The 72,089-nt window shown below is 37.1% G+C and overlaps 1 protein-coding gene across 1 annotated transcript; it reads left to right on the top strand.

The window, feature by feature from the left end:
- The first annotated feature begins 28,205 nt into the window (after positions 1-28,205).
- APOB (apolipoprotein B) lies at positions 28,206-65,731 on the top strand. The gene is given in 30 exon segments (XM_054179895.1): positions 28,206-28,319; positions 29,982-30,020; positions 32,658-32,773; positions 33,532-33,677; positions 34,704-34,857; positions 35,017-35,172; positions 36,424-36,548; positions 36,709-36,794; positions 37,407-37,626; positions 39,313-39,540; positions 39,727-39,844; positions 39,964-40,110; positions 41,105-41,316; positions 41,633-41,870; positions 42,388-42,564; positions 42,887-43,078; positions 43,770-43,937; positions 45,104-45,315; positions 45,851-46,033; positions 46,254-46,375; positions 46,998-47,208; positions 48,449-48,624; positions 48,760-48,947; positions 49,167-49,312; positions 51,734-52,110; positions 52,822-60,402; positions 61,176-61,290; positions 62,119-62,302; positions 63,449-65,189; positions 65,192-65,731. Coding segments are annotated over 30 exon segments (13,899 nt in total). The 5' UTR covers positions 28,206-28,261; the 3' UTR covers positions 65,275-65,731.
- Positions 65,732-72,089: the final 6,358 nt, after the last annotated feature.

Genomic DNA, 72,089 nt, shown 5'->3' with positions numbered 1-72,089 from the left:
AGCTGACCATTGAGGTTCCTTCCAACCAGATGCATCTGTAAATCAGTGTGAATAGAAAGGCATCTCCTGATCTACAAATCTAGTCTGTTGCTTCTCACACTGTTTTACATGTGACTTAGTTCTTAGTTTACCTGCTTCATACTAAGATTATTTGTTTTGAAGATTTTTCTTCTCTTCTTCTGACCTTGTTAAAATGTTCAGATACAAATATTTTTTTGGTGGGAAATAAGTATCTCTATCCTTCTTGATATTTGCATGTATAGAACAATGACCTTCTATTTTGTTTAAAACACAGCAAACAAAGTGTACCAAATGAAATATATAATTGCTATTACTTATTGATTAAAGGAAATTCACACTTTCATAGCACTGTTGCAGAACATACCTCCACCAGAAAGAGAACATAATATTTTAGTATACCTTTTTTGTCTGGATTTTAGGTGAGATTTATGAGAAGGAAATTGTCTTTCCCTTCCTTTTATTACAGTATATTATGAACTTTGTTAAGAGCTCCCAGTTAACAGAAGCCATGTGAATGTGTTCTCTTGGTCAATGCTTCTATAAATTAGCACACAACATAATGATGCTTGATCTGCATAGGAAAGGTAGGACTGTGTTTATTTCAAGTAGAGATTTTCAGGTCTAATTGCTTCAAGTTATGGTTGATAAGTGCTGTGACGTTTTCTGGTTTTGTAGATGAATGTAACATTATAATGTTTCTGTGGAAACTTTAAGACCACATATATTGTATTTAAGAAGATCCTTATTTATAATCCTGAATCTTTCCCAAATATCTTATTCCCAGTGAACGCTACTGTGAAACTAAAGTTTATGCTTCAGAGAGTTGTTGTAGGCTAAAAAACAAATAAATCATTGAAGTTTAAAAAAACAACAACTAAGCTCTCGTGCACTTTTTCTGTTTTGAGTTTAATCAAATGTTAGTGTTTGTGAAGCAGATGGTTGTTAAATTCTTAGCAGGTTTGCAGTGTATAAGTCACAGCTCACCCCTGGCAGTCTTCATAAAATATGACTTGTTATACATATTAAGCTACATAATCTATGGATAGATATTGTCAATTGAAAACCAGACACAAACAAACAGAAGGAATACTTTGTTCCTTCTATTACATTGTAATATTAAGTAATTATTGAAAGGCTGTACTTAAGTAACATTTTATGAAATTTTCACATACATCATTTGCAAAATGAAGAAGAACATTTACCTTTATGAAAGACAGTGATGAATTTACCACTGAATCTGGAGAAATCTGGAATTTTTTAGTGGTGAGTTTGTCTATTTTATGTAAGTGAAAGGGTGAGAATTCTTATGGACAGAGTATCACAGTATCACTAAGGTTGGAAGAGACCTCGAGGATCATCGAGTCCAATCTGTCACCACAGACCTTATGACTAGACCATGGCACCAAGTGCCATGTCCAATCTCCTCTTGAACACCTCCAGGGACGGTGACTCCACCACCTCCCTGGGCAGCCCATTCCAATGACAAATGACTCTGTCCATGAAGAACTTTCTCCTCACCTTGAGCCTAAATTTCCCCTGGTGCAGCTTGAGACTGTGTCCCCTTGTTCTGGTGCTGGTTGCCTGGGAGAAGAGACCAACCCCTTCCTGGCTACAACCACCTTTCAGGTAGTTGTAGAGGGCAATGAGGTCACCCCTGAGCCTCCTCTTCTCCAGGCTAAACAATCCCAGCTCCCTCAGCCTCTCCTCATAGGGTACTCATTGCTATGGTTTTCTCATTGCTATGGTTTTCTCAGAAGCCAGCAAACTCAAAAACTTTCTCAGCATGTTTATAGACTCCATTTGAGTCAGGAACTATTCTACAGTAGAAAGTTTGGATGCAGTCACTTTATTTTGAAAAGTAAGTAAGTTTAATATTGAGGGAGCAACTGTATTACGCTATCTGAGTGAAGGGGCAGAGAATAATCCCAGGTACTGTTTGGGGCACATATGTAGCCTCTATGTGTGCATTTCTAATAGCCTGACTTCATTCCCACCAAACAGGATGCACAGTGACTTTTCTAGATATTTCTACAAAGTATATTGTCACTTCCCTAATGTAAAAGAAGGATTATTAAAAGCAGAAATTTCTCTATCTCCTCTACAGAGAGCACATCCCATTATAAGAAAGCAAGCAATTTCTGTTTTGTCCAAGCAAAATCAGTTTGAAGCTTAGCTGTTTCTCACTGCAATTTTCACCATCACATGGGATAATGTAGGGGACTGGAACAGGTATGAGGTGCCTGAGGATCACATTTGTTCAAATGGTCATGGAAGTGATTCATTCTCTCATGTGTTCTGTGTCAGGGTGATCTTTCAGCTAAACAAGTCAGTGTGGTCTGACACGGAGCATTATCTGTTGATCCAAGCACTAAAGTGTTTGCTTTGCATCATTCTTATCATTCCCCACCCCCCCCAAAAAAAAAAAAAAAAAAATTACACAATGTGCAATACCTGTAAAAGGTCTTATCAGGAATCTTTCGTAGCAACAATTGCCACGGCTGAAAGTCAAAAATATAAGTAATTGACAAAATATAAAATTATTCAAGAACTACATTCCGTTGGGAGTACATATCCAGAAAAATAGAAGTCAGAACATGAATATGTGCTGTGTATCAGAAGTTTATACAGATAGTAGCTTTGAACTGGCTTCGAGGTGGTGGAGTCGCCGTCATTGGAGGTTTTCAGGAGAAGACTTGATGGGGTGCTTGGTGCCATGGGTTAGTTGTTTAGGTGGGTTGGATTGGTTGATGGGTTGGACGTGATGATCTTGAAGGTCTCTTCCAACCTGGTTTATTCTATGTATTCTATATGTAAAGAGAAGATTGTACAGACTTCATTCATTCTGCAATTACATTGAGGACCTGTGCATATTCTTTAATTGCTCTGACATCCACTGTCTTCAAATAACATATTTTGTACTAGCTTAAAGCATTCTCCACTGTAGTCACACCTTCAAGTACAGAGTTAATATACATCAAAGAATAACTGGAGATTCTCACAAAATAGCTAGACTGAAAGTCAAACTGTGCACTAAGACCTTTGAGTTTCAGTATTCACAAATGTGTAAAACACCAAACCAACCAAGCAAACAAAACACCAAATAAACACACACACAAAATAAGTTGGATCCAAATATCGTTTCAGTATATAATTTTGAAGATTTATGTCTTTCTTAACAGGCTTGACATTTTTGCGACTTTCCCTCCTGAAGAGAAGAGAACCCCACAAGTACATACATGGAAGCAATTAAAACATTACTAAAATTGAACATTTAAAAAGAAAAAAAAAAATTAAAACCCCTCCTCTTTACAATCCAGAAACTTGTGAAGCACTTTAGCAGATAGGGGTAATTTTCTGAAAAATAAAAGAAAAAGAGCTCTGGTAGGATTTTTTTGTGCCAATTCTAAATTTCTCATGAGTACTAATTAATACATTTCTGTAATGTTAGCTATGAACTGCTGAAATTCATCCAGAGCTCTCTCCTAATCTGCCTTTATCCTTGGCTTTGATGCTTACCATGAAACTAGAAAATTTTAGCATCCAGAAGTATCTAGCACACTGATAGAGGTTTAGAAGGTGCGTAAAACTTCACAACTCAATGGGTTTTGAGAGAATTCTCTCTTAAGCAATAAATTCTGCATTTTAAATGCCTAAACTTTCTTTAGCTTTTCTCAGTTATGTCACTTTACTAACGCCACATCAAACTTAACATTTATTTACCACCTCTTCTGGCTTAGAATATTCAAAAGAGATGCCTTCAAAATCACAGGTGTGGAGACAGCCCAGTGCTTTTCATTTATAGTTTTAATATATATCAAAAAACTCAAATGATATCAGGTTGAATCAGAAATCTGATGTAAATCCTAAACGAGGGGTAGGGAAGTGCTGTGATACCCATAGTTCTCTTAAGATCAGGTTGTATCACAAAGCTTCCACCTTCCATTGGGATTGAACTTGTGTCTCATAAGCATTTTTTTTCACCATGGGTAGGAAGAATTCCACTAGAATAACCACAGGTGACACAGGTACCATGTAAAGTGGTGACTATCATTTTCTATCCAAGTAGAAACAATCTTGGGGTGGACAGATCCAACTCTGCATCTTTGTTTCCAGCTACTTCAGAATTGAAGAAGACTTGATAACTAGCATCTCTTAAGTATACCTGATTATCAGTATACTTATATCTGTGTCACATAGGTACGTTGCAAGTATGTGAAAGAAAGTCTCAGTTTATAAGAAATATACAGCTGCTTTAGAAGTTTACATTTGTCTGATTGCTTTATTTTTCCCTCATAGGAAATAGTGAAACTTACTCTGTGAATTAAGTCTGTTTGCCCATATGGACTGAGGCCATGTTTCAATAGTGATCTACCACTTGATAGAGCAATACCTGAGAAAAGGGTCCTTGCAAACAAACGTGAAAAGCAAGAAGAAAAAAAAAACAGTTTTACAGACAAACTTCACAAACAGGTCTATGGAAAATAGTCTAAAGGGTAAGGATGCTAATCTGTGTGATCTCTCATGGGAACCTTTCTTAGGAATCAATAAATTAAGCAAGAGTCATAGTCATTTCAGGGAGTAAATCACTGAAGATAAACAGTATATCTGATCTACTGATAAAGCAGAGTGAGTGAAGGTTGTTCAATCTGCAAAACATCACCCTAAAGCTTGGGAGGCTGTCCATTACATTTAGTAAATACTTACCCTTTAACTCAAACTAGAAATTGTGCATATTTAGAAAATGCAAGTCCTGAATTTATCTTGAATATTTCTATGCTATTGTTGATTGTAGATTATTGCCAGGCAATTAATGATTCTGTTAATTAGATTCATTACCTTCCTCAGCCTTGGTAACTTCTAATTAGCATTTTTCTTTCTTCATTTCATTTTGAAGTGGCAGGAACTCAAGTATTGCTAACAGTATTGTAATTCTTGTTGGTGCTTAATAACTAAAATATTCAATGCCACATATTTATAGTGTATCTTTACTATCTTTAGAGTGTATCTTAACTGCTTCAAGTATTAGTTGTTCTTAACGGCCAGTTCCATGTAGAAATGATAAATAATTGCCTGTCACAGGAATAGTTCCTCAAAGAGGCAGTAATTTACTTTTGGCCATTTCCAGTAGCAGGCTAATGCTTTTTTAGAGTGGAGCCAAGGTTTTGTAGCTCGCTTCCACCCCCCACCCCCCCCCCCTGTTTACCTGCTTCACACCTGGTGGTGGGGGAGCAGGAGGAAACCAAACATGTGCTGAGTCTATCTGTATGTACTGCTAGAAAACTTGTAGTGGGGCGGAAGCAAAACTGAAACCCATTTTGGCCCCGTTGGTCTTTTACATAAGCACACATATGAGCCATGAAACAGCCGTGGGAAGAAACACCAGTGTGTCACCAGCTGTCATATAAATTAAAGAGAACTTATTCTCTGAAGCAGAAAGTTTTCAGTACCAGTTGCTTATAATGCATGATGGTCTTGCAGGTTATATAGCAAACATCACAGTGACAGCTCTGAAAACTGAACAATGGGCACAATAATGGTGAAATTTTAATACATTTCCTGGTAACACTAAGACTGTAACACTATAACCAGGTAACACTATTATCTGGCAGTAGAAACTAAATCAGTTGTTTTCTGTACTGTCATACTCAGGAGTGTGTGTATTTAGACAGCTGTTGATGAGTGTGTACTTGCTCACTCAGTTATCTCATTTTTCTGGATAGATTTTATAGTTTTATGATCCAGTGGAGAATGAGGTGTCAGGTGTACTTGTAATGTCTAGTTAATAGTAGAACAATGAAACTGTCCTACATACAATAGTTCAGATTCAATTTCATTGAAGAGACTTGTCTGTTGTATGGACTCAGAGGAATTCAGGTAAGTTAGACTCTATAGATGCAAGTCCAGTGTAGTAGGTTCTTAGCCAAAACCAATTTTGACAGGCACCCTTGTGAATTTTTTCAGCTGCAGGACCTGTGTGGTATTTGTGCAGGGAGCAACTCTTATCAGTCGTGCTGACTCTACTGCTGTTTATCAGTATTGTGAATGTAGGTTAAAACTGGTGTCAGTGAGTGAATGAACTCAGGCCTGAAACCAGTGTCTGCCCGTACCTCCTGTTTACCCCAGTCCTTATCACAGAAGTTATAAAGAAGCTGTTCTATCTGAACCCATTTGGATTATAAAGAAGCAGCAAGAAATACCATGCTTTAATTACTAAGATTCCAGATACCTGGACTTTGCACATAGCAAATCTCTGTTGGCTGCAACCTTTGCACAGCACAATAAATACATCTGCTGCGTGGCAGTGAGCTCATGGAGTTAGTAACAGAAAAACAAAGAAAGAGTTTGAAGTGAGTCATGTAAAAATGCTCTTAAGTGCAAAAGGAACCACTGCTTTACAGCAAGTATATGTTCTAATTTAATTTGAATAAAGAAATTACCTTAATAGAGGAACAAAGTCTTTGTCTATCAGTACTGTTAATTAATCATAGTTTTACAGTGATAATTGAATTACTCAAACAAGAAGTTGTACCTTTTCACAAGAAAATTTAACATGTTCCAACTGTAATACTAGATGTACTCTGATACACTTCCTGGAAAACTAAAAGCAGATAATTCAAATTCTGTTTGTTTTCATGTACTTTTTACCCCCTAGGAAAAGCAGAGAAAATACAAATGATATTTTCATATATTTCCCCTTTGCATTTTTCAGTCAAGTTAAGAGACCCCAGACAGTGTTAAGAGTCAGAATTTGTAAGAGAACTGTGCCTGGAAGAGCATTTCTTAAAACATCCAGGCAGCAGAGTACAAGTAATATAAATGGGATTGCTTGAAGTAGTGGCATGAGCTGGTATTCACATTAGATGCCTTTGTGTATTACAAGATTCTTAAATGTTTTTGGAAAGCTTGCTCTAGCCATTATTCTCTTTTCATTAGTTTTAATTGTTTTAGATTAGAAAAAGAAATGCAAGCTCTTCATAAATCACTATTCTTTCTTCTATAAAAAAGCAATCCAGATGTAAATTTCAGAAATATTAATATTTTGTTATTTCCCAGTGTTCAGACTTACCAGGTTATTTTTAACATGTGTTTTACAGGGATATAGTATAGAATACAGTGTAGGAAATGATCTGAAGTAGCACAAAGCCTGCTTGTCATCCATTTGCTTTCAAAGGGCAAGATAAAAAAAAAAAAAAAAAGGACCTTTGTACACATGAAATTCTGTGCAATTAGGATTTTAGGCAATGAGTTCATCAGAGTTGTTGATATGAATCTTTTTGGGGCACCTAAAATTTTGTGAGTGTGTAATATTAATTATGAGTGCAAATTTAATTTGGTGCCCAAATATCTTATGCTCCCTGAAAAATCACCGTCTTTGCTCCTCAGTGCTGCTTTCTTTTTTAAGGTAGCTTATGATTTACAAAGAAGGCATTTCAACATCTCCTTTGAGAAGTCAGTTCAATCAGTGCTCTCTGAGCACCTCTAGACACACATGGACAGCATTTATTTCAACACAAAGTACAACAGTCACAGATAGTTTCATCCAAAAGTACAGCTGGAGGAACCATCAAGCTTGTGTATAACAGTCTAGAGAGTTAAACCAATTGTTCAGGAAATGGAAGTCAGGCTTTCCAGGCTCCTCAGTCCATAGATGTTCTGACTTTGCTCAGCTTTCAGGTGACTGCTCTGTCCCTTAGCTGACAGACAAAAATGTAGTGTGAATGAGTGACCACTCCTCTTACTACATAATTTAGTAAGTAAATTTGAAGACCATTTTATTTTTACTCAGAAGTTTATCTGTGTAGCATAGCCCAGCATTTCATGCTCAGTCAAAATTCCAGCCTGGATAATAAGTTCTCAGCAAGCAAAGAATACAAGGCTAAGCTCTGTTTCTTACGAATATAACATTGACAGTATAGCACCATCTTTTATTATTTCTAGGGAGATGATAATGATAGTAATACTGATCCCTTGAATTAACCTCAGCTTAAAAATATTGCTTTCTGAGAAGGGATGCTTTATCATATGTGCTCTTTAGTGGACAAGAAACTGTAACCATTTTGCTTTCCAAGGTACACAAAATAAAAGCAAAGTAATTAAAAAGAAGCAATGAGCTAATTGAACAATCAAGAAAGTAGACAGATAAACTTATCCAGGGATATCTGATAGTGTTGCAGGGGTAAGAGGTGATACAAGTCACTCCTTTAGGTTATTATTCTAGCTATCTCTGTTATGAGAAAGAGACAAGGGAATAAGAAGTAGGTTGTGATGCAGATAGGTACTCAAAAAAAGGTATGAATCCCTTCAACTTCGTGTTTGTTCTGCTTTGAATCACACTTGGAGAGCACAAACTGGATTCCTTCCAAAAGAGCTTAAACCAGGTGTGCATCATAAGCTCTCCAGTCTTAACTTGTATTGTCTTTAGGATCAGATCAAATTAGTCTGAAGTCCACAAAAAATGGACTGGCCATACTATGGCTATTAGGTCGTCAGCATGACCAGTTTTGCTCTGCATGTCCTCCCCTTTTGATCTGCAGTACTTGTCAGTGAAGGTAAAGCATGATTAATACCCAGAAAGTCTATAGGTGAATATGAAAAGATTTGCCAGGTCAGTGCCTAGGTGACTGAGCAAGCACAGTGAATATCTTTCTCTTTCTCTTTCTTTCTTTTCTTTCTTTTTTTTTTTTTTTTCTCCCCTTCCCTTAGTTTGGGCATTAGCCACCACATGAGCCTCTAGCTCCTCACTGTCAATGTGTGGCAAATAGAGAGTTCAGTTTCAAATTTGTTCCATATTGTTGCATTCCTCAGCATGCATTATTAATTTTTTTCCTGGACCATTCATTACCACTTCCATGCTTTCCTTAGAATCCATTCTGCTGGGTCAATAGAGACAGCAATAAGAAGTATTGAGCTCTCCCCCAGTTTTCATGTGAATCCCCAGAGGAAGACTGATCAGAAGACAAGATATGCAGAAGGGAATACAAAAGTAAACTAAATATGCCAGCTCAAAGTAGTAAACTCATATGACAAGGTAGAAGACCAGTGTCAGATAATTGCTGACAGTGGGCACTGCAGAGAAAAACAAGCTCTGTAAAAGATACTTGAAGCAATGTCAGAACTGACATGAAAGGCAGTTTGCAACAGAAATTTAAAATACATGTATGCCTCTGTAGTCAGAATACCCTGTAGCTTAGAAAAAAAAGCTAAAATATATATAAGCAGATAGAGCTTTGGACAATACCAGTAGTCTAAAAATGTTCAAATTTATGTGGCTTTGAGGAGCAGTAGATGTGAAGTGCAGACAGATCAGAAGGATTGTAACCATATGCTGATCCATTTCAGAAATCCATGACCAAAATACTGTATTTATTAAATAAAAATAAATAAAAACTAAATATTAGCATTCAGCTTTCAACTCAAATATAAGTGCAATTTATTCTGGCTTCTGAAGTTATTTCACGTCAGCTAAGTTGATCTAGCTGTCAACATACCTATGCTTAACCCTAAGGAGATGTGAACTTAACCTGACATTGAGTTTCATTTGCTGCAAGCTAGGAGTGAGCACATGGAGGATTACTCTGGTATCCTGGCTCTTTGGCTAAAACTTCATTTTATTCCTAGTGGATAAGCAGTCAACCATATGAAAAAAAAAATACAGCCACGTACCTTTATATTATTCTTTTCTTTGGGGCAATAATGACTTATATGTTTTATAAGTCACAATAGAGCACTGGAAATGGTTCATGACTTTAATTATACTGAGCTGCAAAAATCCAAGATTTTGAATTGTGAAAACTAGTTTTCTAATTTATCATTAACAAACAATACTTCCTTAAACCTCTCTGTGCATGAATAGCGTGGCATTTACTGGCATTCAGAGAAGCAAATGGTTAATGGTGAGGATAGCAAAATAACCTTTGAAGAAAGAGTGGCCACCAAATAAATGTTTAACTAAAATAAATTTGCCCTAGATTTCTTTGGAAAAATAATCAGGACACTGAAAAGTACACAGAAGTCCTCCCAGCAATTTTCGTTCCCTTTTTGTGGAAAACTGGTTTAAAATTAAATAACTTTTTTAAAAGAGATATTTCTTCTCAAAATACTTTGCTTTCTATTCTTTTCATGAGAAATTCTTCCTCAATCAGTGCAGGGTTTTCTAGGAAATGTTTTCTGTCTTTAAAAGGGTTTGAAAAACTCATAAAATATATTACTTATATATTTTTTTTTTAATGCTACCTCTTTAACTGTAAATATCTGTGCCTTACACGTAGTGTTGGAAGGGAGCAGAACTGCAAATACACCACTGGGAGGGTCCATGACGTGTAGAACATGATAGCTTTCAGCAAGAGGAATCTAGTAGAGCTGTGAACCCAATAGACCCTGACTATAACTTGGAGCCAAAAACTTTGTATTTCAGTAGCCTTTACCTGGTGTCTGTGAGGAACTTGAGAGTCTCAGTCTGACTATGTTCTGTGCCAACCCTTGTCCAAATCAGAGATCTATGAGTGTGCTGATAATACAGACAGAGCAAATGGGATTTTTTAGCTTAACCTCTTCCCTTAGCAGATTTTTTTAATGGGTAAGTCATGAAGACTTACATGACAGAAAGATTTTTGAAGTGCCTGCCTAGGGTGAGCTCTATTCCTCTCTGTGAACAAAAACTCAAAGGATGAAATCCTGGCTCTCTCATAGTTGATGGCAGAACTCCCATTGACTTCAATGGGGATAGGATTTCTTCCAAAGTGCACAGAGTATTCCCAAGTCAAAATGTAAGCATGCTGGCTTATTAATAAATGCACAATAATACAGCAAGCCAAAGGCAGTATAAATACTCAGACAGAGTGTGATTCAGTTTAAGTGCCAATATCAGACTTACATTTGGAATCTGTGAAGGATCCAGATGCCATGGCTAAGATCTCTCACATTCAGACATCTGGATTCACTGATTGCTATTCAAAAGGAAATAATTAATAAAGAAAAAGTGGCAGAGTGGTGCTATATATCTAATGGCACAGGACTTTATAGTGATTATGAGCTGTTTTTTAATGTTTAAGTAAGTGAGAGCTGGATTCTTTTTGTACAGTCCTTGTTCCACCTTTTTCCAATAGAAAGTAAAAACTAACAACTGAAGTTAACAGAGTGCGTATGAAAGTGTCAGGAAATTTTGAAACTGCTTTAAAAGCATGAAAGAAGATAAAGATTTTAATTAACTTGCTTTCCATTTTATGCTTATCTCCACAAATTAGTTGGCATTTGCATATACGCTTGAGCTAGAGATGAGTATCCCACATTGACTAGTTTCTTAGTTGCTTACAAAAAAACCCAAGTAATACATGTGTAGCAGATTTGATTTAGTATAGAGACAAAAAGAATGGAAATACAGTTTGCATTCTTCATCCTAATGGAAGAGGTGTGGTATGGAAATCAATTTTACCAAATTGAACAATGAAGAACACTTTGGCTCTGTGTCAAGTTATTTCACTATGGACCCAGTGCAGCACCCTCTACTCACACATGCTTCTGAAAAACAGGCTATAGTCTTTGAAATTTTGTGTGCTTGATTTTTCAGGATGCTGAACATAGTTTCCTCAATGTACTGTTTGCTTACTTCTCAACTCCAGACACAGCATCTACTGTCTTCAGCTAGGATACCAAAGAATCTGCATGGAAGCAGTGATCACATTTGTTGGCTTTGATTTGTCAATGTGCTCAAGTTATGTTTTTATAAAATAAGAACCCTATAGTTCATGAAGCAAACAAATTCCAGAGTTTTCAGTAATGCTTGCAACTCACTTGACAAAAATTACTGTAGAAAGAACCATAATAAGTCATTTAGCTACCCATGTATTTTTAGGACACACAACATCCTTGTCTATTTGTATGGGATATACTGGTCATGCCATGTAAGTGTGATAAGAACATATCAGCTGCAACGGAGCCTACCCTGATATCCCTTGAAGTTCTTTCCATCACGTTTGGCTGGTTTTTATCTAATAAAAATAGATATTGTCAATCAATTATATCATGGCAAACTCCCTTTTTTTTTTTTTTTTTTTTTTTTTAATGCCACCTTTATCTGTTAGGTTAACAAGTTTATGCTGAGTTTCTTTACTTTGATCTTTCTTCTTTTTATCTCATCTGCTTTGCTCCTTGACCCCTTCCTTGGTTAGCTCTACTCAGCATATATCTGTGTAATAAGGGCCACAGTGCCCTTACCCTTGGTAACAGGGGTTCTGTTCTCAAGCGGATCCAGAGCAGGGCAAAGCTCAGCACAACTTCACTGCCCGGTCATTCACCCAGCTTCTAAGATGGCTTTTGCTACTTCCTCTCAGCTTTGTTTTTATGATTGAGAATAACCTAAAATTGCCTTTCCTTCTATTTGCTGTTAAACCCAAAAATTGTTACTTTTATATAGCAAGACATTACAAAATTAGCAGCTTTACTGATGCAGAAGTAAGTGATGCTCTGCATTTTTGTGTCTGTAATTGCAGAAGTGCATTGTGCTAAAATGAATGCAAATTCAAACAGCATTTTGGATGGCACTGCTTACTTTTTTTGAGACACTCCATAGAAGCAGCTCCTGCTCTATCCAAGAAGCAAGTGTTCTGAGCTTGTGCCCCTCCAGGGTTTCACATGAACTCCCAGTCAACACAGGGCACACTTTTCACATGCAGTGAAATGGCATATCAAGAATTATTACCTTTAAGCAATTTCAGATGCTGCTGTTATGGCCATGGACTCTGGGAACTAATTTATGCCAGAGTTTTCCAGATATATTAGTGATCACAAAGCATCTCACTAGTCCTTTTGAAAATCCACCACAAGGGAAAAAAAAGGTACAGGTGAATGGCTATGAGTTATTAGTCTAACAAGATCAAATGTTTACTTTTTAATCATTTTTGTTATTATTTAATGTAGCCTGATAGATTCTGATAACATCTCTGTGGTGTTTATTTTAATTGGCTGATATTTAGCACAGTTAGCCTCCTCCATTTCTTAAATTTTGGCTCAGGTCTTTTTTGATCACCAGGTATATCAAACACCAATAAATAAGCAACATGCCTCTTTTAACTATGTTCATGACAATGAGTTTTTAACTCCTGAATTTATGCCTGTGCTGGTGAAATGCAGTATACATGTCCTCCCACATTACTTGGAAGTCATTCCTTAGCTGACAAGTAGCTACCCGTAAGCCAATGGAAAGAAATCTTTAAAATACTATTAAGAATTATCATGGCTTATGACATCTTAATAGATTAATAGACTCCCCCACAAATATAAGAATAGTTGCTAGTGCTTTATGAAGCTCTTTACATAGCTAGCAAAAAGATAAACTTCATAGAGAGCTTGATGAGTTCTGCTGTCATTCACCAGTTCATTGAACTCCCTTCCATTGCTCACAATTCTTTTCTTGCCACAAGTTGATACAAATTATCAAGCATATTTTAATTAACAGCAATCTAAAACATTGGTTTTCCTTAATAAAAAGCCTCTCTGTAGGAAAAAAAAAAGTATAAGCATTTTGAGAGAAAAAGCGGTGAAGGGTGAAATGGAACCTGGCACGATGTGGTTGTCAATAGAGGTGGCTTAACCCTCCTGCTAAAGAATGTTGGAATGATCCATGTGTGTGTTCTTATATGGCTGAAGTCTGCATCCATGGAAGTAATTCTCTTTAAATCCTGTCCACCACTTACTCCAGACTTTACACTGTTTGAAGGAAATAATTTTAATTATTCCTCTGCTTCAATTAAGACAATAGAGTGTTTAATGAAAACAGTATTTTATATAGGCAGAGATCTTGAGAGCAGACTAACTAGAATTTATGAGATAATTTAGAGAAACAACATCACATAAAAATAGATGCCTCCTTGAAAACTGATGTTTTTTACCAGGTCAATGCTGTGGAAAAGGAGGCAGGTTGTAATATACCTTTGCAATATAAAAGTATGGATTTTTGTCTGAGGTGCAATGAGGTCAATATCTTTAATCAAGGCAATATTTGACTACAGATTTTAAGGGAAAGAATCTCTGAGAGAAAGAATGTATCTAACTGCAGAACAGTTTCTCTGGCAGAACTCCCAGATTTATTACTATGATTGCATGCATTTTTGCATATACTGCATATACATCATTGATTAACAAAATTATCAAATCTGTATTCAAAAGGGTAATAGCTCTTAGGTACTTAATTTCCATTGATAAACTGTTCTCAGTGCCTTTGAAAAATCTTGCTTTTTGTTTTCCTCTCTGTTTATGCATTCCCTAACATAATCATGCATCTAATGAGAAAAAATAGAAAGTACAATACTAAACTGGAGTATTTCTGTTTCATAACAGTTTAATAATCTGTGGTTTTTCTGCATAGTTGTCAACCCTTGACAGCAGGCACAGCTCTTATTTTATAAACAACATTCCTGAAGTCTTCAGTGTAGGATTTTAGTGGCATTTTTTGTCGTTTTGTTTTTTAAAAAACCATTAGTGTTTGAGGAAAAATACCATCTGATGTTGCAACGAGGGGCTTCAGGGTAATGTTTAACCTTAGGTGTAAATGTACGCAAACAGAACAGTTTTTCATTAAGAACTCTAGATGTAGTCTACTAATCTTATCAAAGAAGTAACCACTGTGCATTTTCATTGTTCTCACAAATCATTTTTGCTTATCAAAGTCTTGCAGCATTTCTGACAGATAAAGCTGGAAGAATCTTCAAATCCTTAGGACCAAAGACCTGCCACCTGTCACAGCAACTGTGTTTTCTGACGTTAGTCAAATATGTATTATACTATGCTGTAAATATACTAGGCTTAGTTTTGGCCCCTTAGATACCACCATTTCTGTCCAATGGCTTGTAGATTGATGCATAATTTTTTGTCTTCAGCATTCATGCACCTTTTATTGCTTTGTTTTGGGCCTGTGTATTTAAAGAGCTAAGTCGTAGCCCTCTCAGACTTTCTAGGAGAGAAGTTTCTCCCTTCTCTGGTATTGAAAATGCACTTTCTTTTCCATATTGGTTCAAATAGTCCTTACATTCTCATCTAGTTTGAATTGATATGTGTTGAATATGGCAACTGCTCTCCACTTATGTCTCAGCTAATTATTCATGGTTATCCTGCACAGAAATTATATATATAAATTCTTCCTCTCTTTTTCCCCCAATATACAAGTCTCTAGCTTGAAGCAGAGGTTCCTCCTATCTGTTCTTAAGTGAATGACCTTTTCCTCCATACTACTGAAATTCATATTATTATAGAATCACAAAACATTAGGGTTTGGAAAGGACCTCGAAAGATCATCTAGTCCAATGGCCCTGCCAGAGCAGGATCATCTAGAGCAGGTCGCACAGGAATACATACTGGCAGATTTTGAATGTCTCCATAGAAGGAGACTCCATAATCTTTCTGGGCAGCCTGTTCCTAATGTTCTAGTTCTTCAGATCATTTAATTCATTGCTGGGTGCCCTTCTAATCTCTTTTGTGTTGATTATAGGCTGGATCCACAGAAAGATGCAGTAGGATTCAGACCAAGTTTTGGATTTGCTCTTTTTGCAGAGTGGCTCACTATCTCTGATGGCATTGTCATCGCTAAGTACCTCTCTGTATCACTAGAAAATAACATTGCAGTTGTGTTCCTGCATGTGGCCCAAGCTTTGACAGTGAGAATTGAGGTTGATGTCAACTTAATTTTCAAAGCAAGCATCTTTCTGTCAATTCCTTTCTTCCTAGACTTCCTTTGATATTTTTTTTTTACACAACACTCACACTTTCCCCCTGGAGTTTTTACAGTTTTCTCTTAAACTTCTAAGATACAATCTTTTGCTGATCTTCTCATTTTTCTTATTAGTTGTTAATTTTCCTCTTATTTTAATAGTATTTTCTGACACATTTATTCAGTTAGTCTTGAAGTTCTCCATTTCAATTTTTTCTTCTTATTTAATATGGACATTCCAAAGTGATTCTGCATTAAAGAAGCCACATTCTTCTTCCATATACTTATGATCATGCTCTTCATTTGAATTCTTTTTTCCCCTTAGAATATTTCTCTTTTTATAAATGCTTATTGGTGGCTGAACATTTCTGTTTCCTAGGAATACCAATCAGTAATCTACCTATTTTCCTTCCATTGTCAAATCTTTATATTCCTCTTTTGGGGTAATATTTCTCTGAAATTCTACTAGAAGAATCACTAGAAATATCACCAGTTTCCTTACTATTTTGCCTAAGCCCTTTTTCAGTATGATACCAGCATATTCATTGCTTTCTAGCATACCTAAAAATGGAGTGGTTTTTAAGCTTCCTTGGATCTGTATCTCATATCCTTACTTTTCACAAGTGTTGCATACTTCTGTTCACTGGATGCACTTTGATGACACAATGTAATGCATTACTAAATATTGCTTGGTAAGATGCTTTCTGGTTTTTTGGCCTGACCTTTCCTGGAGTTGCCATGAGTCCCAGCAGGTTTCCTCCCAGCTTTTCTTAAATCCTAAAGTATGGCGTTCCATTTAATGTTGTAGTTCTTTGGATATTATCTTCACATCACACTGCACTCTACTTTCCCAGGCTAAACCTACACTAGTAAAATAATGAGAAGTATGGTATTTGAGGGAAAGTCACCTCCTCAGCCTGCTGGTCATGCCTGTTTTGATGCAGCCTAGGAAACAGTTGCCCTTCTGAGCTGCAAGCAGACATTGCCATCTCATGTCTAGCTTTTCATCCACAAGTACCCATAAATCCTTCTCCACTGGGCTGCTCTTAATCCCTTCATCCTCCAGCCTGGATTGATAGTGAAGATTGCCCTGACCCAAATGCAGGACCTTGCACTTAGCCTTATTGAATCTTGTAGGGTTCAGACAGGTCCACTTCTCAAGCTTGAGTAGGTCCCTCTGGAGCGCATTCTGTCCCTCAGCATATCAACCTCACTACTCAGCTTAAGTGTTATCTGCAAACTGAGGGTGCACTATGTCATTGATGAAGATACTAAACAGCACTGGTCCCATTATGTACCCTTGAGGGACACCACTTGTGTATGTCCAAATCTCTGTTTGGACACTGAGCTGTTGACCACTATTTTTTGGATACAGCCATCCAACCAGTTCCTCATCCACTGGACAATCAACCCATCAAATACATAGAAGGATGTTTTGGGGGACCTTGCAGAAGTCCAGGTAGATGACATCAGTAACTCTGCGCCTCTCCACCAAGATAGTTTTTCTATAATAGAAAACCACCTGGTTGGTCAGGCAGAACTTGCCCTTAGTAAAGCCATGCTGGCTGTCTTGAATCACCTCCCTATCCTCCATGTTCCTTAGAATAGTTTTAAAAGGATCTGTTCCATGATCTTCCCAGGAAATACTTCCCAGTAGATCCAAGGGTCCTCCTTTCTGCTCTTTTTTAAAATGGGTGCCCTGTTTCCATTTTTCCACTCACCAGGGACTTCACTTAACTGCCATGACTTTTCAAATATCACAGAGAGTGGCTTGGCAACTACATCAACCAGTGTCCTGAGGACTCTGGAATGCATCTCATTGTCTTCCAGACTTCTTCATGTTCAGGTCCTTGCCCTTTTGAAGAGGTGACTGGAAACCACTAGTAAATGAAATTACTTAAGTTGTCCAAGTATTAGCAGATACATACAAGTACATAATTTCTGTATTCTTGTATTATTCAACCTGCCTGTTTCATTCTTTTCAGTTTGTACTTGGATTGCCAGTTTAGTGAAGCAAAAAAGTATTTTTTTTCTGTCTTTGTAAAACACTACTGTGAGAGTTCTGGTAGAATAAGACATCCATGAGATAAGCTGAATGAATAAACTTAAAACAGAGGTCTCCAAAGCTACCCATGTATCATGTTTAATACTTGGTTTTATTTAGTTTGTTTAGGTTTTACATTCAGATTTATTGCCAACTTTCAAATTCACTGAAAACAAGACTAAATATACTTGAGCATCTAGTTTGGGGGTTTTGATGGTTGTTTGTTTTTTTTTTTTACTCAGTGGATTATCCTCTGAGACCTTTAGTTGCTAACTGTAAAAATGCAAATCTCCTGTAGGATCTCTGCCTTATCTCCAACCACTATTCTGATGTCCTTAATAGCCAATACTATGTTTCAGGAACTGATTCCACATAGAATCACTGCCCCAATGTCTTCTAGTGCTGTGAAAAAAGACTCAGTACTTTTCATCTTCCTCTACATTTGTAATTAGTTTCTTAACTTTATCTTATCTCTTCTTATCTCCTGTTCAGAGCAAACATTACAGTCTCTTCAATCTCTCTCAGACAGGAATATTTTCCATGGTCTCTTATCCTTCTCAGTTTCCACTGTATGTTCTTTGAACTGGAACTACAGGAGCTCTGTTTGCTTGTATTATTATTATTGATACTGTTGAGAACATGCTATTGTTTGCATGACTGGGATACTGTTCTCCATTCTCTCAGACCTACCTCCTTTTTCATCTCATTTCCTCCCTTTTGCTTATTAATGCGGTATTTTTACCATTACCTATTATTGGTATATCAAGTACAAAGGTATCTAGAATCATAGAATGCTTTGGGTTGGAAAGGACCAGTCCAGCCCTGCTGTAATGAGTGGAGACATCTGTAACCAGATCAGATTGCTCAGAGCCCCATCCAGGAGTGAAAGAGCACTTAGAAATAAGTAAAAGCTCATATATATAAGCTAGAATTATGCTATAGAGATATAAAGTCTTTAAAAAGACTGAACATAAGGTGTCTTCAGAGAGCAGTTTCTGGAATTAAAGCAATATAGGAAGAGGATTTATCACTGTGATTTTGCTGGACAGAAAAGGTGTAACAAGAAATTAATGAGGAACAGGAAGGAGAATACTTACTACTAAACTGAAAAATTCATGGTGTATACAAAACTGCTGTGCTTAAAAAAAATACATTAAAAATGTTTAAGATTTGACTGGACATTTTAGACAGGTCTTACCTGCGAGGAGGAAGTCTGTAGTATTTTCCTGCACCACAACATTGCTGCATATAAGTAAAGATATAAATGCTACATATAATAATTTTAAAATATCCCAAATATCTATCTTTAAGATATGCATTTGGTCCTTATCAGTTGTGTGTTAATCTAGGCTGCTGTATTGAGTTTAGAAAAGAACCCAGAATGAAGGGTAAAAAGACCTTTCTTCTCAGAGGACTTTTCTAAAAATCAAGAATTAGAATTATGCTGCTTAATCACTAAAATACTCAGATGGAAGTGCAAGTTGAAGGTACTTCATTTATACAATGCAAAGCCTCTTTAGAAATAAAAGGTATGTCTTTTTCTCAAAACTCTGGGACTCATGGCCTGTCTTAGAATTTAACATCATAACCACCACAATGATAGTTCTAATTTTGAAAACATTTTTACCCTGGGAAGGAAACTGAACCCCACTGCTCATTAAGGTGATATTTACAAAGGTGACCAGAAAGTGAAAAGACTTTGAGGTCAGTATGAATAAGATGAATGACATCTCCCTTTCCTTTCTAACTTTTCAGAGCCTCAAGCCTAACAGGTGCAGTTCATCAGCCAGTAATGAAATTTATAACCAGGTCTATGTATAGATTAAAGTTCAATCCCCACCTGACAGCCATATCTACTATCATACTTGTGGCTTCATAGGTTTCATTATTGTTTCTGTCAATGTCAAGCAAAAAGTACTGACTCATTTTTTCCCCTTCTTCCTTGTATAATATCATTGCCTTAGTAAAAGAAAAGAATAAAAAACAACGGCCACCTCTTTCTCCTCCTCAGATAAGGCACTGGTTAAACCTATTTCCTTAACTATTATGTTTGATCTTAGGCACAAAGCCTTCTTTGTGATCTTCAAGGAGCTAGTATGTCACAGCAGACATCTGCAGTGTTAATTATATAACTTTAAGAGAAATCTTGTTGTGAGGACTTCCTATGCTCTGCAAGGCAAGTTAACTCACTAGTGGTTCTATTCCCAACTGCTAATGTGAAGTTACAATTTTGTTCCCTAAGGGGAGAACACTCCCTTGAAAAGGCTCACAAAAGATCTAGCAAAATTCCATGTAATATTGTGTAGAAATACATGTTGCAAATTACCAATCAGCTAAAACTGATCAGTTTAGACACCAAGTGAAGCTGACCTGTCAGACTCCTTGATTTTGAGTGATTATTAAACAGCACTCAAAAGCAGAAAGAAAAATGATCTGCTCAGAGTAGTGGAAAAAATACCTCCCAGAACAACTGGGAAAGATTTAAACACTACTCCTCAGTGTATTTGTGAGCAGCATAAGCCAGCAAAAAGAAAAACAGCAAGGCAGTAGTTCTATAAATGGTAATTCCTACACTCAAAGCTTCCATTTAATTGAAGTGATGAAGGATAAGTATTTAACTGTAGTGTATATACCTATTTGAGGAACATGGTATTGTGTAGAAAAGTAATATGTGACAAACAAATATTTAAGAGAAAGGGGAGAAAAATTGAAAGAAACTATTTCTATGTTAGTGAACTCAGCTTGTGAGTCTGGAAAACAAATTGAGTCTCTGAGAAGTGGCCAGATGCGGAGATGAGGAAAAGCATCATAGAAAGCACAGTGGTGGCGTGAATTAATTTTGGGAAAGCAGTTGGAATTTTGCAGGCAGAGATGGCATCCTGTGTACATGAAAGCCTGTGGAGACAGCATGAGCTCTGGCAGTATGAAGATGATGGAGAGTTGAAACCCTAGGAGAAATGAAGTCAAAAGCTGCACAGATTTTCAAGTTGGAATTCTCAAAAACATGGTTCACTGACCCACTTGTGTCATAACACTCTACTGAAATATGATATTTTGGCAGGGCTGGCTGTACTGGAACACTGCAACCTGGACAAAAACGGTGAAGAACATGCCAGTGGTTCAGTGGAAGTTACTAGAACAGCAGCATGCAGTTTTGCTATAGGAAATCCCTAGATTGTCATTGTAAAAGCAAGCAGATTATTTCTCAGTCTTACCATTTTTGCAGATGCACTGAACATCTGTACCAGAAATGGTGGTGTTAGTACAAAAAGAGACAGTAGCAGATCAATCTTCCAGTGGTGAGCTTAGAAGGGAGCATCTGAATGGAAAGCATGGGTGAATAAGAAATTGGGAAGAAATAACAACAACAAAACTGGAAAACATGCTGGGTTAGAAATACATCAAGTACTTCACCATGTTGTCTTGTTGGTGAGAGGTTTGCAGTATCTTTTCAGGAATCTCTTGGCAGAATTCAAAACTGAATTTAGAAATCTCAGCCTACCACAGTTCAAAAGTACATTTCTTTGCCTAGGGACAAAACAGAATGAAGAAACTGGAGCGATTTAGTACTTGAGACTGTGTATGAATGGTTCAGCAGAATCAGTACATTTTCGTGTTAGCGCAAAAAGCAGACAGATGATTTGTCCAGGAATAAACTCAAAAGAACTAAATAAATATGTAAAAAGGAAACATTTTCCACTACCTTCAAGGACAGAAATTCTGGAGGAGATGGCTTATGCCAAATATTTTTCTACTCTTGATGCCTCAGCAGGCATCTGGCAGTGATTCTTAGACAAACAAAGTGTGTGTTTATGCACCTCCAACACCTCCTTTGGGAGACACAGTTTCCTCCAATTGCCATTGGGTTATAGTTAGCACCATAGGTGTTTCGCCAGAAAATACAACCATTTTTTTCTGATGAGGGACATGCTAAAACCTAAACAGATGACACTGTGATCTAGGAAACACAGCAGAAGACTAAGACCAATGTTTCTAAGGAGCTCCCAAAGAACCAGAAGTGCTGGACCTCAACCTGAATAAGTAGTAATAATAAATAAATAACTAAATAATTTTTTAAATCATGTAGTGGGCATGTTTCTTAGCAAAGAAAAGAAGAAAGAAAAACAGCAGGAAAGAAGGAAAGAAAGGACGAAAGGACGAAAAAGAGAAGGGACAGAGAGACGGAAGGGAAGGTGCACAAGAATTCTTAAAACTATAGGTAACTTAGCAATTGGCATAATTGCTTCCACAAACTATATTGTTGTCTTGCAAAGACATTGACTGAAAATTAGATGCAAAATCTAATAAAGTATATATCTGAGTTAATTAAAGAGGGCCTTACCCTGAGAAGAGCAACAAAGTTGGTGAGGGGTTTGGAACACAAGCCCTACAAGGAGAGGCTGAGGGAGCTGGGGTTGCTTAGCCTGGAGAAGAGGAGACTCAGGGGTGACCTTATTACTCTCTACAACTACCTGAAGGGAGGTTGTAGACAGACGGATGTTGGTCTCTTCTCCCAGGCAAGCAGTACCAGAACAAGAGGACACAGTCTCAGGCTGCACCAGGGGAGGTTCAGGCTGGATGTTAGAAAAAAGTTCTATACAGAAAGAGTGATTGCACATTGGAATGGGCTGCCTGGGGAGGTGGTGGAGTCGCCATCACTGGAGGTTTTTAGGAGAAGACTTTATGGGGTGCTTGGTGCCGTGGGTTAGTTGTTTGGGCGGTGTTGGATTGGTTGATGGGTTGGACGCGATGATCTTGAAGGTCTCTTCCAACCTGGTTTATTCTATGTATTCTATTCTATGTAATCCTAATTCTTTATACAAAACCATCATACATCTGTTACTCAGAGTAGACAGGATGTTGAAATTCCAAATATGTAACAATGAAGTAACAAGCGCAAGGTAAGATTTCTAATGGATGATTCTAGTGAAGCTGTTACCACATCCCTCTCTTAACAGTGCTGTCAAAACATTTGACCAGTCACCAGTAGTAGAAAAAACACTTCTCAGTATCATCAAGCAGAATAAAAAACCATGGTCCATAATATATAGTGTAATGTTTAAAGTATAATATACTGTGTAATTTATACATTATATCTACATATGTGTGTGCACGTATGCATGTGTGTGTATATATATATATATAAAGTATAAAACATGCAATTAATAGTTAATGGATTTTTAATGTTTGTATTACTATTAGGAAAGCCATTGTTGTCATTGCCAGAACAGGCATGGCAAAAATAATCCCTCACTGGAAAGCACAAGTGTAGGAAGGAGGGGATCCATTTTCAAACAAGCAAATTGATAACAGCTTCCTCTGTGTAGCTGTGGAAAAAAGTGTAGTGAAATAAAGTTTAAAGATAAAATTTGATAAATTAAATTGTTCTTTCTAGATTCAAGTCTAGACTCTGAATGTCAGAAGAACTCCTATCGCTAAGACTTTACAAAAAATAGTGTTAAAGCACAGTATGGCTAAGAAATAAATTTGAAGCCTAAATCTCATCAGTTTAATAGTTCTCAGTTGGAGTTCAAGTGTTAGATGGGTTTGATGTTTGATGGATTTCATATGACAATCCCTAAATACAACAGAAATTCTACAAAGACGCACACATCTCTCTCCATCATTTTTGAAAAGTCATGGAGAACAGGAGAGGTGCCTGATGACTGGATGAAAGGAAGTGTCACTCTAGTCTTCAAAAAAGGTCAGAAGGAGGACCCAGGTAACTACAGAACAGTCAGCCTCATTTCTGTCCCTGGAAAAGCGATAGAGCATCTCATCCTGGAGGTCATCTGTAACCACATGGAAGACAAGAAGGTTATCAGGGGTAGGCAACATGGATTTACTGAGGGGAAATCCTGCCTGACAATCTGATAGCCTTCTATGAAGCTATGACCAAATGGGTACATGAGGGAAGAGCAGTGGATGTCATATACCTTCAGTAAAACTTTCGATACTGTCTCCCATAGCATACTCATAGAAAACTCAAGAAATGCAGCATAGATGGCTGGTCTGTGAGGTGGATTGCAAACTGGCTCAACAACAGAGTTTAAATGGTTGTCATCTGTGGCACAGAGTCAGCTTGAAGGCCTGTGGTCAGTAGAGTTCCCCAGGAATCAGTATTAGGTCCAGCTTTGTTCAATATCTTTATCAACAATCTGGATGAGAGGATTGAGACTACCCTCAGCAAGTTCACTGATGATACAAAACTGGGGGGGTGGGTGGCTGACACATTGGCTGTGCTGCTATCCAATGTGACCTGGACAGGCTGGAGAGCTGGGTGTAGGCAAACCTCATGAAGCTCAATAAGGACAAGTGCAGGGTCCTGCACCTGGGGAGGAATAATACCATGCACCAGTACACCTTAGGGGCTGCCCTACTGGAAAGCAGCTCCATGGAGAAAGACCTTGGAGTGCTGGTGGACAGCAGTTTATCCATGAAGACTGAGAGTGGATCTCATCAATGTGTATAAATACCTGAGGGGTGTTGTCCTGGTTTGAGGCCAGGCAGATCCTGTCTTGCCCCTGAAAGGGGCAAAAGAGTGACACTCACACAAATGGATTGCAAAAGTGATGGAAATTTTAAACAGAAAGCAGTAAATGTTTTACAGAAGCTACAAAACATAGTGACAAAAGAATCCCAAAGTGTACAGAGTGCCTTATAGCATACCCAAAGGTCTCCCAGCACTTCCCTTTTCCCCACCTGAGGGTGGGACACAGAGGACACAGTCTCAGGCTGCACCAGGGGAGGTTCAGGCTGGATGCTAGGAAAAAGTTCTATACAGAGAGAGTGATTGCCCATTGGAATGGGCTGCCTGGGGAGGTGGTGGAGTCACCATCATTGGAGGTTTTCAGGAGAAGACTTGATGGGGTGCTTGGTGCCATGGGTTAGTTGTTTAGGTGGTGTTGGATTGGTTGATGGGTTGGATGTGATGATCTTGAAGGTCTCTTCCAACCTGGTTTATTCTATGTATTCTATGTATGTATACCCAAAGCCCCAAGGGCTCTTTCTTCCCACCCCACCCACCCCCACTGCTAGGCTAGTCTCAGGCTGGCCAGGTCTGAGACTGCCCCCTCCCACCCCCCCTTCTCCTCCTGGCATTAAGCCCATTCAGGCCTAAGAGACCTTGAGATATCTCCCCCACCATTACCCAACAGGGAGCATCTCCCACGGGAGCAGAGAGGGCAGAGGAAGAGAATGACTTTGCAGATGGATTTATAGGGTGCAGGATATTATGGGTATGAAATACGCTGTTTCCTGAGTCCACCTTATTGGGTTGGACACTGGACACCAGAGGTGTAGCTTATGTGGCAGGAACAGGAAGCACCCAGCCTAAACTGCTACAGGCGTGTGTCAGGTGGAGGGGGGCAATCTCTTTTTGGTGATACACAGTAATAAGACAAGAAACAACGGATTCAAGCTTGAACATAAAAGATTTCACCTCAACATAAGGAGAAACTTCTTTACAGTGAGGGTGACAGAGCACTGGAACAGGCTGCCCAAAGAGGTCATGGAGTCTCCTTCTCTGGAGTCTTTCAAAACCCACCTGGATGCATTCCTGTGCAGACTACGCTAAGTTATCTTGCTTTGGTGGGTGGGTTGGACTTGATGATCTCTTGACGTCCCTTTCAACCTCTAATGTGCTATGGTACTGTGATACTGTGACATTTACACAGAAAAGAAAGGGATCACTGAATGTACCTCTGTGGTACTGTTAAGGCCATAAAGACATGCCATAAGTAGAATAAATGTAGGACACTATAGCCTGTGTTGACTTTTCCCTGCTGAGTCCCAGCTGTATTCCAGCATTCATTTACTGACTCAATTTCCCTAGCTTTTATAGATTCTACAGGTGACTGTGACCTTCAAATCCCTTTTTCCATAGTTTCATGTGTATGATGTTCCACAGCTTACAAGTGACAGTTTCAGCAGTTTGAAAGTAAGCAATACTTGTAGTCAGTCCTGAGCCCTGCTCCCTAGTATGTGTGTCATGTTTGTGTTTAATCCACATGTACAATACATGGATAGCTGAAGCTAGGACCTGTACATGTCCCAACACGCACAGAAGCTGTTTTGTTTTTTACTTCTTCAATTTTCTAGCTCTACAGACTTCAAACTGTGGCTACATAGTAGCCCAGGTTCATCAGAAAGGCTGCTCACAACCAGAATTACATGTAGCCTTGGAGATAGTACACGTGCGTAGGATCAAACCCCCATGATGGCAAAGCAGGAAACTTGGTCATCTACATCTCAAATACGTGCTATAGTTCCAAGGGAAATGCAGCTGTTTCGATCATTTGGAGTACAGTAACACACCTAAGTATATAACTTCTTCATGTGCATGTGAGAAGACAGTAGCCTGTTAATACCACAGGTAGGCTAAAGTCCATGAAAGACAAAATACCAAATGATCTTGTGTTCATCAATTGACAGGACTCCACTGTACAAGGCCCAGAGTGTCCTGTTCTACTAAGGTCTGTTTTGAGTGTGGGGTTGGACTAGGTGACTTTAGATGACTAGATAAAATTAGTATGTGGCATTTTGTGTCACCGTGAAAAACAATTATGCTTCTTGACTAGGTAATACAGCAATATAAACCTGTCATAGCAAAGTGATTCACCCATGTTACCTGCATGCTTATGAGACAAGCCATAACTTCTGTAATCTGTTTATGACCATATGATGTTATATTAACATAATCAATCAGCCTCAGCATGTGCTCAAGTAAGCATCTGAAGGCAGTGAGGAGTAATAGGCAAAAGAGGGAAACAGACAGCAACTCTCTGAATGCTGGGCACTCCAGAGCTCTATTTATGTGAAGTAGTAAAGTGAACAAATAAATACATTTTAAATAATAGTCAAAACCAGAATGAGACCAAATGCTATGGGCAAAACTAAGATATTTTTGTACAGTGCCTTTGGTGGAATCATATTACAAACTAAAATTATTGTTATGTACCACAACACATACTGAGGCAACTCAATACGCCTCAACAAAACCCTGTGTATCTTTTTGGAAGTAAAAGATGATAAATCTCTTGGCTGTTCTATTGTGTCTATGATTGGTATAAGTAAAGGACAGAAACCAAACCAGAAAAACACTAAGAAAAGCCTCCAATGTTGCTGAATCCACAAGCTCTGGTTAATGCCATGAGACAGAATTCTAATTACAAGGAAGATGTCTCCCTTATTGGAATGTACACCCTACCATGTGTCAATGCTTACCATTTAAAGATCCTGTCCAACTCAAATCATTCTATGATTCTGTGTTGTTGAACTGACGTTAGGTTTTTCATAATCAGAGTGCATGTTGGGAAATGTAAGCCACTATGAAGACCAAGGAGAAAGAGTATGAATAAATGAGATTTTAAGGATAACTACCATGGTAAAATTTCAAGGGAAAATAAATTACTGCTTAGCTAAGCCAAATTTTTATTTCTGACTCAACAATATAAGAGGAAATATTTTGATTTGGGCATGTCAAAACATTTCCATTTGATCCTCTATTTAAAAGTTAAATTTACTGAACAAAATGTTCTTAACTGCTGCTGTAGTAGTGGGGTTTATTTATTGTAATTAGATCAATGTAAGTAGAGAAATAATGCAAACTGCTGTAATTTCCTATTACATAAACCTGTTGGGTTTTTTTTTTAACTAATATATTCATAAAAACATTTTTGGTTTAGCTCTGATGTAAGTAAAGAATTCAAACTACCGTAATTTCTCATTACATGAGCCTGTTTTGTGTTTTATTTTACCAATATGCATATTTGTAAAAACATTTTTGTTTGCTTGTATTCATTAATTCTGTAATTTATTTTCATATTTTTGCTATTATTAGCAAGCAAAATAAATTTAATCTAAGAATAAGGAAAGAGAAGAATTATACAGAGCTTACTTTCAACATGGACATGACCTGCTCTACCAAAATATTGCAGGTAAATATAAAATTGCTTTTCAAATGGTATATGGTATCTCAGACTTTCATTATCTGCCCTGTAAAAGGGAGATGTTTAAACTGCACAATACTCTAATTTTCTCAAGTATTAGTACTCTTAAGCCTCTCAATATCTGTACTGAAAGTGTTACTGCGGTGTTCAATTCTTCCAGCTATAATTTATGTATTTTGATTGTTCATCTGTAGATGTGGGAAATGCATTCCTTGCATTGTCAAAGGTTGTAGCTGAGGAATTTTTGTTTTAAAACTCCTTAAAACAAACAATGAACTAGAAGAGTGATTCTTCTCCAGTATATGCTCAATCTTTTGCCTTCTGGGACTCCCAGTAACTAAAGCAGGGCACAGTGAGGATCTGGGACTATCACCTTTGGACCTTTGGCAATTGCTCTGAGGTTTCTAAACCGTTGCCTCAGCTGCTTGCCACAGACTATATAAATGAAGGTCCAAGTCAGAAGGCTCACTCTCCCTCTGAGGTGGTAGAGAAGAGGTGAAGAGGGGAGTGGAAAAGAAAGATCAGCAAGAGGGTTCAGGGCTCACGATGGGCCCTGTACAGCTCTTGCTGTTCTTGCTGTTGCTCAGCAGTGGTGTTCTCACACGTAAGTACTGCCTTCACATTAATACTTTTTGCTGCTTTATTTATGAAACTGTTAAAACAGTAATAATGTAAAGATAACAGAACAATGGCTTCTAGATTTAGAATAAGTGTGGCAAAGATACCATTTTCTCCCTTTCTAGGACTGCGTAGTCCTATGAGGATCACAATGCCAGAAAAGTCACAAATGTCACCTCATTTGATGTCGCCTCTTTTGAATAGTTTTAGTGTAATTTGCACTTCTAAGGAATTAATGATTCATTTTGGTCTAATAGTTTTTCTATAATGATGTTCCTTTTAAACCCCTATGGAGATAGCAGTGGCTTGGAGATATCGCACAGACTTATCCAAGCTATTGCTAAGCAGTTTTGTGGCAAATGCGAAGACACAGAGCAATAAAGCAAAAGATATCTGGCAGGCAATACTGGCATTTGAAATACAATTTTTTGCTGAAGGAACATAGTCATTACTAGTAGTAATATAAGAATTAGGCCAGTAGAGGCTTTTTTTTCCTAAGATTAGAAAAGACAGCCTAGATCACTATGGTGCTATGGACTATGAGATATCCAAGAAGTTTTTTGGAATACAACACTGTAGTGTTATTTAAGACTTAAGGAACCTTAAGGAGGAAAGTTAGTCTGGGCCAGTTATGCAGGTCTGGTTTTAAATTCATTATGCATACATCTTTGTTGAACTACTATTCTGTTGTTAACTGAGGTTTTATAATTTTAAAGGATGGAGTAGTTTCTAATGGTTGTTAATAATAATATTATTATTGCTATTGTAATAGCAACGGTGTTAGTGTTGTCATTACCGTTACTGGAAGTAATGTTACACTCCATTTCTATAGAGTGGCTTACCTTAGAATTCCCAGAGTGACAACCTGGCAAGTGTGTAGGAAATACTGTGAAAAGTGATGCAGTTCATGTGTGATATCCCAAAAAATGCTGTAGCATCACGTGAATGCAACAAATTTACTAGATTTTATTTCATTTGATTTTAAATTGAGTTATATGGGACATACTTAAGACAGATCGGTGCAAAGTATTCTTAACTTGAATAGGCTTCCAAAATGTGTTCTTTTCCTCCAGAGAATGAGCTCTCAGTATTCAGAAGGGAAAAAAAAATCAGTAGCAGAGAATTGTAGTATAAATCATCATAGCTGTAATTTTTTTAAATGTGCAAAAAGGAAAACATAGCCATTCACCCATTATGCAGTATTTTTGTGTGCTCAAATACTTTAAAATTTTAAAATAAACCATGTTATATGGTACATTTAATGTGTCTACCTCTACATTTTGTGCCCATCATTTATAAACTTTCCACTTCATATAACATGTTTTTTTTACAAATACTTTTGACCTAAAAGCTGATCCTTCTCAACTTAAATCAAAATCATTTCATTCCATCAATTAAAGATCCTATTCTGAGGTCTTAGTTCACAATAACAAGGCAACTACTATAATTCCCTTTATATTTGTCTCTGTACTGTCAATGTTAATAGCAGCTTTGTTATTTGCATCAGTGTGCCAAACTACATCAAAAGTTTGTTTAAATTTTAAAATTGTACAATAAGTGTAGTATTTCCATTTAAATTTCCATAGCCCATGTTTTATAGCTTTAAATTGCTTTTCCAGCTTATAATTCTTGTTTTTATTCTTTACAGAGGAAGAAGTGCCTGAAAATGGAAATCCAGAATGTTCAAGTAATTTCTTGCCTCTGCTTTGTTACCTTGTTTTCCCTGTATTAGCTGAATGTATCTTTCAAAGCTTGATCTTTCCCATAAATCCTCAGAAATAACTGAAGCAAAAATGATGGCAATATTCTGAAGTATTTCATTACATTTATTTTAGGTATTTAATTATCCATAAGGTTTGGCTCAAATAATTTCAGAAGTCTCTTGAGACTGAAGAAGCTCAGATTGGGTTTCTAAACTTCTAAAAAGCTCCCATTAAAAAACTGCTTTCAATCATTTTGTTGTTTTCTTAATCAACAGGTGTCAGATGCAAACTCCTTAATCTAGAAATCTCCATTTATCAGATGTAAGGCTTTAGCAGTGAGATTATTCACATCACACTTTACCATGGGCTGAATCTCACTTATCACAGTGGCTGCTAAACCCACAGAATTGCACTTGGATATCTAACTAAATACCTGAAGAATAAATCATCAACTCCTTCAGCAAGGACAGCAATTTCTATAAACAAGTCAAGACTCAGGAAGTGCTGACTTCATGCCCTATCTTTATAATGAACTCTGACTGGCCCTGACTTCTTGGTTAGATACATAATGTTCCACAGTCGGGTCAAAGTACCAAGCCAGTTGTTTTCTTGTTTGTCTTTAGGGGGTTTTTTATCCCATTTTTCTTACTTTAGCACCATCTCCAGGCAATTTGGTTTATTTCAGCTGTCTGAAACAACTTCTGGGATTTGATGCCAGTTTCTTGAATATTTTTGATACAATATTTTTTTGGTATTTGAATTTCTAATCATACCATTCCTTTTCCATTTATTTCTGCTTAAAATCAGGAAATTAAGCAATAATTAGTTTTTCTCTTTAGCACAGTAGATACTGGCATTGTGAAAACTTATGAGAATGTACAGTTAAGCAATGTTATAGTCAATAGTCATGGGGATAGTCTTGATTATTTTTTTTAGAAGTTAATTTTAATTAAGATAAATTAAATAATTTAATTCAGTTTTCAAATATTTATAAGATGCTGGTTACTGTACAATAGGTAATATTAATTTTATTCTCTCTATTTAGCAATTATGTGACAGTAATCTCAGTTAAACACTATTATAAAGTATGTAAAGCTCATAAAAGCAATAAAAATGAGCCAAGTGATAAAAGTGAGAAATTTGAGGTTTTATAGTACTATTCTGTTCTCCTCTCTAAATATGCAATTTTGTGACATACAGGAAGAGATAACATGTCCATTAGCCTCTGACATGACAAATATTTCTTAAGAGGAAGAATAAGATACCTTCATGGCAAGTGTAGGCAGGCAAAAGCGTATGGATTTGATGGTGGGCATGTGGGGGTTACACCAAGGTGACTTTACCTTATTTTTTTCCTGTAAAAAAATTCAGACAGTCACAAATAGCCACAGAGAAGTAATTTAGAATTTGCTTTTCATTCAGCATCAGAACAGTGAGTTGTTCAGTCTACACAGAGGGAACAGTAGCTTCTGGTATAGACAGAACTAAACTGCTCTAACAGTCACTTTAAATGCCTGATCATCATTATTTAGTTTAAAATTATGCTTGTAGTTATAGTGGGAGTAGATTGTAATTCAGTACATTGTTTGGCCTGTGTTATGCATTCCAGACACCAAAAGAAGATCTTATATCCCAATATTTGACACTGAGACAAATTTATTTTTCTTTATTTCTCTATTACCATATTCATTCCTGCTTTTAGGGTTTAAAATTACAAATTTGTTTCCTCTGAAAGCAACAGGGCTAGATTAAACACAGGTGAAAATCATCACTTTGAGAAAGCCCCTTATGTTTTGGGGCTTCCTTTGATAAAAAGAGAAACACCTCTGTAAATGCTTCATCCTGCTTTATTCTTGCTCATAACTTGGTGGTTTTAGCTTGTTCTGGATTTTCTTCTTGTAACTAAAGTTTCTCTCCATTAAAACTAATCTAGTAAAATTTGCTGATCTAATAAGTGAATTAGAGATCATGTTTTGGGAGGCTCTGGGGCAGAGAGATACTCTGTAGATTCAGCTGAAATGGTGTTGAGGAATGCTAGTTTTGGTGTTCTGTCTCTGTGTTTATTGCCTTTTAGTCCCAGTTATGTGACTTAGATCAAGCAATTGCTTAGATGTGAATTATGGTGGGAAAAACTGAGCTGAAATGACTCATTTCATTACCAGTTTGAAAACTACCATATGATTGGTTTAATTTAGAAGCAATAGGGTCATTCTAAAAACAGTTCCACATCTGAAATTTTCTCTCATTTTTTGTCATTACCTTTAATGGGGCATGACTTGAGGATCTTAAAGGTCTTTTCCAACCTAAAGAATTCTATGATTCTATGATTTGAAAGCCAGATGGCATCATATTGCCAGATAGCATCATATTGTCAGAGCATTGGACCTCAAAACTTGTGCTTCCCCCACAGATTTTGTCTTACACTTCAGAAAGCATCCAGCTATCATGAAGGCATTACTTCTTCTGAAAGCTATTCTATGAAAGGAAATAGTGGGAGAGTCCTTATACTTCCTTTATATGTGGCATTCATTTTGGTTACACAACACAAAGCATGTATTGTAAGCATCTACATATGCATATCTTACCCAAGTCATAAAAGCACTCTTGTTTTCCAATTGCAGAAGATACAACCAGATTTAAACCCTTCAGAAAATATGTTTACTCATACGAAGCAGAAACATCAAACGGCGTCATGGGAACAGCAGATTCCCAAAGTGGTTCAAAGATCAGTTGCAAGGTAGGGAAAGAGAAGTAAATACAACTGATTGGAGCTGTAAAGTGAATAACGTGGGAGCTGGCAGCTGGGGACCATCCTTCAATCTTTTTTCCAAACTAAAACCATTCTTTTGCAAGGCACTTGTTAAGATTCCTGAAGACTAAGCCCTCCCTGTCCTAGATAGAAGGCACTGAGAATTGCAGAAGTCCTTCATACCACTGCGCCAATGCACTTAAAACCCTGATCTGGCTGTACTTTTACATGAGGGAAGGGGAAAACTGGGTAGTTCAGTTTGAGTCTACCGATGTCCATCAAATAACTGTGGAAGTTAAACTACACCAGCTCATTTATGGGATGAAAACCATGTGATAGCCTGTTGATAATCAAGCCAGGATCAGGGCCTGAAATGGATCAACTGGGGAAAATATTTTTTATTTAGCACATACTGTTCTGACAGAGTCCAACCGGTCACCCATGTCATAAATCAAGTTTTCATGCATTTCTTCTAGTACTATAAATTTTCAGAACCTAAGGTGATTGTTTACTGTATATATAGTATACTCCATGTTATTAATCAAGCAAATACCTACATTCATATCTTCTCCCTCAAGTTACCTTAAGCTAGTTGGAGTACTTTGGGATCTTTCCCAACACCTGCTAGTAGGGTGATTCCAACACTTTACAAACCCAACGAATATTTTCAAAACTATACCTAGATAATCCTGGATAATATGTGATAACCCAAAAAAAGGATGAATACATCATATTTCTGTTTTCAGGTTGAACTGGAGGTTCCACAGCTGTGCCACTTCATCCTGAGGACAATGCATTGCTCCCTGAGGGAGACATTTGGTGTTGATACTGAAGGAAAGACCATTCTGAAAAAGTCAAAGGTCTCTGAGGACTTTGCAAATGCCATGTCCGAGTAAGCAATATCAATTATCATCAGTACTTGTAGCCTTATTATAGAACATGCTGCAATGTTACAGTGCACCCTGACTGTGTTTTCCCAAGCATAGAACACTTTCCATCATAACATGGTAGATTTATAATCTGGTTCACAGAAAAACTCTCCCTGATATAGTTTAGGGCTAAACTTTTGCAGATTTCAGTTGCTAGCTGGGAAGGCTTTTTTTTTTTTTTTTCCATCCAGAATTTTTACCTGAAATCTTTTTGTCATTTATATCATCTACATCAGGCAACTGTTTGGTAGTCCCCTAAATGATTACTGCAAATGGAATGTTTTCTTGTTAGCAAATTCTCCAATGACAGCCATCTTAAGATAATTTTGCTTTGCTGACGCAGGACAAAGACTGTGCAATAGAAAGGCATTCGAGACCGAAGTCCAGATTTCCTATCCCAATCTTTAATGACCTATAAAAGTTATTTTTTCCTTACTTATCTGCTTTCATACCTTATTGCTACTCCTCCCTCCACCCAACTGCTCTCTATTGCTTGTATGTTTTACTCATGCTTCAAGTTTCAGTGTCTCAGTACCCACTCCATCTTGTTTTGCAAGTAATAGATCTCAAAACGACTTGAGACTGTTAAAATATGTTTTGCAGAAAAAGAGCAGAGTTTTATTTAAACACTGCAACTAGTAGAGAATCCTTCCCATCATTTTGTAGCCTACTTCAGTAGTTAATAATTACCTCATTCTAAAAATGTAATTATTTCCTCTTTGAATTTGTGCAATTCTGGTTTCCAGCCATTGCTCCTGGTATTTGCTTGTCTTTAGGTGACGTAGTCTGGTGATATCAGAATGTCCTTGGTTAGAGTTTTTTTGCTTTAAGGGTAATGCTTTCTAATATCAACAACATTGAGTAGTGAATAATGATAATCCAAGATAAGCATTATGCTTTATCTATAGCCCAACAGTTTATTGAAAACATGTTTTTCACTAGGTGACTTTAATGTGATTTCATACTAATGTTGGGATTTTTTGGGACAGGCATGAGCTAAAATTCAGCATTCAGGATGCAACAAATGTCAAGCTGTATCCAGATGAGGATGAACCTCTGAATGTACTGAATCTCAAGAGGGGGATCATCTCAGCTCTGCTTGTGCCAGCAGAAACAGTAGAAGATGTAAAAACACTTTCAATGGTAGGTGTTTTGAATGCGCTTACTTTGCTTCTTTAAGAAATGGAAGAAAGCTCACCTAGCAGAGTTTTCAGAAGACCTCAACATTCGGATGAGAAAGGATGCCTAGGTCAGAAAACATCCAATAACATGAACAGACACTGATTTCTTTCTTCTTTGCAGGATACTGTATATGGAAAGTGTGACAGTGAAGTTGAATTCAAGTCTAGAAAAGGAAATGTTGCAGAAGATATTTCAATTAACAGAGACCTGAAAGCCTGTGACAACTTCAGTCCCATCAGAAATTACGTCAGCCCTATTGCCATTGCAAAGGGACTAGTAAGTATACCAGTAAACAGTATATAACATTCTTCTCTATATCACTTAAAATGATAAACAACTACTAGAAGAACTATTTTTCTCACTTTACCTTCTGAAAGTTTAAATAGATTTTCTTACCCTTGAGATAGGTCAGACTATAACACTCAATAGAGAAAAAAAAGATGCAGAGAAAGAAATTACCTTCTTTCATGTTCTTCTCAGTGTTTTTAAAGGACAGCTTTTTATAGATGGATTTAGTAGTATTGATTAAACTCTATCCAATTATATTCAGATTTTAGTTTTGTGGGTCAAACTTTTCAACATTCCAATTTCATGTTAAACATGTAGTCCACCAAACCCCTGATGTGTCTATGGTGTGTGGGAGGAAAAGGCTTGCTTGCATGAATGTTGTTGATTTGTTCCTGGTGTCATAGCCTCTGTACTTGTGAATATTTTCCCTCAAAAAGATAATAATTAGGATTTCATATCCCACTAAAAACATATTTTATAATTTCTGCCACTTCTACAGCATGTTGCAAAAATTTTTTAAATGTATGTAACAGGGAAATTAGGAAGAATATCAGGTGTTGCAAGGTACTTGAACCACTGTAATAGTCACAGACTTATTTCTATGAAGGAGTCCTTTGTTGCATGCTAAAGGGGATCAGTTATGAAGTAACTACTAGGCCAAACACTTCAGAGAGGTCTAAGGGAAAATTTTAGGGAGATTTTTGTCTGTGAGGAGACATAATTTTAAGGGCAGATGTTGGTCTCTTCTCCCAGGCAGCCAGCACAGAGGACACAGTCTCAGGCTGCCCCAGGGGAGGTTTAGGCTGGATGTGAGGAAGAAGTTCTACACAGAGAGAGTGACTGCCTATTGGAATGGGCTGCCTGGGGAGGTTGTGGAGTCACCATCATTGGAGGTGTTCAGGAGGAGACTTGATAGGGTGCTTGGCTGCATGATTTAGTTGATTATATGGGTTGGATTAGTTGATAGGTTGGACACAATGATCTTGAAGGTCTCTTCCAACCTGGTCTATTCTATGCTATGCTATGCTATTCTATTCTATTCTATTCTATTCTATTCTATTCTATTCTGTAAGACTAAAGATTGATACTGGCGCAATTTTTTCTTTGTGTGAGAATGACTCCAGTTATGCATCAGTTTCCTATATGCTGTAGTTGTTAATACTACCGTAAAATGTCAGCCTTTAAAACTATGCTTGTTTCTATACTATTCAGTAAAATGTCTGCCAAATTATTTTACAGAACTTCCCACTATCTACTCTTCTAAGGAGCACTCAATTCTGTCATTACAATATTGATGCAAAGAAAAGGCACATCAGAGATGCTGTCTGCAGTGAAAAACATCTGTTTCTGCCTTCCTCATACAAGTAGGTTTCTTACTATTTGCCATTACCCATTATAAATATCACATTCAGCCCTGACTTCATCTCTAAATGTGCATAATTTTTTCTCAAGAAGGGAGGAGTCATGATAAGACCCCTCAAAGTTACTAAGACTCAACTAAAGCACTGACTTTTTCTTTGCTAGAAATCGCTATGGTGTGATGACGGAGGTCAACCAGACACTGAAGCTTGAAGACACCCCAAAGATCAATAGCAAAAGTTTCGATGAAGGTATAGCTGCAATTCCCAGTCATACAAATGCAGGGACAACATATAAATACAGGCCAAATTAAAGAACAATTTGTATTTTTAAATCAATTTACTAGTTAAAGATGCAGTTGAGGAGGCTGTGACAATTCATAATTTTTAATGAAATTTGATCAATTTAGGCAGGAAAAAGGATGGAGCATAAAATGGGAAAGCCTGAACATTTTATTATGCAACTTTTAGCTTCAGCCACCAAGTCCATGATTATTCTATATTTGGTTCTGGAAGAACACACTTTCTTGACATGCAGTTATTATTCCTAGTCATAGCATATTTCTCCTAAGATATATTTATTAAAAGTTGAAAGCACAAACTATGCTAGTACAAAAGGTGTTAGTTCAGGAATCATTTTCATGAAATTTTAGAAGAGTTTATGCAAATCGATATTATTCTGCTTTTTGGGAGAATTCAGTTTAAATTCCACTCCATTATTTTTAGAAACTGTTACATTGTTTAAAGTTCAACAGTTATATGAAATAATCTGCAGAGTTAACACTGAATGTATGACAGAATATAAAAATTAGCCTAGCTCCTTGATAAATGCATAAAGAATGCATATTTTTTTTTAATTGATAGATTCTCTGGAAGAAAAGGGACTTGCACTGGAAAGTACAGATGCCAAATTCCCCAAGCAGGGGGATGCTGTTCTGAAAATCCTACAGGAACTGCAGAAACTTACAGCCTCCAATGACAACCAACAGAGAGCAAGACTCTTTTACAGATTTGTTTCTGGACTTAGAAGTTTACATAACAGCACTCTTAGCCCTCTTGTACCAAAGATGATGGAAACTTCAAGGTATGTTATAACAGTTCATTGTGCAAATGTACCACATGCCAATGCCATAGTAAAATCATTCTAAAGTTGATTTACTGCATGTAGCTTTAAGTTAGAGGTTAATTAGATATAAAGGGTGTTTTTCAAGAAGGTAAGTGTCATCAGAATTATCTAGAGAAATAAGTAAGGAAGAGAGCAAAGACCTGTGGATTTCACATTTTTTTCCATCAGAAATGCTCAGTTGTTAATTGGAACCAGAGCATTAAATATATGAGAGCAGTATAATAATTTCACAGAATCATTCAGGTTGGAAAAGACTTGCAGGATCATTGAGTCCAACTATAAACCCTATCACACAAAGTTCACCCCTAAACAACCTTTAGACACATCCAGGGCTGGTGACTCAACCACCTCCCTGAGCAACCTTTTCCAATGTCTGATTTAAATAGATCTGAACATTCTAGCCTTCTATGAAGAACTAATATTGTATTGATCATTCCTTCATCAAATCTTCTGAACGTAATTACTGGAGAAGATGAACTATGAATTATGTTATAATACAGCCCAATACAGGGCTTTTCTCCCTCACAGGAGCATATGCCAGATGCAGTCCTGTGTATATTAGGATAGCAAAAAATCTTTCATGCAGTTTTGCTCAAGGGCAATGACTGTAATTTCAGACTCCTAAGTCTGACTTATAGCAAAGAACACAGTTTTGATGGTGAAATATTGGGAGGCATGGAAGGATACAATTCTTTAGTCGAGCCTGCTGTCCACTCACCTCCCTGACTTTTCTGTCCTGGCTGGACATGACTCAAATTATACATACTTTGTATCTTTATTCCGTAGAGGGACAAGAGCCTCAGTCTGGTTCAATATGTTGTATTACAATACTTAAAATTGTGAGGAAGTCTGTTGTAGAGAAAAGATATATCTGTGTAGTGACAGTATGGTTAGTACTTTCTTGCTGTTCATAACTAACCATATTATCAGTATAACTTGTAAAACTAAGATGCTTCTTTTTGACAAGCAATTTTCTTCTAGTCATGGATAAGGATATGTGTGGCTGTTTGACGCTGTGCCTTTAAGAAAGGGGCACACTGGCTAAATGTTTATAAAATATTTTGGTATTCTAAACAAATTTCATTGGTAGAATTGTGGGAGGTGAGATTGTTAGACCCAGGGTAGCTGGGACTTTCTCTCAGTCTTCCTTCCTTCGCTGTCCCTCTCGGCTGGATCTGCTTCTGGGATTCTGGCCAACTAAGATAAGATACTAACTCCCTGTGCCAGGCCTTTCTTCCTTTCCTGCCCTGTTAACCGTCCACATCTCTTTTCTACCTCTTTTGGGGGAGAAGGGAGGTAGGGGGGTGAAGGGGGCACAGGGGGAAGCCCCCTCTGTGGGGGGTCTGGTTTCTGGTTGAGTTCATTTGCTGTGTATTCCTGTATATATTGTAAAATACCTGTATTTGTTGTGTTACATATAATCTGTCTCCTTGTAAAATATACTCTCATTTCTCCGACTGGGTTTAGCCGTGGTCTCTTTCTCAGTGGGGGAGGGAAAGCAGAGCCTTTCCTTCCAAACCACCACAATATGCCATTTATATTAAAACACCTTGATAAAACCTGTCAAGTGTTTATTTCAAACATACAACATGCAGCAATAATTCCAAACAGGGAATTAATTAAATTCATCCCTTTTCCTTTCAGTTCCATCACAGTTCAGGGCCTTATTCAGTGTGGGACTCCAGAGTGCTATGGTGCAGTCCTTCAAATTCTAAGAACTGGAAATGTGAATCCACTTGTGGTAGACCTGATCACTTATACCCTGGGACTGCTGCCTTCTCCAACACCAAAAAGAATAAAGGAAATTCTTAACATGGCCCAGTATCAGCCAAGCAGAGCTTCCTTTTACGGCTTGAGTCATTCTGTTACTAAGTAAGTAATGATGGTGTGCAACTGTACAAAATAACCTCAAGATAACACTACAGTGCTCAGAGTAAATCCTAAAAGTAGTCACTTTTTGGAAGATTTTTATAAATTTTCATTAATTTTCTCTTAGAGAATAAAAAATAAAAAGACATTTATTTTCTCCTTTTGTTTCTAATATATTTCTTTCTTTAGGTTCTACAATGAGAAGAGGATTGTAACAGAGGAAATAACAGATGTTGCAGACTTCATGATATCACTGCTTGGTGCTGATTGCTCTGGGGAAGATGAACTCACATACCTCACACTTAGGGTATTTTTATTTCCTTTTTTCCTTATGCAGACTGTTAGTTTAAATGGCAATGCATGTATTAGACTACTTCCCTCAGTAGAGAGTAAAATGTTTATCATCTTTGTTTTTATTGCTGACAGGCTATTGGAAACATGGGTGCAGTAATGGAGAAAGCTAAACCCAAGCTGAAATCTTTTCTCAAGACATGTATCAGAAATGAAGCTGCATCACTTTCAGTTCAGAAGGCAGCTATCCAGGCATTCAGGAAAATGACTGTTACTGAAGAGGTAAATTGGGGCACAAGAAGTAAACTTCTGCATTTTGTCTTTAGTTCACCTTCAATCTTCATAGAAGTCATCGAATATGTAAAATCATTCCTCATTATTCCACATTTTTACTATCTCCCTTGTAGCTGTCTCTAGCATTTTTAGAACCCCTTTTCTTAGTTTAGTTTCCATACACATATCTGAGAAGATCTGTAGATTTCTGACTTAGTGGGTGTTGCTCCTTTGAGATGCAGTTGTTTTCTATAACTAGTCTCAGTTTAAATGGAATATTTGGATCTCTTGCTGTTAGAATGTCTTAAAAAGGAATACTACTAATTAAAGGGTGATTTTATCAAATTACTCCAGATTTAAATGGATTTAATTAAGAAAAAATCAGGTCCCTATTTTATAGTGGCCTTTTGTTATCATTGTTATTAATATGACTGGTTAGGTTTGTGTTTTTCAGTAGGTTTGGGTTTGGGTTTTTCAGTAGGTTTGGGTTTGGGTTTTTCAGTAGATCTGCCAAATATAGAAGGCAATAAGTTTTAATAAAGCCATAATTTCTATGACTTTTTCTATTAAAAAAAATTATCAAAATAGCTTCAATAAAATGTTTTAGATCAGTTATAGAAATAAGTTCTAGAAGCAGTTATGCAGTCTTGAAAAAAATTGCATCCTGAAAATCAGCTGCACCAGGGGAATTTTAGGCTGGATGTTTGGAAGAAGTTCTTCACGGTAAGAGTGATTGGCCATTGGAATGGGCTGCCCAGGGAGGTGGTGGAGTCACCATCACTGGAGGTGTTTAGGAACAGATTGGATGGGGTGCTTGGTGCCATGGTTTAGTTGATTAGATAGTGTTGGATGATAGGTTGGATTCAATGATCTCAAAGGTCTGTTCCAACCTGGTCTGGTCTATTCTATTCTATTCTATTCTATTCTATTCCATTCCCAAAAGAGTTTAGTATTATCATGCACTAGCCAGCTCATCAGTGCAAACCATTCTCTAACTATTTAGGACCGTTCAACATTTTTGAAAGTCTTCCAAGAAGGGGATGCACCTACAGACAAACGTCTAGCAGCATATCTCATACTGATGAAAAATCCTTCCCCAAGTGATCTTGCAAAGCTTTTGAGAGTCCTCACAAAGGAGCAGAATGAGCAAGTGAAAAGCTTTATTGCCTCACACATCTCCAACATTCTTAACTCTGAAGAAGTAGGCATTGAAGAGTAAGTAAACTTTAGTTACATTCTGGCCTCGTAGGAAGAACGAAGTTGTGACCATGATTGCAGGGGTAGTTATTCATCAGAGCATTTTTTTCTTGCCGTTTATTTGTTTGCTTTTTTGGCTTCGTCAGAGCAGTGACAGCTTACGGTGTTTCCCTTAAGACTTATTTTTACCATTAAGATGTGCAGCGAGATAGCCATTTATAATCACCTATGTTGTATGAATGTTTGCAAGTGACACAAGAAATCTCTTAACTTAGATGAAATGCGTTTCTGGAATTCATAGTAATCATACATGCATTTCAATCCCCTTTCCTAGTCTAAAAAGCCGAGTTGAAGAAGCTCTGAAAGGAAACCAAGTTCCCACAGCCAAAGATTTCAGAAAATTCTCACAAAATTATCAGATTTCCAAAAGAGTTTCTGTACCTGGACTTGATCCCATCTCTGCCAAAGTAGAGGGCAATGTGGTATTTGATCCAAGCAGCTATGTTCCTAAAGAGACTATGCTAAAAACCACCCTGGATGTGTATGGATTTGGCCCAAGTGACATCTTTGAGGTACAATGATTATCAAAATCTTTTGCTTGTACTCATTTGTTTTCTTTCTCATTTCTGTTTTCTTATAACAACTTTCTCTGAATAATGTATTGTTTTTATGAGCTTTGGGAGAAGTCTAAAGATCACTGTGCTTATTTACAAGGGGATTTTCATTTGATCTCAATGGGCTTTAGAGCAAGCCCTTTGTTATGTGATGTCACTTGCCACTGACTGGATGGACAACTCTGTTGGAGTTATTAAAGGCCTCAGCCAGGGTAAAATGAACCCATCTGTAACAAATTGACTTCATGCTAATGAATCATTACTGGCACAGTGAGGTACTCACAGAGAGATAGCCTATATGTAGGGTTTTTTTGACCTCACCACAAAGATAAAATTACTTGTAAAACCTAGTGTTTTGTATCTTATCTTAAGAATAATAGACTTGTAGGATACACGTTGTTTGTTCCCCAGAAAGTCTGTTCCCCAAAGAAGTGTGGAAAACATCTCAGTTATTGCATTGTCCTGTTCATTTTAGCTTGGCCTAGATGGAAAGGGGTTTGAACCAACACTGGAAGCTCTGTTTGGAGAGAAGGGATTTTTCCCAGATGCTGCAAGCAAGGCCTTGTACTGGGTTCATGGAAAAGTGCCAGAGCCAATTTCCAAGGCACTGTTTGACTATTTTGGCTACTCCCCAGATGGCAAGCAGGATCAGGTACAGCTTGAAAACATTCTTTGCACAACACAGCATCCCTATCTTTACATAATAATTACAGCACTCCTTCTTTCATTGTTCATGAGCCTTCTCCTCTTCTGGTAGGCTAAACTAGAAATAATTAATTACATTTAACAATGTTTTTTCTTATTCTATGTGGGAACAGTGTCTGGAATCAAATCTGTATAAAGTGCATGTGCAGATTTCCTAACATTCACTAAGCAACTGTTCTAGAAGTAACTGTTCTAGATGCAACTGTTCTCAATGTATGATCAAACAGATTTCTCATGAATCTGTTTTACTGCTCTGACTAAATTTTCAGGACATCATGAAAGGAATAATGCTTAACCTTGAAAAACTGATAAAAGAATTGGGCAAAAAAGAGGCTCCTGAAGGAAGAGCATATCTGAGAATCCTGGGAGAAGAACTTGGGTACATGAAACTCAATGATTTCAAATTACTGGGAAGCATGATATTAAAGAGTGCTAAAATTCTTCAGAGTGTTCCTGAAATGGTATGTTTTGGATGCACCAATGTGCGTTATTAATAAGGGGGTTTTCTACAAGCTTTTTTTAAGTTTTATGTTGTGTTTATCTATTATGTAAAGAATGGATATTTGATTAGCAACATGAAAATAAAATTATTTTGAATGAAATATCCAGGTTTAGTCTGAAGGACTCTGAGAAACCCATGAAGATTCTTCAGTAACCAAGTGGAGTCCTCCTGGAAGGTGGTGATAGGAAGGAAAAACGGGTTTAGAACTGATTGTATGATACTGGAACAGTGCCCAGTGTCTTACCGTTGGTCATTATGCTATACCACTAATTTTTAATAATTAATTTAATAATTACAGTTTAGGAATATTTGGTAAAGTCTTTCTTTCACTGAAGTAAAAAAACCCCTTTGTGATTGACTTTGGGAAGCCAGAATATTACATTATCTAAACTAATTTGTCTTTGTATGTATATGCAAGGTAGACAATTTCTGTGTATCAGGGCAGGTGATAAAATCTTGTATTCATTTAAAGTGAAGATTTTGATAAACAATCTTTAGCCAATTCTTTGAAGCAAGAAAACTGTAGATTCTGCACTCTAAATGAAATTAAGTTTTTGGATTATGCAGTTTCAGTAATTCCATGATCAATTTTTAAAGTGCAAACTGTATATATTCCAAAGCATACATTAATTTCCTTGTTTGATTCACAGATTGCACAAGCCATCTCAAAAGGTGTTGACAGGGATTTATTTGTTCACTACATATTCATGGACAATGAGTTTGAGCTCCCAACTGGAGCAGGTATGCAATTGAAGTTTGCCTTGTCTGGAATAGTAACACCTGGGGCCAAAGTTGCTATGAAGATTCATCAAAAAAGCGTAAGCCATCTATATTTTGTCTCCTCCTAATAACCTGCAATCTCATTTATGGGCAAAACTGTAACAGTAGAAGATATTTTTTAATACTTTTGAAATGGAAAAAAAAATAGCTCTCCAGCTAACTTGTGGGTGACACTTATATTAAATTAAAAAGCAGTAAACATAATAAATTATGATACAAAATCAGATTTATGTATTAAAAGTATTTTAATCACTCTTGCAAAAATAATCATTTCAATAAGTTTGTCTCTCTTCCTTCTCTCAAATGAGAATAGTACAAAAGTTACAGCATATGAATTTCCTTTTCAAAACAAATATTCAAGTTTTAATGAGGCTAACTCAAAGCGAAAGTTTTGATGTTGAAAACTTAATTAAATGAAACTTATTTTTTAATCTGAAAGGAAACTTTTTAAAATTGTAACAATTAAAGAACATGTGACACAATATTAATTGTCCTGTTAAATCTTTTTATGCTTTTAATAACTATTTTAATAGCTATTTTTGCTCTAATTTAGTCAATATTTTATATCAATTGCTCAATAGTTTCAGTTCACCTAACTTTTAATTTTCCACCACACAATGATTTAATTTAAAATAATAGTAATAATAATAATAAATTATTCTTTAAATTTAATATTGATTGCCTTTTAGTTACCTTTGGTAATTGTTTCCAGATTTTTGCATTCTGCTCCTTCTTTCTGTAATTGCCAAACCAAAAGCTTGAAAATAAGGCAAGGCATTTTCTATTTAGAGAAATTCAAATCTTGGATCTGTTTCTTTTTTTGTCAAATACTGTGCTCATTGTTTTTGAAAATTGCCCTTTGTTTTTTACAATGGAAAACTGACTCTTGTCTTCAGATTTATTACATTCAAATTACTCCATGTACAAAACCTTTCTGAAGCATGAGTATTTTCATGTTAAAGTAGGCAAGATTCCATGGTGTTATCTTGCTGAATTTGTTACATTACAGCTTCCACTAATGTGGTCTCTCTACTTGCGTGACTTTGGAATCAAGTTTTTTGTTTGGCAACATCAGATTATATAAAATCTACTTTTAGATTATCAAAAATATCACATTTGTTGTATAAAACCAATGAGAAGTGTGGCTAAATAAAACACCTCTTTTTCTTTTTCTCTTTTTTTTTTTTTTTAATTTATTGAATAGATGCAAGCAGAACTCACTGCTAAACCTTCAGTAGCAGTTGAGTTTGTAACACACCTGGGAGTAGATGTTCCTGAGTTTGCTAGAAGTGGCGTGGAGATGAATTCTAATATATTCCATGAGTCTGGAATTGAAGCATATATTAGTATGAAAGCTGGACAGCTGAAATTCAGCATTCCTGCTCCAAAGACTCCAACAAAGCTCATCAGTATCAGGTAAAGAGAAATGAATGAGAACTTTCAAGGCAGTGGTCTTCCCTTACCCTTTTAGGGTTTATTGTAATGGAATTAAAAGGCTAGGGCAAGCATGGAGAAATTTTCAGTTCAAAAAGATCCCATACATTGTTAAGCTGGGATCACTTAATTTGTAAGTTAAGCAAATAGCCCGGTTACATTGCAAGTGGGAGTCATGACTCCTAGATTCTTTAATTTGTCACTAGTTTCTGAAATTTGCATCAAGACTCTTACAATTTCTATTATTTGGGGATTTTTTTAAAGAAAATTGTTATAATAGCAATGCATATTTTTTATTTAATTTAAACTAACTACTTGCATTGATTTTAGAGAGGGTAAATATACACATAGTTTTAATAATACCTACAGTAGTAAACCCCTTGATTGTTTAACCCCTACATGTTATTTCATTAAGCCCTCACCTTAAAAGGTTATTTTTATTCACAAAACAGCGTGGTTAATAGGACAATATTTGAACACCTGTCTTGGGAATAAATGGCTCATCTTTGTGTTCCAGCAATACACTACATTTGGTGTCTCCAGCCAAAACTGAAGAGATTCCACCTGTGATTGAGAACCAAGAAACCTGGACTTCTTGCAAGCCTTTCATTGTTGGTCTAAATGTCTGCACCAAATATCTCTACTCTAATGCCAGTGCCACAGAGGCAGCTCCATATTTTCCCTTGACTGGAGAATCTAGGTTAGTCATAGCAGTTTTAACTATATTTTTTTTTATGTTAACTAGCCTTCTCTCTTAGGGCTTAGTATCTACAGTACCCTCTTACTTAAAGCTTACCTTAAAAAAACAGACTAGCAAGAGCAGCTATTGAGAGCTGTGTGATTTCTTCTGTTTGTGATCATGGTAAAAGTAGTTATTTACAAGTAGTTGTTTACAAGACTCTTACTTACTTCTTCTTTAGATTTGAAGTTGAATTGGTGTCCACAGGAGAAGTGAAGGAGTACTCTGCAAGTGCAAACTATGATCTGCAGAGAAAAGGAAGTGATCTGATAGACACCTTAAAGTTTGCTGTCCAGGCAGAAGGTAAGTGTCTGAAAAACCAAAATGCTTTAGCTCACTTTTGAACTATGTCATTTAATGGGAAAAAGTTCTCAATGGATAAACCATGACACAATTATTTACACTATAAAATAGAACTTTGTCACAACCAAACATGACAACACTTTAACTCCATTTCATTTCCGTGTATGCAATCCCAGTGCAAGATTTCCATAATCTGTAGCTAATGTTGTATCTCAGAAATGCTTCCCTGTGATTGAAATAAGTGTTACATTGGTGAATGACATCAAGGAATAGAAGTTGACGAGTCCTATATAAGGGGAAAAAAATACTGTTTCTGATAAAATGTGGAAGTAAAACATACAAATTGAGAACTGCATAAACAGCAAACTGTTCAAAGGGAGAATATGTGGGATAATAAGGTTACATAACAAAAGCAGTGACAGGGCTATTGGATCAACCTATGGTGTGTGTACTAGATAAGGAAAAAAGAAATTTCCCATTTTCTGCTTCAAATTCATCAAAGATTGCATTGGATCTCCGGAGTGATATCATTTCCAGTTAATCTTTTTTTAAAATTTCCTTTTATGGAAAGTCCAAACAGATTCCATAGTTACAAATAACCAATGTACACTATATTTTCCAGGTGTAAATCAGCATGAGGCCACACTGACCCTCAGGTACAACAGAGACAGAAAGATTTTGACCAGCGATGTCCGCATTCCAGATATTGATGTTGACTTTGGTACAAGCTTCAGAATTACTGATGAATCCATTCCTGGGAAGAAAGCATACACCTTTGTCTTAGACTTCAACAACAAGAAGATTTCTGAAGTTACTTTTACTGGCCAGATAAGGTAACTCAGAAAACCACTTGGACTTTTATAGATATCTTTGATTAAGATAGTGGAAGGTTTTATTGAAGACAGAAAATTCTGGGAAATTTTATGTTATTTAGGAGAAACTGCTTATGTAGAGAAACATACACACTTTTCATTCAAAACTTCTTTGAAAATCCTGGAAGAATTTTATGCACAATCAAATAAATACATCCAGTACTCCAACTGATCTTTTCTACTATATGTGTATGTATATAATTTGTATTACAAGTTCCTTGAGCTAATTCTTCCATTTCTGCACACACATAGCATTGTACTAGTGTTATTGCAGGTGTGATAATCCAAGATATAAACAAGGGTAGGTTTGTTCAGAGAGGTATTCTCTTTTACCAAGTGTGTTTGGCTCTAAAAAAAGTTATTACATCTCCCCGTGAAGAAATCTAATGGCACTCAACAAGCAGCAAAACCAAAAATAACTGAGAGCTTCCTGTAAAAATTCCCACGCTTCACGATGAGAATATTTCCGGGAACATCTACAGGGGAGCTAGCAAAAATGTTCAGCCTGCCAGGGTTTCTAAAATTGTCTGCCTCACAAGTCCATAGTGAAATGAGCTGATCACATTCTTTAATAAACCTCAATCTTCCATGGAATTCTGTGATCTTGATGGTGCCCCAGGGAGTCTTTGTCTTTTCTGTTCATGCAGAATTGCCTCTGATATCAGTAGGAGCTTTGGACAGATGTCAGGGACCTCAATTCCCTTTCATTTGCCCTAGCATAATATTAGAAATTTCCTCAAGTCAACAAAGTTACAAAGATATAAAATAAATGTGGATAAAGGAAAATGAAGCCCAGTGGCATAATATATTTCATCAAGTGTTTTGTTTCTATGTGATTCATGGCCACAGTCTATATCCTTAGTAAAGAATTCAACTTGAGTAAACAGTTCAAAACTTGGTTCAAGTACAACTTTACCAAGACAGGTACAGATTTCTATCCTTTTTAGGATTATGAAATAAATACAGAACAATTATTGTGTGTTTCTGCCCAGTAGCATTGTAATAATTTACCACAGATTTCCAGATGTAACAAGCAGAAGCTGAAAAACTTTCAATGAGTTGGTCGAGAATTTACAAGCTTAATTCAATCTGTGTTTTAATAACATCTATTATGCCTTTACATATTGAAAGTACTCCTAAAATATAAGTGAAAAAGTAGAGGGAAAGGTTTTATATTCACATTTGCTTTTTGCTTTTGTAGATATGCTGGAATGGAAGAGGCAGTGTTAAGAGGCTCCATTTTAGTTCCTCGCCTGCGAACGGAACTTAGAACTGAAGCGCTGGTTAATTATACACCAGCTAAAGGATACCTTCAGCTGAGCTCAGCTGCAACAACACATGGAAACTCCATTTCAAAAAGAGTTGTTTTCAGATATGGTAAGGACAAAAGAATAACCCACTTGTCCAATCTATAAATTTAAACATCTTGTTATATTCATTTATAGTATATCCCCAGACAGCATAAGAATATTATTAATTTTAACCTTTTCTTTTTCAATTTGTGATTTTTAGATTCTGAGAAAGTTGAGGTAGAGTGGAATTCAGGTATCACTGCTGCTGCAAAAAAATTGTCTTCTGGCTTCCCAGTTGACTTTTCAGGCTACCCAAAACTTTTACAGAAGCATACCAATGAACTACTGGATCGGAAAGTGACTTATACAGATATGACACTGCGACATATTGCATCACAATTCATTGTGGTATGTTTCAACCTATAGTAGATATCACAGCTCAACCACATAGCCCTGGTGAATTCTTGCTTCCCTCAGAGAAGTCAAAATGGGAACTACTTGTAAAAGTACTCATCAGATAAAGTAAAATGTATAGTTCAATTTTTTACCTAACTAGTCACTTTATCAGATGCCTCCTGGGAAGCCCTAAAACTAACTTACTTTGAAAAACTTGTCTCTTCATTACAGGCAACCAACACCTGGCTGCAAAAGGCATCAAAAGATGTCCCCTATGCCCAGACTCTGCAAGACAAACTAAGTGGACTGCAGGAATTCAACATTCAGAAAATGAAGCTGCCTGTTATCACCATTCCTGAAGAAATTTTCCTGAAAAGGTATGGAAATTAGGATAGTCACTTAGGAAAATGAAAACAGTTGGGGGGGGGGGGGGGGGGGGGTTGTGTTTGTATTTTTATGGTTTTTATTTTACTTTCTTTTATAAAACAGAGTGGAATTGCTGTAAGCTTCAGCATAAGATAGGAATCATAACAAAAAAATTGAAATGAGAGATGAAATTATATGGAGAAAATTATGCATGTCTTCAATACAGAGTTGTCTTTACAGTGGTCAGTCCTACAATATATGAATATATCCTTAAGTATTGTGTTATGTAGTAATGAGAACTGAACAAATATACTGCATTCAGTAATCTATATTGTAAGCCACAGAGCTAATGAAACCAGGTTTCCCATTCTGCATCCCTACAGATCCTTTGCCTTTGGCCATAACCCTAGTGCCTCTACTTCTTCCTGTGCAGTCCTATTGGACAGTTCTTCCCATTCTCCCTCACATACAAAACAAAAGGCTTTGACAAGCAAAAAGGGAGACTGTAAGGCAGATAAGCCATACAATTTTTCTTTTTTTTCTAAGAAATAATACTGTAAGTCAGCCAGAATTGATCCAGACTTTAAAATGTTCATGTACCTACCAGGATTTGCTTTCATTACAGTTCCTAGGACATATTGTTGTTGCTATTTAGTGTTCATAATGCATTGCTGCTCTGCATATGTATAAGAATTCAAGGATTCTTCAGAATAAACCCCCAGCTACCACTGTGATAAATAGAAACCATGTCTGTATTAGTTTTCCCATGAGCTAGGGAAATATTGATGGCTGAAATGAATGTGAAGGACACCAGAAGCTAGTGTAAGATTGGAATACAAAATCTGGATGGAGAACAAACTTGCATTGTATCTCTCTTAGCACTATTTTTTCCATCTTTTCCAATCTTTTTTTCCATCTTTCACTATAATGATATGACACTGTATGTTAATGATACACATCTTTATTGCTTCCATTGTGTCCCTAAGTTAAGGATAAGCAAGGAAAACAATGTTTTTTCTTTATATTTTCATCAGAATTGCACGTTATAATTAGAATAATAGGAATTTCTACTCCAGTGTGACGTTGCTTTTTGAACCACTTGATGTAAGGGAGAAATTTTCAAAAGTGTTTGCTTAATTTTAATTTTAGGATGTAGCTCTAAGAGCAAAAAAGAAGATTTTGTAATATAAAAGACCAGATAGGCAAACAAGAAAATCATTTTTGCCAGCTTATTGTTCATACACAAATTAAGGCCAAGTTTCCTCCTGTTTTGCATTTGCATAATTACACTTTTTCCTCCACAAGCTTTTCAGCTGACAAACCATTTTTTTCCATTCCTAGATTCTGGTCAAATGGTTAGATTTTTATTTATTTTTCTTCAGAATTAAATAAATAAGGAATATTTGAATAAAACTTTTGAAACACATCATAAGAAAGATAAAATCTATATAATTTATGGGTTTAGGCTCTAGTGAAGCTGGTGTTGGCCTCTTCTCCCGAGTAACTAGCAATAGGGTGAGAGGCAATGAGTTGTGCCAGGGAAGGTTTAGACTGGACGTTAGGAAAAACTTCCTCACTAAGAGAGTGGTGAGGCACTGTAGCAGGCTGTCCAGGGAGGAGGTGGAGTCACCATCCCTGGAGATGTTCAAGCAGCATGTAGATGTGGCTGTTCAAGATATAATTTAGTGGTCCTGGTAGTCAGGTTATGGTTGGACTCTATAATCTTAAAGGTCTTTTCCAATCTTAATAATTCAGTTATTCTATAATGCTCATATGTCTTGTCATGAATTTCTATAAGAATCCATTCCTTTTTCTAAGAGGAATATAGTTGTTTTTTCTGGTATTTAACATGCTGCACTGAACAAGTACAGCAGTGTTTTTGGAGGATTTCTTTTTCACCCTATATGTCAGCTAATTTAATTCTCATTCTTTCATTTTAAGGAGCATTTTCATGCCAATACATCTTTTCATTCATGTTCATAAAGCAGATTTGGATTCTCAGGCTAAAAATTAAAACACAAGAATCACAACCATTGTGGATTTAGCCTCTTGAATGACACTTTCCACCTGTGAGCTCAAGTTAGCCATGGTCTGAACAAAAGAGTCAGGAGCCTTTGAATTTTAATTCAGGGCCTACCAGAAAGAATCTGTTTCTGGACTACTTGACCTATGAGTTTCCCTTACTACAAAATAAGAGGAAAAAACATTGACACAATTCACTGATACCGAAAGTGCTTTTAGTAAATCCTGATAGATGAGTGCTTAAAAAATTATAATAATAAGCAATAATAACACTTCTTTCTAAGCCTAAAGTTATGACATGATATAAGCATGTAAGTAAGCTCAGTATCATGGGAGCAATAAGAATCATGGAAATTTCTTTATATGCTTCTTGAACATACTGTTTCTAATAATCACTTCTGTTTTTCTAGTGATGGCCGGATCAGATACCGATTCAGTAAAGACAGTTTTCTCATTAATATCCCATTGCCATTTGGTGGAAGATCATCTTATGACATGAGGTTGCCACAGACTGTTAAAACACCTCCTCTGGTAATGGAGTCAATGGGAATAAGTGTGCCATCTCAGGAATACAGAATCCCATCATTCACTGTTCCAAAATCCTATCCCCTCCATGTGCCTTCACTTGGATCTTTAGAGGTCTCTGCTAATGTGCACAGCAACTATTACAACTGGACAGCAACATACACATTGGCTAATAACACCACAGAGAAAGCATCCAGCGTAAGAACTACTTATGCCACAAACGCTGATTCTGTTTTTGAGCTACTTTCCTACAGTGTGAAAGGTAACCATGTATGCTAATACTGTAATATTGGCAAAAAGTGTTTTAATTACTCTCATTCCTGTGTATCAAGTACAGTACCTTCATTTTCCTACTTAAATACTTCTTAAATCACTTTCTCCTTGTTTTTAAAGTTGTTACATGATACTGCCTCTTCAGGCACTAAAGGAGAAACCAGTATTTCATTGGTTTTTTTTCATTTTATTTTATTTTTATTACTTCTATATGTTTGTATACTGCCATAAATACATAGCAGTTATCCTGGTCTCAGACTGGATGGGTCTTAAGACTGGTATTTTTAAGTAAGTTCCTCTAAAATTGCAGTTTGAGTTCTCAAATTGCAAAAGGACAAGCTAACTTTGGTCTTTTTCTAAACTCCCCACTCTAAATGAAGCATGATAAAGAAAGCCTTAAACCCAAGAATATTAGATATGGGTTATTCTTGAGAGTCCATTATCTTAATCTACATTTTAATAATGATATAAGTTTATGAAACCTTACATAATTTTATTTAGTAGAGTAGTATAGAGATTTAGCTTATTCATAGTTCAAAACATTGACCCCAAATATCAAAACAGTAAAAATTTGTACGTAAATATTCAGGATTTACTGAAATATTTTGGCCTTTAGAGTAAAATGGTATAATATCAGTAACTGCAATTCAAGCAGTAACATAAGTTTATTGACATATTTTTCTCCTTTCTCCTATTTCAGGTGCTGGAGAAGCATCATATGGTAGAACTGGATTCACTTGTGCATACGAAAATCACCTGAAGCACAGACTCTTAACATCAGATTTTAAGTTGGCCAGGACAAAGAGTCATGAAGCTAATCCAGTTGCAAACTACACCATATCACTTACAGCATCCAGTACTCTTGGTGCTCAGCTTTCATTTTCCAGTGATATTGTTTGTGAAAAGGGAAATAATGTGAACATCAAGAATGTTAAAATGGAGGGACAGCTGGAAGTGGCTTCTGTCTTTGCAAGAAGTGTTTACACTCTCTCAAGTTCATACAATGAAAAGAGACAGATTTGGGAAGGAAAATCAAATCTGAAGTTGGATTCTTCTTACCTTCAGACTACCAATCAGATATCTGGCAGATACAGTGATGATTCATTTTCCATTACTTCCATTTCTGATGCACAAAATGGACTACTGAAGAACACAGCTTCACTGAAGTATGAAAAGCGCCAGCTGAAAATTACATCTGAAACAAATGGGAGATATCAACATATTGCAGGCGTCAACAAGCTTGAACTAATTTTGTCAAAGAAGCTGGCAGCACTCCGATCTGAGTCCCAAGCCTCTTACAAGCAAACCCAGTACTATGCCTTGTTTGCAGGTTCTCTCAATTCCCAGGATCTTGTTTTCAATGTTGATATCTCTATGACTGATCAAAGGAATCGAGTTGCACATAAATCATCGCTCAATGTCAATCAGTATGGTCTAGCTAGCAGTGCAACCACAAATGTGCAGTTCAGTCCCTTGACAATGCAGTGTGAAGTGAATGCCAAACTTGATACCGCTGGAGGCTCCATGTCACTATCCTCTTCTGGGCGCTATGGTAAAAACAGCGGAAAATTCAACCTGGGTGGAAGAGCGAGTCTAATGGAAATAACAGTGGGAAGTGAATATCAGAGTACAGTCCTAGGTGTGGACAACAAGCATGTTTTAAATTTCAGAGTTAATAGAGAAGGACTCAAGTTTTCAAATAATTTGCAAGGATCGTTCAAAGAGGTCAAGCTGGATTATACAAATGACTTGAATATTCCTGGCTTATCCTTAACGTTTGCTTCAAAGTTAGACAACAGCTTCAGCTCTGACAAGTTCCACAAGCATGCTTTTGACCTGCAAGTGCAGCCTACCTCACTTACAGCTAAACTGAGCAATAATATTAAATACAGTAAAACAGAAGTTTCCAACAAAGCAGAACTGCTTCTTGAGTTTCTGAAGCTGAACTTGGGTGGCAATATCAGAGGAGCCTATGGAGGAGATGAAATAAGGCATACCTACACCATTACATATGCTGATCTAACCTCAAACCTTAAATCAGATACAGTTGCAAATATTCAAGGTGCAGCAGTGACTCACAGGGTTAATCTGAATGTGGCAGGACTTGCTTCCACGGTTACTATGAACACAAACTGTGATTCCAAATTTCTCCATTTTGCCAATGTCGTGCGTTCCACCATGGCCCCATTTACTATCACTACTGACGTTCACACCAGCGGTAATGGAAAGCTTATTGCTATGGGTGAGCACACCGGAGACGTTTACAGCAAATTCCTGCTTAAAGCAGAGCCTCTTGCTTTCACTTTCTCCCATGATTACAGAGGATCTAGCAGTCATAGCTTGAAGTCTAGAGGAAGATACACTACCCTACTTGATAACAAAGTTCATGTGCTCTTTACTCCATCTGAGCAGTCAAGTGCTTGGAAATTCAAAAGTCAGATAAACAATAATGTTTATACACAAGATCTCAGTGCTTACAATGATGCAGAAAAAGCTGGTGTGGAGCTTAGTGGAAGAGCTTTAGCAGATCTCTCTGTAATGGATACATCAGTCATATTACCATTTACATCTGAAAAAGTTAATTTAATTGATATATTTGGCCTCAGGAGCAGTGTGTCAGAGCCTCAAGAGTTCAGCATCTCTGGCTCTGTGAAGTATGACAAAAATAAAGATATCCATGTTATTAACCTGCCATTCTTGAAATATTTGCCAGTGTACTTTGAACAAATCAGAAGCACCATTCTATCCACACCGCAGGCCATACAAAATTACCTGAAAAGCATTAACATAGAACAACATATGAGAAAATACAAGTCAACTTTGGATAAACTCCCCCAGCACATTAATGATTACGTGGAAAAATTAGATATGAAAGGCAGAGTTAAAAGCATGAAAAATAATTTGGTTGCTTTCACAAAGGACTACAGAATAACATCTGATGATCTCCAAATTATGCTGGAAAAAACCATGGACAATCTTCAAGAAATACTATTTCAGCTGCAGGCCTATCTGATACAAATTGAGCAATATATCAAGGATCATTATGAGAAGTATGACATTAAAGCACTTATTGCACAGCTTCTTGACCAAATAGTTGAAACCATGGCAGCTTTAGATAACAAATATAAGATAAGAATTACTGTAGTTGACACTATTCAAAAATTGCAATTTTTTTTCCGCCAGTTTCACCCTACCAAAATTGGAAGCAGCACTTTGGCTTGGATTAAAAATGTAGATGATGAATACCGGATTACAACTAGGATGCAGGAAAATCTGGAAGAACTCAAGACTCAGATTCAGAATATTGATGTCAGGAGCTTTGCAGAAAATTTGAAACAGCAGATTAAAAGCTTTGATGCTAAAGAAGTTTTAGAAAAATTGAAGCGTTCATTACCAGTTGAAAAAATTAGTGAGGTTCTTGAACAAATCAAAGACTTTATTCTGAACTGGATGGAGGAGTATGAAGTGTCTGAGAAAATCAGCGCTTTTCGAAGTCATGTGCACAATCTGATCGTAAAATATGAAATAGATAAGCAGGCACATTTTTTATTGGACAGAATGATAGAACTGCTTAACCAGTACAGAATAAAAGAAACTGTCCAGAAACTGACCAGCTACTTGAAAAATATCGATGTGAAAACATGCTTCGATAAAGTTGTTGCTTTGATTGATGATGCTGTCAAGAAAGTGCAAACCTTTGATTATGAAATAATGATAAAGGAAGTCAACAGGTTCCTTGACATGATTATTAAAATACTCAAATCATTTGACTATAACCAGTTTGTTGATGACACAAATAAAATAATCCGAGAAATTACCCACAAGATAAATGAAGAACTCAGAAATCTAGAACTTCCACAGAAAGCAGAAGCACTGAAACAGTATATGAGAGATTTTAGAGCTGTGATTTCAAAATACATGGAACAGCTAAAGGAAACCAAGCTTGCTGCAATAATTAACTGGTTCAGGGAGCTCATAAACTCAACAACATTTGCAAATCTTAAAGCCAAGGTAAATGAATATCTGGAAGACCTGCGAGAGAGGATTTCTGAAATGGATATTTCCCAGGAATTCCAGTGGTTTCTTCAGAAGATAAGCCAGTTCTACAATTCTGTTGTTGCACACATTTCTGACCAGTGGAACATAGCTTTTAAGAAAATCATTGCTTTGGCTGAAAAGTATGATCTAAAAAATTGGGCTGAAAATATAAAGCAGTTTGTTGAAACAGGATTTAGAGTCCCTGAAATCAGAACTGTTATAGTTACTATACCTGCCTTTGAGGTTAGTCTCCGAAGCCTTCGGGAAGCAACATTTCGAACGCCAGACTTCATTCTTCCACTGACTGATTTGCATATCCACTCCTATGAGATAAATTTTAAGAAACTTAAGGACATGAAAATCCCAATGGAATTTACTACCCCAAAATTCACAGTTCTAAATACCTTTGAAGTTCCTTCCTGGAAAATTGACTTGAATGAGATTAAACGTCAGATAGTGGCAATAATAGACAAAGTAATTTCTGGCGAATTTCAGTTGCCTGCAATTGGTTTATATTTTAAGGATCTGAAGATGAAAGATATGCCTTTTTCTGACATTTCTTTTCCAGAAATACGAATGCCTCAGTTTCAAATACCTGAACTGTTGGTTCCAAAGCTAAATCTAAATGACTTCGAGATTCCTAACATGAAGATACCAGATTTTGAGCTTCCACATATCCCACACGATGTGACTTTCCCTACATTTGGCAAATTATCTGGTGCTTTCAGAGTCACCTCTCCATTCTTCACACTGTCTGCACATGCTGAGGTTCATAATACTACAAAATCAGCAAACAGTCCAGAGTTTGTGACCTCCCTTTCAGCTCAAACAACATCCAAATTAGACTTTCTAGTTTTTAGTGTTATTGCAGATTCACGTCTCTTGGCTCCTGAGATGAGGCAGCTGAACCTTAAAAATTCCATGAAGGTCAACCACAAGTTCCTTAAAGCTGATCACACCAATGAAGTGGCATTTTTAGGGACGTCGGTAGAAGGTGAAGCTGAAACCAGAGCAAACTTTTATACAACAAAAAATTCAGTAGAACTACAGAACAATTTAATGGTCAAGATGCAAAGAAAAATTTGGCTGCAGAGTGGAACAGCATATTCCCACAGACTGAATATTCCACAAGCTGATTTCTCCAGCCAGGCTGATCTGGTCAATAATGTGACAACAGAGGTAGAAGCAGGGCATATATCTTTTACCTCCACTGGTAAGGGGAATTGGAAATGGGCTTCTCCTAATTTCTCTGATGAAGGCACTCATGATTCACATGCCACTTTCAGAGTTGAAGGCCCCATTATTGCATTTTCTGCTAACAACAGAATAAATGATAAGTACCTGAAAGTCAACCAAGCTATCAAGTACGAATGTGGTTTTCTAAATTATGCAACAATTCAGATTCAATCTGAAATTGAGTCACAGCGTGTGGGACGCAGCATTCTCAATGTGAAAGGCACAGGACAGCTTGGAGGAATGAAAGTAGAATTAACAGGCTCTCACAATGCTCGTCTCAATGGACGGATTACTGGAACTGTAAATAATGAGTTATCCTTCTTGGCACAGCCTTTTGAAATTCGTTTATTAACAAACAATGATGGAAATGTGAAAATCAGCTTCCCAATGAAACTGACTGGCAAAATTGACTTCCTGAATAACTATGGTTTTGCACTGAGCTCCTCTGTTCAGCAGATCAGCTGGCAAGCTATTGGCAGGTTCAATCAGTACAGATACTCCCATAATATATCTGCTGGCAACAATGATGACAAAATTGAAGTTCACCTTGATATGAATGGAGATGCCAACCTTGACTTCCTAAATATTCCTCTAACCATTCCTCAGCTTCAAGTTCCCTACACTGGAATCAAAACTCCTCAGCTAAAAGATTATTCGCTATGGGAAAAGGTAGGCCTGAAACATTTACTGAAGACAACAAGACAATCCTTTGATTTAAATTTAAATGCTCAATATGACAAAAACAAAGATATGCATGTAATCCCACTTCCTTTAGCAGCAGTGCATGAAGCACTTAATAAATACATCATTTTTTTTAACAGGTATTTTGAGAAAGGAAGAAACACTGCTTTAGATTTTCTCACTAAATCGTATAATGAAGCCAAAACAAAATTTGACAAATACAAAATACAGACATCACTAAACAAACTACCACGGACCTTCAAGATTCCAGGATACACCATTCCAATTGTCAATATTGAGGTTTCTCCTTTTACTGCTGAGATGCCAGCCTTTGGTTATGTGCTCCCAAAAGAAATAAGCACGAAAGGTTTCACAGTCCCATTTATTGGCTTTTCAGTACCATCTTACACACTAGTCTTACCCTCTCTGGAACTTCCTGTTCTTCATGTCCCACAGGATCTACGCACTCTAAAGCTCCCTAGATTCAGAATCAACAGCCCATCAAACCACATCTTAATTCCTGCCATGGGAAACATCACTTATGACTTCTCATTTAAATCTAGTGTGATTACTTTATCTGCAAATGCTGGAGTGTTCAATCAGTCAGATATTGTTGGGCACCTCGGTGTCTCATCCTCTTCTGTCATTGATGCATTGCAATTTAAACTGGACGGTTCAACGAGTTTGACCAGAAAAAGGGGTTTGAAGTTGGCTACAGCATTGTCCCTGAGTAATAACAAATTTCTAGGAGGAAATCATGACAGCACTATTAGTCTCACAAAGAGGAACATGGAAGCTTCAGTGGCAACAAATGCTGAAATCAACCTACCAGTTTTAAAAATGAATTTCAGCCAAGAACTTTCTGGAAACACTAAGTCTAAGCCCACTCTTTCCTCAGGGCTAAAATTAACTTATGATTTTAATACTCCTAAATATGGCACAAGTGCTAAGGGAAGAGTTGCTCACAAACTTGCTTTGGAGAGCCTTACATCTTATGTATCAGTAGAGACTTCTACAAATGCAGATATTGATGGAGTATTTTTCACTGGAAATGCATTTTCTGGAAGTGTAGACCATGAGGCAAACAGCTATTTGAATGCCAATGGAGCTCGGTCATCTGTTAAGCTTGAGGCTCACTCCAAAGCAGATGGACTCTGGAACAATGAAATGAAAGAAGTCCTTGCAGTTGAAGCGTCTACACGTCGTGTGTATGCGGTCTGGGAGCACAATGGGAAGAACTATGCACGTTATACACCTCTTTTCTCAACAACGGGAGCTCAGAGATGCAAGGCCACCTTAGAGCTGGCTCCTTGGGTTATATCAGCAGATCTTCAGATTCAGGCCACCCAGCCAAATTCCTTCCTGGACACAGCCTCAGTTAATGAAGTTGTTGTAGTGAAAATCAGCACTGCAAACCAGAAAGTTGGATGGAAGGGTTCAGCCCAAATTCAGTCGCTATCTTTCAGTCATGATATGCAGTTATTAAATGAAGAATCAAAGGCAAAGTTTGACATTTCTGGATCCTTGGAAGGGTACATGGAATTCCTCAAAAATGTGAAGTGTCCCATTTCTGAGAAGAGCTTATGGGATATCTTGAAGTTGGATGTCACTACCAGTCCTGACAGAAAACAGTACTTAAATGGTTCAGTGACCCTTGTGTACACGAAGAGTGATGATGGTTACTTTTTCCCCATACCTGTGAATAAGCTGACTGATGGCTTCACTTTCAGTATTCCTGAGCTACACCTAAAGGCTCCAAGCCCCGTTCTCAGCACTCCAGGGTTCAGAGTTCCTTTCACCACTCTCCAGGTCCCAGCTTACACCATTGACTTGCGCAACATAAAAATTCCACAGACACTAAACACAATGCCATTTGATGTCAACTTACCAACACTGCCGAAACTAAGATTCCCCAAAGTGGATGTAGGAGCCAATTATATTACATTAGAAGAATATAAAATACCATATTTTGAGGTGACAATACCTGAATACCAAATAACTATGTCTCAATTCACTCTTCCGAAGATTATTTCTCTTGGCACTTTCCAGGTAGATCTGGATGAAGTAGCTAATAAGATTGCAGATTTTGATCTGCCTACAATTGCAATCCCTGAACAGAAAATTGAGATTCCCCCTCTCAAAATATCCTTGCCTGCTGGAATTTATTTCCCATCATTTGGTGCTTTGGCTGGATCTTTCAAAGTTGTTTCCCCTTTGTACAATGTCACCTGGGCAACAGACTTAACAAACAAAAAGGACTCTTTTGAACAGTCCATTGACTCAACCTGCAGCTCAACATTGCAATTCTTGGAATATGACTTGAATGGTAAGACATTAAAATTCTGTATGCCATAATCTGGGGATAAAGACCAAATACTGGGTCTTTTCAGAATTTATTTTCTTCCCCAAAGAACTTTGCATGTGGTAGTGCTGCTGTCTATCTAGCATTAATGCTAGATTATATAGTTTTACCACCAGCATTTATTTCATAAATTATTATCAGAGTCTCAGTCGGTCACCTTGAAGGCTGTTGTCTATATGTATGGTATGCTAATGGAATATTGTGGGGAAAAAATAGAAAATATCTCTTTTCTGTGTAGAAGTTTTTTACTTTAAATTGTGAACAACATAACATTCCCCTGTTACTTATGATGGCAGGGTGGATTTTAATCTTACTCAATTCAGATAAGAAAATACCAAAACTTTCATTAGAAACTAAGAATATTTGATTTAAGAAATTATTTCAACTCAGAAAATTGTGAAGTCCTATATAGCATTGAGTTCTAGACTTTCTAATAATACTAAAAGTACACATCTGAATAAAATTCTAAGCTCTCAAGTAATTAGAATCTTCATTTAAGATCTGCACGAATGCAGTCATGTTGCTCTAAATTCAGAGGAAATCTGAATTTTAAAATACCCCACTAGAACAAGTATTTTCATATCTTTTTATCTGGGGCTTTGTGAGCATTGAGCTTCTTGATGCATATTTTTACATACTACTGAAACAACTGGCCATCTAACTGACAACTGGATATGTATTTTGTATTGTTTCCTGCTACATTCTGGAAATACACACCTTTGAAATCTTTCTCATAGTTGTTTCAAACTACAAATATGAAGAAGGCAAATTCATTGTGAAGACAACTGGCAGCTTTTCACATCGTGACATGAGTGCAAACTACAAGGAAGATCTTGCTCTTTCAGGAATTAGGTAAATATTTGCTCTAATAATATAATTTATATCAGACAAAATTGTCAGTGATCTATTTTTGCTTTGATCTCTAATGCCCCAGAGTGCTTTGCTGTAATTAGTAAGGACCTATGCAGCTACCCTCTCATTTTTGGCTGTGCAGCCTTCCCTCTTGAAGTAGCTGGAAATCTGTTCCTTCTCAAAATTTCTAGAATACCTTTTCTAAGCAGTCTCTTTTCACAAAACTGCTGTGATATAAGCAAAGTATTTTATAATCAGAGCAGTTATAGATCTGATCATTGACATGGGGTTTTTTAACAATTGATCACTCTGTTACCACAAACCATTAAAGAGTAAATTTTATTCACAAGTGTTGGTACTAGGGATGCCAGAGTTGGTGGTCTAACTGACTATTTTGATCTCTAAGTGTTGTGCTGATACTTCCAAGGGACAGAGTCTGTGAACACAAGAACAAATGCAGATTAAAAATGCTACCTGTACATGTGTTGGTGGAAAAAAACTGCAGTCAGCTTGTAGAAGCCTGTAGAATGCTGACAGTGGTACAGCTGCAGGTTTTGTTTTGCTGCACTAATTTAATGAACAATCTCAACAGATCTCAATACAATTTTATCTACAACTGGAAAATTGAAGTGACGTGACAGTTTTGAAGTGTTAGACTAAATCCTAAATCCTAAATGTGGCTAACAAAGCCCTACATTTTCTTTTGATGACAAAAGCATTCTTTATGTACCTATAGATAAGATAATAGGTGACATTGTATCTAAACATGCTGCATTGAGCCTGTGCTTTGTGCATTCCTTCATAGCTGTGTATTCATTGTCATTGTAGAGTCATAAGCAACACTGCATCACTAGACATCATCAGCCCGGCTTTCACAGACATTCATGTAAGTTATCAAGAGACTGGCAGGAGCATATCCATGTCAATATCATCACCCTCTTCTGGGACCTTGGGCTACATCATTGAAACAGACACTGACATTCTAACAGCAAAAGTTTACTACCGAACTCAGGTAAGTTTCATATGAACAATAAAAATCAAAAAAATTGAGCATGGTCAGAGAAAAACATCCCTTTCAAAGATTTAGTAAGCTTATGTTAAGATATACATTAACCATCCATTTGTCCACAGAAAAAGAAGTATATTATCAGGAATTAAAATGTTTATTTCCTACACTGGCCTTTCCAGTACTAAGAGTAGCGTCTGTGTGAAAAGGCTGTTTCAGCTCCTCCACGTGGTTAATTTTGCCCTCTCCTATAATGAAGAAGACACAGCCAGTGGCAGTTGAGTGCAAAGCCACATTTAGATATGCTACCCATAGGGTTTAATGTACATCCACCAGGGTACATATTACTACAAGATTCACCATTGTAAGCATCAGGACACTGGAAGACATCAGACTGTCTGCAGAATACCTTTTTTAAACCATTAATATATCATAATACATCAAGAGAATAAAAACCTTACTAGATTTGCTAACACAACATGCTGTTACTACTGGCATACTACAACAATTTCAAATTTAAAATCTTACCTTGAAAGACTATATACTCAGTTTAGAAACCACAACCAATTCATAATTCACAATTTACTACTGAAAGATGGAAATGTTATTTATTAATTTATTTGTGTTCACATTCTGATTCAAGGATCTTTAATTACTTTGAGCAACTCTCTAAGTAGTCTCATTTATTTAAATTATTACAAAGTTAAATCCTCTTTTTGAATCCACTTTTTGAATTCACTTTAATAATGAGTAGAAAGCTCATTTTCCCACATAACACACATGCCTTATAAGCCATGGTAGGAATGTAATACAAAGGAAGAAAAAATAAACCAGACTAGGTTATGTTCTGATCTTGTTGTTTGAAGAGGGAAAAAGCAGCTTGATACAAAAGAATTTCCTCCATAATAACCTTTCAAGGTAAGAACAAACTTGCAGTAGATAAAAAAGACACAGACTAACAAAAAAGACACACAAAACAAAAAAAAACCAACCTAAAAACATGCACGCACACACAAACCCCAGTAGTATAGCTGTCCTAATATAGAACAGAAATTGCTATGCAGAATGAGAATGTTTAAATACATTCATAACTGATATCAAATTTGTTTTACATGCAAGCTACCTTTTTCTTCCCCTTTTCTATATTTTCAGTCTGCTCCTCAAAAGGACATTGACATACTAAAAGGTGAGATATCTTTCAAGAAAGGTGACCGGATCCAAATAAAATTCAACTGGAAAGATGATGCTGCCAAAGACTTGCTGTTGGGTCTAAAAGAAAAACTACCCAAGATGACGAACACAGTCTATAGGTATGTTAATCGGTGTCATAAGGAGCACACGGGACTGGAAATTAGTGCTGCCACCTTAAAGATGAAGAATATCATGCAGAATAATGCTGACAAAGCATACATATTTGCTGTAAAACAAATAGATCAAATAGATGCTCAGTTTCGCACAGCTGCCAATGAAGCCTCTGTCAAATATCAAGAGATGAAGGACAAAGCTAAACAGCTGTATCAAAAAGCAGCAGATCAAGCTGAACACTTTGACTATCAAGGAATGAAAGCAAAGCTTTTGGCTGCTACAATTGACATAATAGAAGAGTATCACAAGAAAATAAAACACTTAATTGACTCAGCCATTGAATTCCTGAAGACCACAAAATTCCAGGTCCCTGGGCTGTCTGACAAATACACTGGTGAAGAAATATACCTTGTAACTACAGAAAAGGTAGCAAAAAGTGCTGATTTATGCCTTTCAAAACTTCAGGAGTATTTTGATGCCTTGATTGCAGTTATCAGTGATCTGGAAGTCAGAGTTCCCGCTTCTGAAACAATTCTTAGAGGTCGTAATGTACTTGATGGAATTAAAGAAATGCTAAAACATGTGCAGGAAAAAATCAGGCAAACATTTGCTACTCTTCAGGAAGTGGACTTTGCAGGCAGGCTTAAGCAACTGAAGCAAGTAGTGCAACAAGTTTTCCAGAAGGCAGAAGAAATGGTCAGAAGCTTGCAATCAAAAAATTTTGAGGATATCAAAGTCCAAGTGCAACAGCTGTACAAAGATGCAGTGGCTTCAGATTATGCACAGAAACTGAGATCCTTGGCAGAAAAAGTTAAAAAATACATCTCTCAGTTTAAAGATTTTAGCCAGAAGACATTCCAGGACCTTTCAGAAAATCTGCTCCAGCTGCTCCTCTATGTAAAGGCATTGCGGGAAGAGTATTTTGATCCAACTACACTTGGATGGTCAGTGAAATACTATGAGGTGGAAGACAAGGTACTAGGATGGCTGAAGAATCTCATAGATGCGTTAGTGGACTGGCACAGGAAGTATGTTGGAGATGTTGCTGACTCTGTTACACGCCTAACAGAACAAGTAAGAGAGACGGTGGAAATCTACAGCCAGGAATATTATGACCTGCTAACTGATGTTGAAGGAAAAGGAAAACAGAAGGTTGCAGAGCTCTCATCTGCTGCTCAGGAAAAAGTCCGATTTTGGTCTGCAGCTGTTAAAAGGATAATCAATGAATATAACAAGCAAGTCAAAGAAAAACTGCAGGAGATCTATGGGCAGCTTAGTAATTCCCAAGAAAAGCTAATCAGTGAGGCCAAAAGGTTAATTGATCTCACTATAGAAAATTACTCTTCAGTCCTACAGTATATCTCAGAGCTTCTTCGTTGGCTTGAACAAATAACAGCTGAAAGCATAAAGCCATATATAGCTGCTCGTCAAGGAGAGCTTAGAATAGATGTGCCCAAACCATTTGACTAGCAGTCCTTTTACCAAACATCCCAAAAAACCAAAGAGGCACTCAGGAAAAAAGTAGAACAAACATGCACACTGATTCAGAAAGGCATTGAGCAAGGCTCCAAGAAGTGGGAAGAAATGCAAAGATCATTAATGAACAACTTGCCTCTGAGCAACTGAGTCTTCAGCAGATTATGGAAAATACCTAGCAGCATGTGAAAACCTGAGTGGACACATAGAAGAGGAGAGGTAGTAAGTTTGTACCACAATGTATTTAAAACAACAGCAATCAGCATACTGGAGCTCCAGGTAGACCCTGTTTGAATCAGAATTTGTAAATGAAAACTGAATAATCTACACTAGGTTATTTTAATAAGCTTAATAAGACAATAAATGAGTTCTTTATTACATTTTTGTGTCATTCATTACAGCTACTTTTACTTGGGCCACAGGGCTTAACCCAACAATTGTGTAGGTCAATGGGAAGTCTTTGCTTTGATTTCACTGTATGTTGGATCAAGCAAATAATGTGCAATACATATTGTAAATAGTTACAAAAGCTACGGAGTACAGAGAACAAACAGGTTTTCAGATAAAGGTCACATTCATCAGCCAGCTGAAGAACAACTTGGAAACACATCTATTACATTCATAAATAAGTTTGAAAGGAAAGAGCATGTACAAAAATGCAAATTTAAAAAAAATAATTTTTGAAATTACATTAAAAAGGGGGAAAAAATCCCATAGAAATATAAACTTCTATCGAAATATGAGTCCTGGGAAACTGCAGATCATAATATCAATGTTCTGTTAAGAAAAATAATTTTATGCATTGGTTTTCAGAAAACTGTGTTATGCATTGTAGATGGGCTTTCTTTCTACTGGCTAATTTATAATTCAGAAATACAGGGGTTTCTTACCTGTTTACCCATGATATTTCTGGATTTACATCAAGTTATCTAGCTTCAACTTACCATGAATTTAGTTAACTGTCAAGTTTTCACTGACATTACTGTGTATGCTGGGAGTCAAAAGGTTTTCACCTCATCTCCTAGACTGAAGCTAGAGCTCATTTAAATGAATTTTCCATTTAAGCAATGAATTTAAATAATGTTGAAGAATTCATTCACAAAATAGAACTACCTTTGAGTGGAAAAATGTGTTGACCTGTTACAGTTTATTTTCAGCTGTTGGAATGCTATATAGATAGTCCTTGAGAAAGGCATGCTCGGGCTGAAATAGTGTTGCCTTTTTGAGAATAAACTCTTTACCAAACAATACTAGAAATGTTGTGTATATGTCTGTTTGATACAATCAATTCACTCTGTAATACAATTGTTACTTGTTCATTAATGGGTAAACAGAGTCTCTGGTTTCATCCCATGGTGTGATTGGTTAGAAACATGAAACAAAGGAGCTCCAGTTTACACAGATTAACAGATTTAGAGATTTCATTGGGTTGAAAGGGACCCTCAAAGATCATCTTTTCCAACCCCCCTGCAATGAGTAGGGACACCTCCAAGCAGATTAGGCTGCCCAAGGCCACATCAAGTCTGTTCATGAATGTCTCCAGGGATGAGGCCTCAACCACATCCCTGGGCAACCTGTTCTAGTATTTTACCACTCTCATTGTAAAGAAATTCCTCCTTATGGCCAACATCAATCTACCCTGCTCCAGTTTAAAAGCATTGCCCCTCGTCCTATTCCTAAAAGCCATTCCAGACAGTTCTTCCCTAGCCTTTCTGTAGGTCCTCTTCAAAGAATGAAATGCAGCTATAAGGTGTCCCCAGAGCCTTTTCTTCTCCAGGCTGAACAGCCCCAATCCTTTCATCTTGTCTTCACAGCAGAGGTGCTCCAGACCTCTGACCATTTTTTTTGGCCCTCATCTGGACCTGCTCCAGCAAGTCCCTGTATCTCTTGTGTTGGGGGCCCCAGAGATGGACACAGTACTCCAGGTGAGGTCTCACCAGAGCCGAGTAAAGTGGCAGAATCACCTCTCTTAACCTGCTGGCCACGCTTCTTTTGGTGCAGCCAGGATACAATTTACCATATCTGGCCAGTACCCACAATGAGTTTATAATGTTCCCACCTCCACAGCTGGTCCACAACAATCTAGGCAGATCTCAGAGCAAGCTGGGCTACACAACTTTGTTATCCCTATTTCCAGATAATATAATTACCTGAGTAAATCTTCCAGTAATTATTTTTATCACATGAGCTACATTAACTCCAAAATCAGAATGCAACAATCACACACACCAATCTAGCTGTTTGTGGAGGAGGCAACTCTCAGGGAAAAAAAAAGGTAAATCATTTTTCTCTTTAGAGCTTTCGGCCATCACAAAAATAGCATTATCAGATAAAGAGATGGACTGGTCCCCTGTCAACTATAAAATAAGGAGTTTCCATTCTAGATAGAACAAATCTACCAGGATGACCATGAGCCAGCAATGTGCTCTTGAGGCCAGGAAGGCCAATGCCATTCTGGGGTGGATTAGAAGGAGTCTGACCAGTGCGTCAAGAGAAGTTCTCCTCCCCCTCTACTCTGCACTGGTGAGGCTGCATCTGGAATATTGTGTCCAGTTTGGGGCCCCTCAGTTCAAGAAAGACAGTGAACTACTTGAAAGAGTCCAGCACAGAGCCATGAGGATGATTAAGGGAACGGAACATCTTCTGTATGAGAAGAGACTGAGGGAGCTGGGGCTCTTTAGCTTGGAGGAGAGGAGACTGAGAGGTGAACCTCATCAATGTTTATGTAAATATGTAAATACATATGTAAAGTGTGAGTCCCAAGAGGATGGAGCCAGGCTCTTCTCAGCGGTGCCCAATGACAGGACAAGGGGCAATGGGTGGAAGTTGAGGCAAAGGAAGTTTCATGTAAGTATGAGGGGAAAAATTTCACTGTGAGGGTGACAGAGCACTGGAACAAGCTGCCCAGGGAGGCTGTGGAGTTTCCCTCTCCGGAGATATTCAGATCTCGCCTGGATGAATCCTGCATAATCTGGTGTGGGTGATCCTGCTCTGGCAGCGGGGGTTCACAGTATCACAGTATCACAGGCTTGGACTAGATGACCTTTTGAGGTCCCTTCCAGCCCCTGAAATGCTGTGATTCTGTGATTCCGTGAAATGTGCATATGTCACTCTGCTTAGGGGAACCGGAGGTATAAAATTCTCTGTTTACATGTCCTACGAGATACCAGTAAATGAAGATGTTGGCTGCAGAGCCCTTTCACCTTAATTCACAAGGAAACTGAAGCCTATGGGTCATCTGATCTTTGTTTGATGACAGATTGCACAATTTGTTTCCCTGAATTTCACAAATGTTTAAGCGTAACCAGATTTCTCAGTCACTGTCTGATTCTTGCTTCCCTTCATCATGACAAATAGCCCTGTGAAACAGAGGACAATAGAAAAAAATCACAAAAGTTTATGGGAGAAGACAGATTTAAAGTTTTGTTTTCTTTTGTTTTCCTCTTCATGGCTATATACTTCTGTCTGTTTTCCATATTTCTTGGGAGGTTTACAAATGAAAAAAAAAAAAAAATAGTATTTACTTACGAGGAATGGGTTAACTGAATAATAAATATGCCAAATATAATAAATACTGTCTGTCTTTGGCAAGAGTGAAGCTTCCCAAGAGAAAACACAATAGTTTGCACACTAAATTGTGGTTAGAGGTTAGAGGAGATTTCCAAATCTCATAACAGCATCGCTGCCAATTGGATTAAAGCTCTCAGTCCTGTAATCGATGTGACATCCATCTTGTAGTCACCCCACGGTTGGTTTCGGGAGAGTCTGGAAGCAGATCATTGTTCTCAAAAAACAGATCTGGTCGGAATTTAGCCGTTGTTAAATTGTTATGCCGGAGGTGTCAACTAAAGCACCCCTTTGAAGCAAGAAGTTGTGTATGTTTTCAGGTATTCATAGGTACGTCCCTCAGGCACATGCAACCAGCTGGAACTCTGTTTTCCATGATTTTTTCTGTTTGTTTCAGGTTCTAGCAAATGTTAGCCTTCTTGTCCATGTAATATGTTATAGAAATGTAGGCAAACCCACAATTTTTCAAATTATGCTGCATTTGCCTCCACTTATGAAACATTTACAATATAATAATTAGTTCTATTTTGGCCTCTTTTGAAATCTAGTTTATACAATAAGTAATATTATATTTCATTAAATTAAATTGTGTGTGAGATAACAGTGAATCAACAACTACCTGGGCCTCAGTGACACTGCTTTGTTTGGGTTTTTTTCTGTACTGTTCATCATCTGAATTCTCATAAATTCCAGGGGGGCTTTTCTTTATAATTTACAGCAAGTATCAGACATGGAGCAGAACTGGTTGTAAAAGTTTAATAATGTGAAAGATTTTAACAAGAAATTGGGAGAACAATATGCCCTGCTCTTACTAAGTGATTGTAGAAATAACACTGACAAGAAGTGTGTGTTTTCCTAAATGAAAAACTTTTGCAGACGTAGGACAGCAAAAATGTTCCAGAATTTTAGATTATGCAACCAACTAGAGCTGATCTTTTACTAAGTGGTTTAAAAATACATGTATAATGTGCTGCATAGACAGAGATTCTACACACACATCCACATTCACACACACCACATGGTGCATCATCAACCTCTGGCTCTAAATTATGCTATTGATACTTTTAGAGCAACTATCATTATGGCCTACTGCTACCTTACAAAGTTTATATTGAAACATTTAGTTGTTCAGTAAGTGACACCAAATTCTGTACTGCTCTTCTGCTGGCAGATTTATTGCTCAGGTGGGGAACCAGAATTTATTAAAGGCCATACAGGCATAGAGAATTGCTTGTATTCCATTTCTGCACAGCCAGGTCCTGGCCCGAATGAAACCAATGGCAAAATGTCTATTGGCCTCAGAAGGAGTAGGCTTTGGCCAGTTAGGTGCATAATTTGAGAAGCTCTTTGGGATCCTGTAGGACAAAGGCTATGTTATAATCTATTAAAATCTACACAAAAATATCTTTAAAAAAACATGTAGACAGGAAATTAGTCAGTAACAAATTCAAGACAGGCCAGAACGAAGGTCGCTTGTGCAATACTAACCAGAGTCTCTTTGTATATTTTTACCCAGTTTTACCTAGTATCACAGAGAATGTCTGCCAGGGCCAAGAATCCTGGGTTCTATCCCATGTTTTAAACATGGAAATATCCATATACCTCTCATTACTTTCCCTTATTTCATTATCCATCCAAGGAATTAAGCAAAACTAGGACCGTGTAGAACAAAAGATTATGTTAGAGGTTTGCAAGGACCAACTGGGCTATCCAAAGCAATCCAGTCTGAGTGAAGGTTGCCCCTGCTTTTAGCAGCAAGTTGCACTAGAGACCTGCCAAGATCTCTTCAGTCTGACTCACTCTCTGATTCTCTGTGACTAAACTGATAGTTTTAGACTTCCATGCTTAACACTGTACTTATCCTTTAGTAAAAGCAATTGTCTTCATCATAATTCTAAATTTATGACATCCCTTTATGCAAATGAATTATCATTCTGATTACAACCAAGGCATAAACCCCAATATCAAACTCAGATACAATCACCAATCTGAATACTTTCTGTCACTAGTCTACCACTGCTCTGGCATCATTGAACACCATACATATACCAGTGTATTTCTGATAAAATATTTGTATATATCATTTAACAGTCCAGTTAGCAGACACCAGAAGTTTTCAGTGCTATTGAACTGGTATGCCAAAGGCACATTCCAATAGCAGGAAACTGAAATAGTGTGGTCACTTCCATACATCTTTTCTCTCCAGTTCAAGCAACCTGATAACCAGTCATGGCTGAATTAAGTATCTGTCAGGGTGCGTTTGCTAGGAGGCCTGAACTTGTGTCTTTAGATTGATGGTAAGACATTGCAACAGGTGATATCACTGTCTCTGAAGTTCAGCATAGGTGTCAACTTAATTTATTTCAAGATTAGGTGCCAATTTAATCTATTTCAAGTTTACTACCTCTGAATGTTCTCAAAGAGACTTTTAATTTTAAAAAGGTCTAACAAACACCTACTACCTTTGTGCTGTGTGACACTTGAGACAGGCATTTCACATTGTTAGCAGGCTGTCTCTCCATAATTCTGTTTCTTGATTGTTCTTATATTTGTTTCTTTAATAAACCTTTGTTTTTTCTCTACGGCAATGACTGGCTTACAGCTACTTACAAACAATATGGAATGTTATGCAAAAGCATTTCATTTTAAAATTGCAGAAGAGGAAACCAGCCAAATTTGAAGGAACACATATCCCTCACACGTAGCCCATATACGCAAAGCTATGAACTCAAATGCATTACAGCAGTACAAACCCCACCTCATCTCTCTCTCTCAGACACATCTGTCTATATGTGCACACATCCATGCAAACACATGCACACTTAGAACATACATTAGTGTCAAGTTAAAAGTCTAAAACTAATCCTTAATCCTTAGGTCATCCCCTTAATTTCAGCACATGGAGCCGGCCAAGTCTTCCCAGCATTTCTGTCACCGGTTAGCCAACGTAAGTCTTCCCACTTAGGTCTCATTAATTCAGCAGCCTCACCAATAGTGTTCCATCAAGTTCATAATCTAAAACTTCAATTTTTGTTTAAACAGAAAATTAGAAAATAATTTGATGTATAGTTTTGTGAAGTGATACAGCTGATCTTACTCAACATTGGCCAGTTCCTCTCCAAAAGTTTTGAACTGAAATTTTCCAGTCCTTTTACTTTGTTGATATTTGGCTAGCCCAGTAACAACCTGAGTGAGTTCTTTGTGGCCATTTTATGTATGTGCCTTCTGGACTTCTATGTCTTCCTTCTGAAGTTTTCTACTGTCACTATCTTTCTGCTTTTCACCAGTCTTCTTAATACATGTCCCATATCTAATTACCTTTGCAATGTATTACCTATTACGGAGAGAGGATCTAGTTTCAACAGCTCACCTTCTGGACTGGGGTTCAGTTCCTAGGCTGTTTTTGGATCTGCTCCACGATTTGGTCACCTCGTTTTCTCATATG

This window comes from Dryobates pubescens, chromosome 3 (genome assembly GCF_014839835.1).
Source record: "Dryobates pubescens isolate bDryPub1 chromosome 3, bDryPub1.pri, whole genome shotgun sequence".
In the NCBI taxonomy this organism is placed as follows: Eukaryota; Metazoa; Chordata; class Aves; order Piciformes; family Picidae; genus Dryobates; species Dryobates pubescens.
The sequence above is the reverse complement of the archived record's forward strand: the minus strand, read 5'-3'. Positions and strand labels throughout refer to the sequence as shown.